The sequence below is a fragment of the Aegilops tauschii genome, chromosome 5 (assembly GCF_002575655.3).
Source record: "Aegilops tauschii subsp. strangulata cultivar AL8/78 chromosome 5, Aet v6.0, whole genome shotgun sequence".
NCBI classification, from domain to species: Eukaryota; Viridiplantae; Streptophyta; class Magnoliopsida; order Poales; family Poaceae; genus Aegilops; species Aegilops tauschii.
This window is the reverse complement of record NC_053039.3, coordinates 121,334,518-121,406,606: the sequence shown is the minus strand read 5'-3', so window position 1 is coordinate 121,406,606 and position 72,089 is coordinate 121,334,518. Positions and strand designations below refer to the sequence as shown.

Here is a 72,089-nt window from a genome sequence, read left to right as displayed (position 1 = left end):
GACTAAGCCGACTTCATGTAGCATACTTTTTTTATAGGAAGAAAAGAAAAAATGGGCTCGTTCGCCAGATAACATTCTTGAAACTGCCACCGTTTGATCTTGCGTCGCAACTAAAACTGCCAGGAAAATGCGTTCGTTTACCGTGATCCTCCCAGGGAATGTTCGCCACATAACATTTCCGAAAATCGAAGACTTGAGAAGGCGTACAAAACAAGCTAGTGTGCCAGTAAAGAGACGTTGCTGAGTTTTAGAAAAAAGAGAGACGTGCTCCTGTAGCTGGTTCAAATCCAAACCTAGACTATGACTATATATAGTGCTATGCTACTCTGCAAGTAATGAAACTGACATATCCAACGTTCGCTTCTCCTCTTCTCTAGTTACTCTGCCTAGCATCAGAAGCTCCGGCCGCAGCAACCATGTCCACTAACGGCTCATCCACCTGCTCTTCAGCAGGCAACAACCAGATATGTGCCAAGTCGCCACCCGTACCATCCCCTGTGGGTCTCATCACACCCCCACCGGCACACTCACCGCAGCTAGTTGCTCATCGCAACCCGTTGTTGTTGGTGTGGTGCCACTGCTGCAAATCACGCAGAGTCATCCGTCGCATCTCAACTACAATCCTCAACCCTGGCCGAGTCTTCTACAAATGCCCGAATCATGGGGTAATAATATGTTTAAGTGTTGTTCGCCTGCTTTCAGTTGCTGATTTTTTAATAGTTTCATTGATTATCTTCCAATTTGGTTCGTGCAAAAAAGGGAAGATTCCTGTGCTTTGTATTTCTGGGAAGTTGCTAATGTGGGGGAATGGAACTACGTTGGTTATTTGGTTAGCTCAGGAATTCCAATACCAGCAAGTCGGGGCATTGGACAAGTAACTGAAGGAACGACAGAAGAGGAAGATGCAGAGCATAAGGTTAAAGATGTAGTTCATCTGATCATGGCCAAGCAACAACTACTGAACGGCCTTGACAACAATGAGGAGATGAAAGAGCTTGTGAAGATAATGGGCAAGATCATTGTGCTCTATAGGATGATTGTCTCTTTATTTGCAGTGTATGTAGCACTCGTGATGTATTCAGTGGCTATGACATGAGCACTTTGCTGAAACTAGTAATGAATGAAACCTGTTTAGCAGGCTGGGCGTAGTGTTGTGAACATTTAATGGTTTCTATTAACAGAAATCGGGGCTATCCCCTTTTGCTCATAAATAAATAAATAGCAGAGGCCCTTTTGCCAATAAATAAATAAATTAGCAGAGGCCCTGTCGGGTCAGCTTCATTTCCATTCGAAGGCATCGAGAAAATTGCAATCAAACAGCAAACTATGTCATCAAATACAAGTTGCACAACCAAATATGAGTGCAACTAAACAACAATGTCATCATGTTTTAGTCGTCATACAATCACCAAACACAAATCAACATACATAATAAGTGATGTTCTCACAGCAAAATACTAACAACAACTTCATCAGGTTTCAGTTGTCATAGCAAACACAATTTCACATAGTAGATAAAAAGTCATCTTCTCACACGCAAATACGACAAAAGCAATGTAATCATCATCCGTAGCAGCAGCGTCAACATCTTCACCATGTGTATCAGTCTGAATCGTAATCCCCCCCCCCCAGTGTCATCTTCTTCTTCATCCTCAATGTCCTCGAACGTTGGTGTCTTATTGATCAAATCTCGTCTGTCCACAGCCCGACAGGGAATCTTTTCGCCAGAATTATTGACATGATGGTTCTCAAAGATATTAGGAACATCTGTGGAATCTTCTACATCAGGAGCAGTGTAAGCATCATCTTGTTGTGCAACTTCATTAAACGAATTCCTCTGCTCAAACCTTTGCAATACTCTCTAGTCATCGCTACATGCATATGTGTCTTCCAAGAAAAATATGTGTGTTGCTTGATTTGCCAAAATAAAAGGATCGTCGGTGTGGTACGCCGCCTTGACATTGATGGATTTGAAATAATCATCAGCTCTGGGTTTTGTGATCCTGGAAAACAGGTTATACCAACAACAGCACAACAGAACCACACACCGATGAACCTCGAAACTGGAGATATACTGCAACTGAACAATGTCTGTTATGTTAGCTTACATTTCAATTATCTCTTCATCATACTTATCTATGCTCATGATGGCACTATTTTTGTGTCTTCCTGCCTTCATCGCGTGCAAGGGTGTTGTAGCGCACATCTCCAAAAACGCAAGATTCATAACGTCTTACCCGAGTATCAGGACCCATTGCTAGTGCATAAAGGGCATCATTAATTTCCTGGCCATCCTCCCGCATCTTCTTAACCTATGGTTAGAAAATAGACAAGCTGATCATCTTATGTACTCAATATATTAAAAAAACTAACAGTGCAATTCAAAAGCTTACATGGCTCTTGAACCATTTCGCATATCCTGCCATAACCAGTTTGTCTATGTTTCTTGGATTTTGCGGCAGTAACTCCTTTTTGTAGATGCTGCACAACATAGTTATCGCGTCAAACATGTAAATATATAAGAATGTGCTGCAAGTTTAGTAGATTACGACGTATAAGCTGTAGTACTTAGCACTTACTCGATACAAGGTAGAGTCTCAGGACAGTTATTCAACACATACCAAACCATTTTCTCCAAATCTTTAGGTTTGTCGTCTTGTCGACTCTTCCCTGTAACTCGAACATAACAATTGAAAACACTGAGCTCGGGATTGTCTTCACCCACCTCTTTGCTAAGCTGATCAGCTGTTTCAATGTATTTTGAGCAGAATGTCAATGCTTCTCTAGCAATTTAGGCCTCTACAATGGAACCCTCAGGTCTAGCTCTATTCCTAACATAGCCCTTGAAAGTGCCTAGCCACCTTTCAATAGGGTACATCCAGCCATACTATACTGGACCTCTAAGTACTGCCTCATCAGGTAGATGAACAACCAAATGCACCATCACATCAAAGAAGGCTGGAGGATATATCTTCTCAAGGTCGCATAGGATAGTTGGTATCTTATCTCTAAGACGCTCCAAAGCATCATCCTGGTATTTCTACTGCAAAGTTCCCTAAAGAATTGTCCCAACTCTGCAACTGCTCTGTATAAGTCAGGGCGGCCCAATCCTCTAAGGATAACAGGTAAAACCCTTTGAAGTAGGACATGGCAGTCATGAGTTTTCAACCCTTGTACCTTGTTTCCATCTGCACTAACTCTTCTTTCAGGGTTGGAAGAAAATCCATGTGGGAATCTCACATGTGACAGGACCTTGCAGAATTCTTTTCTTTTTACCTTGTCCAAGACGTACACAGCTGGTGCCATATCCCGTGATGCACCATCATCTTCCACCTGCAAATCCTTTCTGATACCCAGGTGTGTCAAATGAATCCTAGATTTTAAGGTATCTTTCGTCTTGCCTTCAATATTAAGAAGTGTGCCGATAATGCTGTCACATATATTTTTCTCAATGTGCATCAAATCAAGATTATGCGGATGATCCAAATCTTTCCAATACTCCAAGTCCCACAAAGTGGACCTGCGGGTGAAAAATAATCTCTCTTCTTGCCTGCCATGCTTCCTTTTCCCGCTACCATTATCAGGATGGTTTCCTGGTGTAATATGCCTAACCTTCTCTAATTCCACTTGCAACTCATCGCCGGTGAGCCTCTTTGGCGCATCACGATTTTCATGCTTTGCATTGAACACATGTCTTCGGTATTTTGTAGGACACATCTTGTCCTTGGCAAGGAAACGGTGGTGTCCAATGTAACTGGTCTTGTTAAGTATTGCGTATGATAGCGGATTCTTGTCACAGCGAACACTTGCATTGTAACCATGTGTCGTTCGCCCTGACATAGTGCCCAAAGCCGGATAATCATGGATGCACTAAATTATAATAGCACGCAGAAAGAAATCAGCTGGTGGGCTGCTATATAGGTCTCGAGTGAGAACACCCCTCCATAGCTGTTGAAGTTCCTCCACAAGAGGCTCCATGAATAAATCAAAATCCTTTCCAGGACTTTTTGGACCTGGGATGAGCAAGGCCATCATGTAGTTTGATTCTTTGGTGCAGAACATTTGGTGGCATGTTGTAAGGGATAACAAGCACTGACCACATGCCATACGTGGCGCTCTGGTGGCCAAATGGGTTGAATCCATCTGTAGCTAAGCCAAGTCTAATGTTTCTCAGGTCAGCAGCAAACTTTTGGTGTTTTTGATTAAAGCTTTTCCAGTCACTACCATGAGATGGATGGCTCATTACATTCTGATCTCTGTACTCCTGGTTCCTAGAATGCCACAGTACATCCTCTCTTGTTTCAGCATCATGAACAACCTCTGCAATCTTGGTATAATTGGAAAATGTCTCAGAACATTATGAGGAATCCTCTTCACAGCATCGCCATCTTTTCATCTTGATGATTTGATTTTTGGCATTCACTTAAGCTGGCATAATCCTTCCGGAACAGAACACAATTATTCTTACAAACATTGATCATATCATATCCAACTCCAACTGCACGAAGGAAATTCTTCATTTTACTGTAGGTGTGTGGCAGCTCAGACGCATTTGGGAAAGATTTGCGGAAAGCAGCCAACATCGCATCGAATGATTTGTTGGTCATCCGCTCAGATGTCTTCACCTGAAGAAAGGTGACTATAGCTGAGAATACTGATAGCTTATTTCCTGGGGTGACCGCCACATTGCATTGTTCCAACATGTGGGCCCACCGTTTTTCTTCTGCGGGTAAAGTTCACGAAATGCACGAGCATTTCGTAGCATTGTTTCAATGTTGGTCAAACTCACTGGCTCCGCCGCCACCACTCCTCCTCCTCTTCCACCTGAGCATCAGGCAGATCAAGATGGTGATCTGTTGCTTCCACATAGCCAGTAACATTGACGTTCACAGCTTCACCATGATGAACCCACCTAGTATATGTGACCGACATCCCATACAAGTGTAGATGATTTTGCACAGTTGACTAGGGTCTTGTAACTGAATTCATACAACTGCTACACAGGCAAAGCACATCTAATTTTGGACCACCGTACTCAGCTCTGATAAAGTTCATGAAGTTTTCAACCCCCTCGACATATGCAGCGGAGAATCTTCGAGCAGAAGTTATCCAAGTCCTGTCCATCTGTTAGACATACAAATTAGTTCTTCTACTAGATATTACAGGAAAAACATATATGCTTTTTTATATAGTCCAGAAAAAATACCTAGGTCGATGTCTAAAGCTATGGCAAGATATTTGGACAAGCGGATCTAAGTAACGAAATATATGTAAAGCTAATTCAGCAAACAGATTTGAGTGCTAAATTATGGCAGGCTATTTCAGCAGTCAATGAGGCCGAGCACACAACCATCGAAGGCCATCTTAGCAAAGATCGAGTATAAAACGGTGTCGAGCTATTTCACCTAATAGATTGGCTACTAGACCATGGCAATCTACTTCACAATAAATATATGGCAGGATATTTTAGCAACTAATCAGGCATGGCATGCCATCTCAGCAAAGCAGATTGAGTGCGGAACAGGGCAAGGAAGCTTCTTAAGCAGAGCATATTGACTGTAAACTATTTCGGCAAACAGTGAGATTAACAACGTCTATCAGCTAACATTCAGCGCTACTTCGACATGCACGGGGCCTCAGTCTAGAATGTGTCTACCGTGGGAGAAGCTGGCCTCCATGCTTTCACGGGATAGAGATATGGTATAAGAAATAGACTACCACAAGAACGTCGCCAGCGGTGGCGGCGCGGCTGGAGGACGGCAGTCTACAAGAGTGTACTGTGGGAGTGAGAGTGACGCCATGCGTCTCCTCGGCGAACCGCGGTGCCGACGTATCGGCCCAGCGGGAAGGGCGGCTTTGGCGGAGCAAATGGAGTGGAGGGGGCCGAGGGGAGGGGGTTTGGGGGATATTATTGGCTAGTTGGCCGAAGGGCAGTTGAATTTGGGATTTGGGGGGAATTTTCGCGCGGTGGGCGGGGGAATTTGGCGCATGGTCGGTTTCTCCAAATGCGGTCCCACGTGTTAGTGAAGAGGCAAGCCGAAGCGCATTCCGTTTGCGTGAGCCATGTGCAGGACCGACCGTGTGAGGGGTGCAATGTGACCGCGACAGGTGTGTTGTGAGTGTACCGCCTTTTCCTTTTAAACTTGGTGCTTCGCGCGATCCATCGATACTACACTAGTAATCCGGTAATCCCAACTAAAACGGCGTGGTCGTGTCTTTTCCCGCGTGATATGCTGGGAGGTTGGCTTAGTTGTTTTTTTAGGAATTTATTTGTTAGGACAAGGCTTAGTTGGTTTGACTGACAAAGCGAGAGAAAGATGTGAGATGCGTGAATGTGTAGTGGACGTACTATTGGAGTGCCTAAGATAAATTGTGTATGTATTACCTATGTGTTTATTTACTTCGCATGTTAGCTTTGTATCGGGTCAAACCTTCTGAACTTAGACCAAGTTTATACACACAAAAATGAATCATCATTCAATATATTTTCATACAATATATCTTACTATTACTGTGAAAGTTCATATACACCGGACAAGATTCATGCAAACACGGCAGATTTTCATTACATTTCGAACTTTTATAGGACAGAAAAAGAAAAGAAACCCGACCCTAAACCTATTCTACGGCGGCGACCGACGTCCACTTTCCTTTGTACTTCCGCATCGGCCACGGCGTCCTCCATCTGCCTTCTCCATGAACGGCGGCGGGGTTCAAGACCCGTGAAGTGAAGGTGCGGTCTCCGACGAGGTAGAGTAGAACATGGGAGATGGACCGGCCAGTTGGCACACCATGCCCTACCGCCTCCAATGCCCTACTCATCCTCGGAGGAGTCCCCGACCTCGGCGGTGCCGGTGGACGTGAGGTCGATGATGATGGACGTGGATGGTCCGTCGCTTCACCTGCCACATGCCCCACCGAACGTTGGACGGCGGCAAGTAGGACGCGTGGCTGACGGTGCTCCCGTCATCGGCCGCCAGCGTGGCCATCGCTTGTGCGGTCGCGTCAGTGTCCGGCTACGCCGGTATTGTGTTGTGAGCGGCGAGTTGAGCGAGGGCGGCGACCTTGAGCTTCATCCCCAAAGACAAGCTCTCCCACGGAGCATTCCCACTCGTGGTCATGGTGGATGTGGTGCCAGGTAGGAGGATGCGCTATGGTGTGGAGTTTAGCTGGGTGTTACCGCTTTAAGTAGCGCATTCTGGTGAGGCCAAGCGTCCGGGTGCGTCAATAAGTCGTCGGAGTTGGTTCCTCGGGCAGCGAGCCTGCTTAATGGTGGCATATGGACGGACGACATGAATGCGGGCAGCTGGCGCGACTGGGAACGCACGCGCGCGATGGCGCGGGGGCCGCGGGTTTTTTGTGTGCCAGGGTAGTCAGCTGCGGGCGTCGCAACGTTGGACATGCCCTTTGCTCACATGCGATCCCACATGTCATTGAAAGACGACCATGCATGGTCTCGGGTCCTGGGGATGCAGTTGGCCGTGCTAGAACACTCCGCGGACGCGTCGCGGCGCGCGCGCACTTTGGCGGCCCGTGCATCCTCGACAAGCCGGGTGTTGATCTGCTGGTCGTGCCACAACGGTAGCGCCACCCTCGGCACCCTAAAGCCGAGCATGTCACTCACCGCGGTCGACGTGTCCAGAGGCGGTGCGGGAGCTGCACCACGTTGCTGGGCCCCAGAACCCACATGAACGGTTGCCGGTGGCGAGGAGGTCGTGGGTCAGCTCCTCCATTGGACTAGTCTACGCCACGTCATCCCGACATGTGTGCCCCACATGTCGGTTTCCCTGTTTTCCCGGCCAAATTCGAGCGTCGGTATGGCCTCATTAACACTCGGCCGACCTCTCTCTCTCCCTTCTAGTCTAGTAGTAAATGACGCGGGCGGGGGCGGGGGAGGGACGTCGATTTTCTCTCAACTGCGGTCCCACAAGTGAGCGAAAACGCAAGACAAAGCGCGTTCCATTCGGTGAGCGACGTGCAGGGTCCACCGTGTCGGGATCCAATGCGAACGCGACAAGAGTGATGTACACCGTCCGTTCCTTATGAACTTGCATACTTCGAGTACTCCTTTTTTTAACACAGTACAGACGCAAGCGCTCATACATACGCGCATACACTCACCCCTATGAACGCACGCACGCACACCCTACCCCTATGAGCACCTTCGAGAGACTGAACCGTCATATCTATATATATATATGTCTCCTCTACTCTTATCCCTACTCTCAGTGATGATGGTGTGCCTGCCATCTTGCAATATAGACTGTCTGATCTATATCTGACGGATAGAAAGCAAACTATGGCAATTTTGCAAAAGGATACCCGCACCTCTCTTGTTCATCCTTATCTCCAACAACTTCATTGTTGAGTAATTAAAAAAGGAAGCCTCTGGAACAATCTGGCATGGTGGCCGCTGCCGGCATCGTCCATCCCCATGCCTCCGCTAAGTCCGACCACCAATCACCACCGCGCCCCACTCCTCCTCACCTTATCTCTCATCTTTCTCGAGATATCATTTTCCGATGAAATTCTCGAGATACCATTTTTTCGATGAAATACTCGAGATATCATTAGTTTTTACACATGGGATTACTCCTACATGGGTCAATCACAACAGGTGTTTTGTAAAAAAAAAGCATCCTGATGCTCCGTGCAATGCATGGGCATCTTGCTAGTCATCTTGAGATTTACGAAGTCACCGCCTCGTCGTCGACAAGAACGGTGGGGAGGTCTGGACGTCTGTCATGTGAAACTCCAAAACTTTGGTCCCATCCCACCCCACAACTCTCCACGCTCTAGTCATCCGGCTTTGCAAGCTCCGCACAGTCAAAACCGATTGACTGGTCATCACCGGAACCACTATTCACACCAGAACCTTCGCTGCTCGGCCTACACCAAAACCACACCTCCTCTCCAGCCCATTCCCCCACCTTTCGATCCCCTAGCCCGCATCAACCGTCCCCTAGTTCGCCTGAAAGCCATGGTGCGCCGCAAGATCACGTACTACAAGATGCTGACGCTGGAGCGCCGCGCAGAAATCATGGCGGCGGTCGGCGCCACAGACCTCCGTTCCCAAGCTCGCTTTGCGGCGGGCCAATCCCTGAGTTCTCTGGAGCCAAGCTTCGAGTAGGAGGAAGCCGATCCAATGTTCATGGTGGAGGTCACGGCGCAGAAGGCACCCGATGCGTATGAGACGATGGACGTCGACTTCGTGCCTCGTCCGGGTCCCCCATGGTGCAGGCGGACTAGCGGTTCAACCCGGTGATCCTAAAGGAGGACCGGGAGGCGGAGGCTCAACTCGACGCGGAGCGCGCGGATGCCACTGCCATCAAGGCCCTCCTGCAGGCGGAACCGGGTGTCGTGAATGTGAACCGGGCGGCGGAGGTTCAACTTGACGTGGAGCGCGCGGATGCCTCTGCCATCGAGGCCCTTCTACAGGCGGAACCGGACATCCTGGACTTGAACCGGGCGGCGGAGGCTCAATTTGACGAGGAGCGCGTGGATGCCGCTGCCATCGAGGCCCTCCTGCACGCGAAACCAGACGTCTTGGACTTGAACCGGGCGGCGGAGGCTCAACTCGACGCGGATGCCGCTGCCATCGAGGCCCTCCTGCAGGCGGAACTGGTCATCATGGTGATGAACTGGGCGGTGCTCGCGTTCGTGCAGAGCACCCGCACGCTCCGCGTGAATGAGTAGCTGGAGGCCGAGGACAACCACGATGCAGAGACACACGTCGGCAGCTACGGCTGGTTCGCGTCGGCAGCCAAAGACGACGAGGCCATCTCGTTCCGCGAGCAGTGATAGTTTTTCTTTATGTTGTTGTCTTTAGGGATCTTTTGCTTTGTAAAAACATATATTTATGCAAGTCGCCTGACTTTCATCATTTGGGTCAGTCAACCATTTCAGGCGGTTGGATGAATATCCTACGTCTCCTAACACTTCTTCTTCCTCACCTCTTCTTCTTCCCGAACAGACCACCGCACATGCCACACAGATCTTCACCAACATGCGGTTGGATAAACATACTGTATGAATGAAAATTATGTGTCAGCAGTAGGATGGCTGAGTTTGGTTTGATCACATGCGGTAGCACGTGTCAGTGAGGGTGCGTTCCCTTGGTTGGGTTTGCGGCGTGCAGGAGCGACTGTGTTAGGGTGCGGTGCGAGACAGCCGTGTGCAAGTGTACCTCCTTTTCATTTTGAAAAACTTTAGGCAAGCTTGGCAAAAATGTGTGGCAAAGTATGGCAATGCAAGGCCTAGACCCAAACAGGATACAAGTACGTACTACTTGTGTTAAAAAAGAAAGGCGGGGTTTTCCTTCATGGGATTGATCGATATAAATCCTCGTTTGACGTGTCAATTAATGCGTATTTTTTCTCCAACGCCCAAAGAACTAACCATCTCACTCCTCATTGCTTGATTAATGCAGCGCCGTGCAAACCAACCTTCTCACTTCCGCATGCATGCAAGGGTATATTAACGTCCTTGGTTGCTAGTATGAGGCAAACCCCATCAATTTTTCCTCGATTAGTGTTAGTGGCCTTCTGCAAATTGTAATTTTGATACTGGCCTTGTATACAAAAAATGGAGGCAGTAACTATTTGACTTCCTTCTCGATTGTGGTGACGTCGACGATATCTCGAACGTTGTGGCTTTGGCGAAGTGCGTTCGACGGAGCACACCATTGAGGGAGACCACGGTAAGTCGTTCGCAAGTGCCACCTACAAGCCGAGACAACTGCCCTCTTTGCATCCAGGAAGTCCGTTGAACCAAAGGAGGCGTAAATGTACTACTACTACTACACAAAAGCGTCGTCCGTCCAGCTTAGTGCGGTAAGGTGGTTTCTCGAAGAAGACGATGGAGAAGTAGAGTCAGCAAAGAGTGAAATGTTGGTTGCTTCATCCGTGCTTTGTGATTTGACGCGTCACTGCTTTGTGATTTGTGAGTAGACTCTGTGCTCTATACGGTACATGCGTCCAAGCACGGGAGAGAGAGGAGAGAGGTTGCCTTTTTCTATTCCTTCAATCAATCAATTAGGGAGCTTCGGTTCCCTCTTTTTGGCTTTGGCAGCATCCTCCACAATGGTTCCCATCGATGCCAAAAGCTATTTTCACATTTGGCTACACATTGTGGATGCCCTTAACCGTACCACTTGGTTTTGCTCCTGTGTGCTATGTATACAAATCTCAATTATATTGATCTAAAAAATTATATCAAGATTAGTAAAAAGGAGGTGATTTTGCCGCGCGGAAGGAAGGGGAGGTTTATTATTTTTAGAGGACGTTGGCCCGGTGGTTTGCTAACATGCGGTCCCACGTGTTAGTGATTTACCAAGTCGATCCGCGTCCCACATGAGGCAGAACAATGGCAGAAGCAACACGTGGTTAACTTGAAGAAGATGAGGGAGAAGCGAATTCAACAACGAGTGAAATGATGGTTGCTTCATCCCTCCAACTTCCTTTTTTTAGAATCACTTTGTCGGTCTTTTTCACTGTTTTGACCTTATAAGCAAACATTGGCACAAAATGAACTCCTTCGAAAATTATTTCATGATCTGACCCTTTTGGTAACGCAACAAGCCGTGGCGTTTCTTCTCTATTTAGAAACGCCGAACTAGCTTGCGTTGCCTCCTTCATAAATAAGTGGCAAATGTTACTAGGATGACTAGGAAGGCTTGAAACGTCACTACCAATGGCGTTCGATGTATGGGCAGCAACGCCAAGCCCTTTGCCGTTTCCAGCAACGCCAAACACTGTAGCATTTCTGCCTTGCCACATAGCGTTTCGACCAGGCCAGAACGCGAGCAGGTTTGGCGTTTTCGTATAGTGCAGCAACGCCATGGGCTATGGCGTTTCTGAAAAGGGTCAGATTGTGAAATAGTTTTCGGAGGAGTTCATTTTGTGCTAAAGTTTCCTCAGAAGGTCAGAACAGTGAAAAACGCCCACTTTGTCCCTTCTACTTAACTGCGGGAAAGGTGCAGCTTTGTGATTTGACGCCTCATTGCTCATTACTACGCCGGTGCCATGACACGGGTGCTTCACCCCTGCTGCTCTGCACTGTTATTTCGGTATGGCACGTGGACCCGGTTGCTTGATGTCCCACATGTCGGCGGAAGGGAGTAGAACATTTATGAAAGCGAGCGCTCCACTTTTACGACGGAGGAGTACACGACACGGTGGCCCAGTGAACTGTTACTTGTACTGTAGTACTACTATAGTTTTGTTGTTTCGCATGATCCATCGACACAAACCCGGTTAAACAGTCAAGGGCGGGATTTTTCCCGCGCGGTAGATGATACTAGCCATACATTTCAAAGGCAATTTTAATGTATGCAAACTGAATAATTAAGTAACAATATGAGATCTAGTAAAACTAAAAACACATATGATTTAATGTGTTAGAGTGGTGTAGTGATGTATTGCATAGTTGTTAGATGTAACATGCGAAAACGTGTTGAGATGTACTTTTGGAGGGCCTACAGAGAGTAATTGGGTATAAAGTGGATTAAAATATTTGTATTCGTCTTTATAGCATTTGTAACTCATAACTACAGTTTGTACGATAGACATGAATGCTTGTTCGCTCTTACAAAACCAGTACAACAATAATGGGGTGGCGTGCGCCAATTTAGGCATTGGCACGTTGGCCTACTCGGCTCCATGGAGAGAGTGAGAGAAGAGATAAATACACTGGCGGTCAGTGTATTTCAAGCGAAAAGCGTAATACGGTCACGGACTTCACAATATGCTCATTACGGTCACTATATACATTTTGCGGTGATTATACGGCCACTTGCTCACCGTTCAGTATCGGATTGCACTCTGTTGACCGGCCAAATAGTCTGCGTGGCACTATGTTGACTGGTTAACTTGACCACGTTCCTTGTGGGTCCCACCTGTCAGTTCGCATAGGAAAAAGGTAAGATAAACACAAATTTACGTAGGCGTGACAAGACACCAACATGTGCATGGGAACCACCTGGTTGTGTATGTGTCTGTTAGGGCCTGATGTGTGCACATGCACATATAGGTTGAGCACTTGAGTGTGAGCGTGTGTGTTGGTCGTGTGGCGTGTGCATGCATGCGTGTGTGCGTGTGTGGCTGCGTGTGTACGTGTGAGTGTTGCGTGCACGCAGTTCGTGTGCATGCGTGCATGTGTGTATAATCACCACACCAGCTTATCATACCCATACAAGGCCACCTTGTCCGTTGTGCACGCGGTCATGACTTCGAACCACCGTCCAATATTTTTTTTGTTTGTTTTCATTCTTATACACGTTGACAGGTGGGCCCAATGGTAGTGAGATAATGTGATGCAATACTAGAGGTGCCACGTGGAGCGTTTAACTGGTCAACTAGTCGTGTGTTGAACAAATACAGAGTTGTACGGTGAGCCCGTGATTGTATAATAACCACAAAACGTAAATGGTGACCTTAATGAGTGGATTCTGAAGTCCAATGTACGTATCGTGCTTTCACTTCAAATACAATGATCGTCACTGTATATATCGCGAGGGAAAGATGAAATATGTGTGGATGTGCTGGGGGCGTACTTTTAGAAGACCTAGAGATAGTTTGTGTGCGTACATGAAAGGGGCGTAGAGGGGGTGTGTGCGTTGGAGAGAGAGATGCTCTTCGTTTCTCTTTATTATGACTAACTTTATATATGGTATAAAAATATAAAAATTCATAGTGCGGAATAAATATCATTGGGTGCACCATGCAATGCAAATTAACTTTCATACTCCATATAACTTTGTAATATTGTATATATGTAGAAATTCTAAAATAAATTTTGGCCACACTTTGTGTGGTTTTATTCAAAAGGAATGTTGTATGCGAAGTAAACGTGAAGAGAGGGCTTTTTAGACCAATGGGGTACGTGATAAGATGTAACATGTGTGAATGTGTAGTGACGTATTTGGAGGGCCTAGAGAGGGTATGTGTACGTATTTGAGAGAGGCATGGATAGAGGGGCCGGCGGGGGGGGGGCGACGTGGGAGAGATAGCATGAGAAATGAGACAGGTCTAGAGAGAGAGAGAGACGAATAGGATGTCACGGCGAGAGATGCCCTTGAGTGTGTACATGCAAGGGGGATAGAGGCACGAGGAGAAAATATTTTGTGTGGTGTCTGTGTTGGTATGTGTGGGTGTGAGAAGATAACGAGACCTAGGGGCAGAGGGTGTGTCTCCGCGTGAGGTCCGGTGGGCTGAGGTGAGGCCCTTGGGTCGGTTCCGTCCTGCGCCACATTGGTCATCCTGTGACGCATTCAGGGAGACCCATGGAGGACTAGTCGTACAAGACAAAGATACCAGAGTCGTGAAGGACTCTGTGTCCACTGACAAAGCCAGCTAGGATTTGTAACCCTAGGTCCTCGGACTAAGGTAACCCCTTGTCTCTGATATTACCATTCATCCGACCTAACTTTAAGGGGCATCCTACAGAATGATCTGCTGGAATCATATTCGCAATTAGGAAGAGAGGTGGAGACAATGCATGCGAGACATGCCTAAAGATAATGTGTGTGCGGGAGACACATAGGCAAGTCTACGTATAGAGAAAGGGTCGATGGGGATTGTGTGTGTGTATGCGTGTGAGAGGAAGAGTGCTTATGATAAAGGTTAGTGAAAACAGTCGTAAATGGTTGCGAGAGGGAGGGACGGTGATATGGAGAGCATGTGTGCGAGAAAGACACCTCGGGAGAGAGTGTGTGAGCATGTGTGAGAGACCACCGATGGATATACACCGTGTGCGCGTATGTGTGAGAGAGAAAGTTAGCACGTGTGTGAGGAGGGACCTATGGAGAGTGAAACTACACGTAAAAGAGTGATGTACACATTGATTAAAAATATAAATTGTATCCAAATATTAGGATGGGATCATGATATTTGTATTTCGCATAAGGAACGGTCATTGATCCAAGAGACATCTATATTTTATCGAATTTGAGCATGTCTATGCTATTATTCGGCATAATTGATCCATAGAGTCAGTGTTTTGAACTCCAGACAATGCATCGCTTTAGCAATTCGAATATAAACGTGAGTATAGTTCATGTTGTGTGTGTAAAGCACATTATACATACAAAAGTTACACAATGAACATTATAAATAGCTAGCTATAAACTAGCATACATTTGAATTCAACTTAAGGTGGTTCAAAAAATTTGAATTCAACATGAAGTCCATTCAATTATTTGAATTCAAGATCATGGCATTTGACAATCATACCTAAATTATGGGGGCACCAATCCTTGCTCTACTTTTGTACATAATAGCATATATAGTCGTGTACAAAATAGATCAAATTTACCTCCTCCATTCCAAAACAATCGTAGTTATAGGATTTTCAAGTGTCAAAAATTCAAAAAGAAGCGCCCGATTTAATGAGGTTTTCAAACATACAATGTCAAATTTAACGTTTTCTATTTAGGTCAATCCTCAAAGTTCAAGAGTACTCTAAACGTGAATGCTTCTGTTTCAAAATTTCGAACGAAGCGCCAAAGGAGCCTCTACTCGCCCGAAACTGTGTGAGACCAATGTTTGGTAGAAGGAAATTACTTTTCTAACTCCAACCCGTGAAACCTACCGGCCCGACGTCCAAAGGTCTAAATCGAGGTAGGTTTGTAACTTCATCTAGACGCCACGCAACCGCCTCCGAAAAATATTCATACACCGTGGCCGCCTAAACATACATGCGCTCGGCCGAAATCGCTCCCGCCCACTATTTGGGATACTTGGGATTACCATCCTACCCCCGACCCGCAGTAGGTCCGAAATTTAAAGGGGGGGCAAAGTTTGTACTTTCCCCAAATTTCAAACAAGCGTGTCCCATCTGTTCAAAAAATAACAAAAACAAGCGCGTCCCAGACCGAAACTTGGTTCCCCCTTAGCCCCCCCCCCCGTCTGATTCCCCATTCATACTCCGTGGGCGCCAAGACTACCTCTCCACCAGCCGCAAAACCCCCGAGTCCTCCGTCTGCCACCCCATCCCACCCATCAACCGCCACCCTCCTCCATCACGCCGGATCCGATACCCCGACGTCACCGTCCACCGCAACCGCAACGCCCTCCACGGCTAGTAGTTGAAGTCAAGGCCGAGCTGCCTCCAGGACGCCGACGTGCGCCGTACCCGAAGTATGAACCCTAGGCCTTGTTTTCAAGCATTGCAATACCGTTTTTGCTCACTTTTGTTACTTGCTACCTTGCTGTTTTTATATTTTCAGATTACAAAAGCCTATATCTACTATCCATGCTACACTTGTATCACCATCTCTTCGGTGAACTAGTGCACCTATACAATTTACCATTGTATTGGGTGTGTTGGGGACACAAGAGACTCTTTGTTATTCGATTGCAGGGTTGTTTGAGAGAGACCATCTTCATCCTACGCCTCCCACAGATTGATAAACCTTAGGTCATCCACTTGAGGGAAATTTGCTACTATCCTACAAAACTCTGCACTTGGGGGCCCAACAACGTCTACAAGAAGAAATGTTGCATAGTAGACATCACGCACCACGGCATGGAGCGATACGCACCCAGAGCACTGGCTGCGGTTAGCCAAAGGCAGAAGAAATGTCGAAGCAGCGCCACCGAGGAGGCTATGCCTAAGAAAGCCTCGTGTAGGAAGGCGGAGGCTGAAAGGAGGAGGATGGATTTCGGCTCGAAGTGCAATGCGTGAATCTGGTAAAGCAAGAGCACGACGTTGAAGAAATCCGAGAATGGAGGCAGTAAGCCGGAGAAGAGCGCGGGGAGGTGAATGGCGATTGTGGTGGCATCCAGCTCGGGGAGAGGCCACGAGGCCAGCCAGATCTTGGTCGCCCCCACTCGTTGGAATCGGTTGCGGTCATCAAGAGGACTTTATCGAGCCCTTCGAGATTGAGCACCGTGGACCTGCCCAGGTCGGGCTCCAGCGTTGCTCGTTCCTTCGTCGTCGTCGTCGCCCTGCTTCTCCTGTCGGCGGGCGCCATGGCGACACAACGGGGCGGAAGGCGGTGGATGTCCGGCGAATGAGAGACAGTCTTGCGCAAGAAGGAGGTGTAGAAGGACGGGCGCGCACATGAAGGAAATGGTAACCGTGTAGCCGCGCGGGCCGGCTTTAGGTCAGCCCGGGCGGTTACCGAGGCGCCTTAGGGAGTGGGGGCGCCCCATGACCCATCGTGCGCCACGCGTCGAGCCTGTCCCACAGGCGGTTGGGCCTGCACCATTTCGCCCCCCAACAGGCGGAATCATGCACGTCGCGGGCCCGGGGGCTACTGTCGGGCCCGTGGGACTGGGGATACCCAGGCCCGTCTGCCTGCGGCCCAAGACGCGGCGCATACCACGGGCCCAGCGTGGCCTATCATCGGACTTCACGAGCAAGACCCTCGCGAGGGCCCCCGGCTCGTGAGGCGCACGTCAGCGATGAAGGAAATATGCCCTAGAGGCAATAATAAAGTTGTTATTTATATTTCCTTATATCATGATAAATATCTATTATTGATGCTAGAATTGTATTGACCGAAAACTTCATACATGTGTGGATACATTGACAAAACACAGTGTCCCTAGTAAACCTCTACTAGACTAGCTCCTTAATCAAAGATGGTTAAGTTTCCTAACCATAGACATGTGTTGCCATTTGATGAATGGGGTCACATCATTAGGAGAATGCTGTGATGGACAAGACCCATCCGTTAGCTTAGCATAATGATTGTTAAGTTTTATTGCTACTACTTTCTTCATGACTTATACATATTCCTTTGACTATGAGATTATGCAACTCCCGGATACCGGAGGAATACCTTGTGTGTTATCAAACGTCACAATGTAACTGGGTGATAATAAAGATGCTCTACAGGTATCTCCGAAGGTGTTTTGTTGGGTTGGCATAGATCGAGATTAGGATTTGTCACTCCGAGTATCGGAGAGGTATCTCTGGGCCCTCTCGATAATGCACATCATAATAAGCCTCGCAAGCAATGTGACTAATGAGTTAGTTGCGGGATGATGCATTGCAGAATGAGTAAAGAGACTTGTCGGTAACAATATTGAACTAGGTATGAAGATACCGACGATCGAATCTCGGGCAAGTAACATACCGATGACAAAGGGAATAACGTATGTTGTCATAACGGTTCAACCGATAAAGATGTTCATAGAATATGTGGGAACCAATATGAGCATCCAGGTTCTGCTATTTGTTATTGACCAGAGAGGTGTCTCGGTCATGTCTACATAGTTCTGGAACCCATAGGGTCCGCACGCTTAACGTTCGATGACAATTTGTATTATGAGTTATGTGATTTGGAAACTGAATGTTGTTCGGAGTCCCGGATGAGATCACAGACATGATGAGGAGTCTTGAAATGGCCGAGAGGTAAAGATTGGTATATTGGATAATAGTATTCGGACACCTGAAGTGTTCCAGAATGTATCGGGTACATATCGGAGTACCGGGGGGGTTACCGGAACCCCCCGGGGGAAGATATGGGCCATGGAGGGAGGCAAGCTAGCCCACAAGAGGTGGCGCGCCCCACCCCAAGGGAGGAGTCCGAATTGGAATAGGGGAGGGAGCGGCGCCCCCCTTCCCTTCTCCCTCTCCCTCTCCTTCCCCCTTCCCCCCTCCGATAAAAGGAAGGGGGAGAATCCTACTAGGAGCCCAAGTGGGACTCCTCCCACTTGGGGCGCGCCTAGGGTCGGCCTCCTCCCCTCTCCCTCCTTTATATACGGGGGTGGGGGCGCCTATTAGACACACAATTGTTCCAAGCCATGTGCGCCCCCCTCCCCAGTTTACACCTCCCGTCATATTCATGTAGTGCTTAGGCGAAGCCCTGTGCGGATAACTTCACCATCACCGTCACCTCACCGTCGTGGTGACGGAACTCTCCCTCGACACTTTGCTGGATCAAAATTTCGAGGGATGTCATCGAGTTGAACGTGTGCAGAACTCGGAGGTGCCATACGTTCGGTGCTTGATTGGTTGGATCGAGAAGACGTTCGACAACATCAACCGCGTTAAGCTAACGCTTCCGCTTTCGGTCTACGAGGGTACGTGGACACACTCTCCCCCTCTCGTTGCTATGCATCTCCTAGATAGATCTTGCGTGAGCCTAGGATTTTTTTTGAAATTGCATGCTACGTTCCCCAACAGTGGCATCATAGCCAGGTCTATGTGTAGATGATATGCACGAGTAGAACACAAAGAGTTGTGGGCGGTGATAGTCAGACTGCTTACCACCAATGTCTTATTTTGATTCGGCGGTATTGTTGGATGAAGCGGCCCGGACCAACCTTACATGACCACATTCATGAGACCGGTTCCACCAACAGACATGCAACTAGTTTTGCATAAAGGTGGCTGGCGGGTGTCTGTTTCTCCAACTTTAGTTGAATCGAATTTGACTATGGCCGGTCCTTGTTAAAGGTTAAAACAGCAAACTTGACGAAACACCGTTGTGGTTTTGATGCGTAGGTAAGAACGGTTCTTACTAGAAGCCCATAGCAACCACGTAAAACTTGCAACAACAAAGTAGATGACGTCTAACTTGTTTTTGCAGGGCATGTTGTGATGTGATATGGTCAAGACATGATGTGATATACGTTGTTGTATGAGATGATCATTTTTTGTAAAAGTTATCGGCAACTGGTAGGAGCCTTATGGTTGTCGCTTTATTGTATGAGATGCACACGCCATGTAATTGCTTTACTTTATCACTCTGCGTTAGCGATAGTTGTAGAAGCAATAGTTGGCGAGACGACCACGATGCTACGATGGAGATCAAGGTGTCATGACGGTGCTTTGGAGATGGAGATCAAAGGCACAAGATGATGATGGCCATATCATGTCACATATTTTGATTGCATGTGATGTTTATCTTTTATGCATCTTATTTTGCTTAGTATGGCGGTAGCATTATAAGATGGTCCCTTACTAAAATTTCAAGGTATAAGTGTTCTCCCTGAGTATGCACCGTTGCGACAGCTCGTCGTGTCGAGACACCACATGATGATCGGGTGTGATAAGCTCTACGTTCACATACAACCGGTGCAAGACAGTTTCGCACACGCAGAATACTCGGGTTAAACTTGACGAGCCTAGCATGTACAGACATGGCCTCGGAACACTGGAGACCAAAAGGTCGAGCGTGAATCATATAGTAGATATGATCAACATAGAGATGTTCACCATTGAAAACTACTCCATCTCACGTGATGATTGGACATGGTTTAGTTGATTTGGATCACGTGATCATTTAGATGACTCGAGGGATGTCTATCTAAGTGGGAGTTCTTAAGTAATATGATTAATTGAACTTAATTTATCATGAACTTAGTCCTGATAGTTTTTGTATATATATGTTGTAGATCAATGGCCCGTGCTACCGTTCCCTTGAATTTTAATGTGTTCCTAGAGAAAGCTAAGTTCAAAGATGATGCAGCTACTACACGGACTGGGTCCGTAACTTGAGGATTATCCTCATTGCTGCATAGAAGAATTATGTCCTTTGATGCACCGCTAGGTGTGCCACCCCCTCCAGCAACTGCGGAGATTATGAATGCCTAGCAGTCGCGTGTTGATGACTACTCGATAGTTTAGTGTGCCATGCTCTACGGCTTAGAATCGGGACTTCAAAGATGTTTTGAACGTCATGGAGCATATGAGATGTTCCAGGAGTTGAAGTTAATATTTCAAGCAAATGCCCGAGTTGAGAGATATGAAGTCTCCAACAAGTTCTATAGCTGCAAGATGGAGGAGAACAGTTCTGTTAGTGAACACATACTCAGAATGTCTGGGTATCATAACCACTTGACTCAGCTGGGAGTTAATCTTCCAGATGATAGTGTTATTGACAGAGTTCTTCAATCACTACCACCAAGCTATAAAGGCTTCGTGATGAACTATAATATGCAAGGGATGGAGAAGACTATTCCCGAGCTCTTCGCAATGCTCAAAGCTCCGGAGGTAGAAATCAAGAAGGAGCCTCAAGTGTTGATGGTTAACAAGACCACTAGTTTCAAGAAAAAGGGCAAAGGAAAGAAGTGGAACTTCAAGAAGAATGGCAACCAAGTTGTCACTCCCGGGAAGATGCCCAAGTCTGGACCTAAGCCTGAAACTAAGTGATTCTATTGCAAAGGGATTGGTCACTGGAAGCGGAACTGCCCCAAGTATTTGGCGGATAAGAAGGATGGCAAAGTGAACAAAGGTATATTTGATATACATGTTATTGATGTGTACCTTACTAATGCTCGTAGTAGTGCCTGTGTATTTGATACCAGTTCGGTTGCTCATATTTGTAGCTCGAAACAGGGACTACGAATTAAACGAAGATTGGCTAAGGACGAGGTGACGATGCGCGTCGGGAATGGTTCCAAGGTCGATGTGATCGCCGTTGGCACGCTACCTCCACATCTGCCTTCGGGATTAGTTTTAGACCTGAATAATTGTTATTTGGTGCCTGAGCATGAACATTATATCTGGATCTTGTTTAATGCGAGATGGTTATTCATTTAAATCGAAGAATAATGGTTGTTCTATTTATATGAGTAATATCTTTTATGGTCATGCACCCTTGAAGAGTGGTCTATTCTTGTTGAATCTCGATCGTGGTGATACACATATTCATAATATTGATGCCAAAAGATGCAAAGTTGATAATGATAGTGCAAAATATTTTTGGCACTGCCGTTTAGGTCATATTGGTGTAAAGCTCATGAAGAAACTCCATGCAGATGGACTTTTGGAATCACTTGATTATGAATCATTTGATGCTTGCGAACCATGCCTCATGGGCAAGATGACTAAAACTCCGTTCTTCGGAACAATGGAGCGAGCTACTGATCTATTGGAAATAATACATACCGATGTATGCGGTCCAATGAGTGTTGAAGCTCGCAGCGGGTATCGTTATTTTCTGACCTTCACAGATGATTTGAGCAGATATGGGTATATCTACTTAATGAAACACAAGTCCGAAACATTTGAAAAGTTCAAAGAATTTCATAGTGAGGTTGAGAATCACCGTAACAAGAAAATAAAGTTTCTACAATCTGATCGCGGAGGCGAATATTTGAGTTATGAGTTTGGCCTTCATTTAAAACAATGTGGAATAGTTTCACAACTCACGCCACCCGGAACACCACAGCATAATGGTGTGTCCGAACGTTGTAACCGTACTTTATTAGATATGGTGCGATCTATGATGTCTCTTACCGATTTACCACTATCGTTTTGGGGTTATGCATTAGAGACAGCCGCATTCACTTTAAATAGGGCACCATCTAAATCCGTTGAGATGACACCGTATGAACTATGGTTTGGCAAGAAACCTAAGCTGTCGTTTCTTAAAGTTTGGGGTTGCGATGCTTATGTGAAAAAGCTTCAGCCTGATAAGCTCGAACCCAAATCGAAGAAATGCGTCTTCATAGGATACCCAAAAGAGACTGTTGGGTACATCTTCTATCGCAGATCCGAAGGCAAGATCTTTGTTGCTAAGAATGGATCCTTTCTAGAGAAGGAGTTTCTCTCGAAAGAAGTGAGTGGGAGGAAAGTAGAACTTGATGAGGTAATTGTACCTTCTCTTGAATTGGAAAGTAGCTCATCATAGAAACCGTTCCCGTGATGCCTACACCAACTAGTGAGGAAGCTAATGATAATGATCATGAAACTTCAGATCAAGTTACTACCGAACTTCCTAGGTCAACCAGAGCACGTTCCACACCAGAGTGGTATGGTAATCCTGGAAGTCATGTTACTAGACTATGACGAACCTACGAACTATGAAGAAGCGATGATGAGCCCAGATCCCGCAAAATGGCTTAAGGCCATGCATGAAATCTGAGATGGGATCCATGTATGAGAACAAAGTATGGACTTTGGTGGACTTGCCCGATGATCGGCAAGCCATAGAGAATAAATGGATCTTCAAGAAGAAGACTGATGCTGATGGTAATGTTACTGTCTATAAAGCTCGACTTGTCGCGAAAGGTTTTCGACAAGTTCAAGGAGTTGAGTACGATGAGACATTCTCACCCGTAGCGATGGTTAAGTCTGTTTGAATCATGTTAGCAATTGCCGCATTTTATGATTATGAAATCTGGCAAATGGATGTCAAAACTGCATTCCTTAATGGATTTCTTAAAGAAGAGTTGTATATGATGCAACCAGAAGGTTTTGTCGATCCTAAAGGTGCTGACAAAGTGTGCAAGCTCCAGCGATCCATTTATGGACTGGTGCAAGCATCTCGGAGTTGGAATATACGCTTTGATGAGGTGATCAAAGCATATGGTTTTATACATACTTTTGGAGAAGCCTGTACTTACAAGAAAGTGAGTGGGAGATCTGTAGCATTTCTAATATTATATGTGGATGACATATTGTTGATTGGAAATGATATAGAATTCTGGATAGCATAAAAGGATACTTGAATAAAAGTTTTTCAATGAAAGACCTCGGTGAAGAGGCTTATATATTGGGCATCAAGATCTATAGAGATAGATCAAGACGCTTAATTGGACTTTCACAAGGCATATACCTTGATAAAGTTTTGAAGAAGTTCAAAATGGACCAGTCAAAGAAAGGGTTCTTGCCCGTGTTACAAGGTGTGAAGTTGAGTCAGACTCAATGCCCGACCACTGCAGAAGATAGAGAGAAAATGAAAGTAATTCCCTATGCTTCAGCCATAGGTTCTATCATGTATGCTATGATGTGTACCATACCTGATGTGTGCCTTGCTATAAGTCTAGCAGGGAGGTACCAAAGTAATCCAGGAGTGGATCGCTAGACATCGGTCAAGAACATCCTAAAGTAACTGAAAAGGACTAAGGATATGTTTCTCGTTTATGGAGGTGACAAAGCGCTCGTTGTAAATGGTTACGTCGACGCTAGCTTTGACACAAATCCGGATGACTCTAAGTCACAAACCGGATACATATTTACATTGAATGGTGGAGCTGTCAGTTGGTGCAGTTCCAAGCAAAGCGTCGTGGCGGGATCTACGTGTGAAGCGGAGTACATAGCTGCTTCAGAAGCAACGAATGAAGGAGTATGGATGAAGGAGTTCATATCTGATCTAGGTGTAATACCTAGTGCATCGGGTCCAATGAAAATCTTTTGTGACAATACTGGAGCAATAGCCTTGGCGAAGGAATGCAGATTTCACAAAAGAACCAAACACATCAAGAGACGCTTCAACTCCATCCGTGATCAAGTCAAGGAGGGAGACATAGATTTGCAAAATACATACGGATCTGAATGTGGCAAACCCGTTGACTAAGCCTCTTCCACGAGCAAAACATGATCAACACCAAGACTCCATGGGTGTTAGAATCATTACATTGTAATCCAGATTACTGACTCTAGTGCAAGTGGGAGACTGAAGGAAATATGCCCTAGAGGCAATAATAAAGTTGTTATTTATATTTCCTTATATCATAATAAATATCTATTATTCATGCTAGAGTTGTATTAACCGGAAACTTGATACATGTGTGGATACATAGACAAAACACAGTGTCCCTAGTAAGCCTCTACTAGACTAGCTCGTTAATCAAAGATGGTTAAGTTTTCTGACCATAGACATGTGTTGTCATTTGATGAACGAGATCACATCATTAGGAGAATGATGTGATGGACAAGACCCATCCGTTTGCTTAGCATAATGATCGTTAAGTTTTATTGCTACTTCTTACTTCATGACTTATACATATTCCTTTAACTATGAGATTATGCAACTCCCGGATAACGGAGGAATACCTTGTGTGCTATCAAACGTCACAACGTAACTGGGTGATTATAAAGATGCTCTATAGGTATCTCCAAAGGTGTTTTGTTAGGTTGGCATAGATCGAGATTAGGATTTGTCACTCCGAGTATCGGAGAGGTATCTCTGGGCCCTCTCGGTAATGCACATCATAATAAGCCTTGCAAGCAATGTGACTAATGAGTTAGTTGCGGGATGATGCATTACGGAACGAGTAAAGAGACTTAACGGTAACGAGATTGAACTTGGTATGAAGATACCGACGATCGTATCTCGGGCAAGTAACATACCGATGACAAAGGGAATAACGTATGTTGTCATAACGGTTCGACCGATAAAGCTCTTCGTAGAATATGTGGGAACTAATATGAGCGTCCAGGTTCCGCTATTGGTTATTGACCGGAGAGGTGTCTCGGTCATGTCTACATAGTTTTCGAACCCGTAGGGTCCGCACGCTTAACGTTCGATGACGTTTTGTATTATGAGTTGTGTGATTTGGTAACTGAATGTTGTTCGGAGTCCCGGATGAGATCACGGACATGACGAGGAGTCTCAAAATGGTCGAGAGGTAAAGATTGATATATTGGATGATAGTATTCGGACACCAGAAGTTTTCCGGAATGTATCGGGTACATATCGGAGTACCGGGGGGGTTACCGGAACCCCCCGGGGAAGATATGGGCCATATGGGCCGTAGGAGGGAGGGAAGCCAGCCCACAAGAGGTGGCGCCCCCCAAGGGAGGAGTCCGAATTGGACTAGGGGAGGGGGCGGTGCCCCCCTTTCCTTCTCCCTCTCCCTCTCCTTCCCCCTTTCCCCCTCCGATAAAAGGAAGGGGGGGCGAATCCTACTAGGAGCCCAAGTGGGACTCCTCCCACTTGGGGCGTGCCTAGGGCCGGCCTCCTCCCCTCTCCCTCCTTTTATATACGGGGGTGGGGGCGCCTCTTAGACACACAATTGTTCCAAGCCGTGTGCGGCGCCCCCCTCCCCAGTTTACACCTCCGGTCATATTCACGTAGTGCTTAGGCGAAGCCCTGCATGGATAACTTCACCATCACCGTCACCATGCCGTCGTGCTGACGGAACTCTCCCTCGACACTTTGCTGGATCAAAAGTTCGAGGGATGTCATCGAGCTGAACGTGTGCAGAACTCGGAGGTGTCGTACGTTCGGTGCTTGATCGGTTTGATCGAGAAGACGTTCGACTACATCAACCGTGTTAAACTAACGCTTCCGCTTTCAGTCTACGAGGGTACGTGGACACACTCTCCCCCTCTCATTGCTATGCATCTTCTAGATAGATCTTGCGTGAGCATAGGATTTTTTTGAAATTGCATGCTACGTTCCCCAACAAGCGAGCATCATCAGGAGCCTCGCGAGCCCCCCCCCCCTTGCGAGGCCGCCTCTCAAGGCTGCCCCCGAGGCCCTTCGCTGGGCGGACTAGTCAAGGATGGCTCAGTGGGGTCGCGTGGTCCTACGTCTTCACGTGGTTGACGCTCGCCACGACGAGCGGCGCTAGAGGCGGTGCCAGCGGGCGCGGATGAAGAGGCTTTCCTCTTTTGTGTTAAGAGAGCAGGGACAGCGCGCCGGTTCCCGAAGCAATCCCCAAAGGTTTCCAGTTCGGTGCAAGAAGACCAAGGCCCGAGACTCGCCAGGACGGAGGTTATCCCCGAGCCCACCAGCGCGTCACGACAGGAGGCTTTTGCAGGCGAAGACTACTTTTATCAGGATAAGCTGCAGTCCTGCCCCTCTTCAAACTGGCCGTTGCGGCAACCCTTCCCGCCTTGCGTTTTCGGGGGAAGAGGACCAAGTCTAGTATAAGAGAGGGCAGGCTGCCGCCGTAGTAGGGGAATCGAGCCCAAGCTAGCCAGAACCCACCTTTGTACTCACTCTCATCCTCAAGCAATCCCAACCAAGCAGGAGTAGGGTATTACACCGGAAGGTGGCCCGAACCTAGGTAAACCGCCGTGTCCACTGTTCTTCTTCCTTAGCTCGAGCACGCGAGAGTGTCGTCTTGAGGTAGAGTAGAGCGAAGGAACCAGCGCACCCCAAAGTTTGAACCTTTTGGGTCCCCGGAGCCCCAATTCCGACAGTACCATGGAAAAAATAATAATCGAACTCATTAAAATGAAATAATAAATGAAAATAGGAAAAGTACAAAATCCACCCTGCGTAAAATATGACTAATATTTAGCAAAACTAATTTTCTTATATGTGTTCATTTTCATCTTACAGTGTTGATCATGTATTCGTCATACTTGATCATAGTTAATTAGTTAACCAGTTCCACCCTAAAAAAAAAGGTTAACCAGCTCGGTCGTGTGATACATCTGACGGCAGCTGAGAGGCGCGGTGGAGAACGAGACGGTGTGGCCAGGTTTCGCAACGGGAAACACCGTCCCCGCCGAGATCGAGACCAAGATCGGACGGTGCAGATTACGTAGGAGGTGCAGCCAACCGGCCCAACCCTAACCGGGAGCCTATAAATACAAAACAAATCCTCCTTCCTAACCACCCAGCAAACCCAGCCGCCAGACCCAGTATCTCTCTTCCTCCCATATGCATCTCCGCCCCTCCTTCTCGATCCGACTTCGATTTCGCTCAGCTGCGCTTCGATTTGCTTTTGTTTTTTCTCGCCCTGCGCGTTCTCCGGTGATGACCCAAATAATACTTTCGTTCTTCTGAAATTCACAATGTGGAAGAACTGGAGACCTGAACTGAGGAGACTGCATCTGGTTGCTGTTTGATTTTTCGTGTACATATTTCGTTTTCGTTCTTTCCTATGGATCGGAAGTTCCTGTTCGCGGATCCCGGTGATGACCTGTGATGTTAAAGTAGTGGCCTGATTCATACGTTGATGAGATCCATATTATCACCCAGAGGGATCTGTGCCAACAAGCAACCCGATCTGTTGCTCGTCTGGGGTTTTCGTTTTTTGCTATTTGGTCAAGTTTTGGACTCTGTTTCGGCCTCCCGATGACTGGACAAATTTTAAGTTTCAGCCTTGTCTGAAAAATACCAATCTGTTGATACATATATGCAAATGTTTCTGAGGGACCATCTCTTTTGGAGATTCTTTCTTTTGTTCTATCTTGTGCTAGATCTAATGCTTAAAGCTGTCCGATGATGATGAAACTAAACACTTTCGTTCTTCTGATGTGCTATCTCATGGCGCGGTGCGGAAGCAATTTGGAGACCTGAACTGAGGAAAAGCTTGATTATTTTCAGTTTTGTTGTGCATTTCAATTTTTTCTGCTTGCATTTTGCGATTGAAAAACTGTTGTTTTTGTTGCTTCACAACTGGAAGGATGGCTTGTTCATTACAGTTTGGTCATCCCGTAGAGGGAAGCATAGACGGACGGAAACACCGGCCAGCATTAAACAGCATGACGCTCAATCAAACCGCGTCGTGTTACCTGTCTTCTGGCACATCTTAACGCAAACATGCATATTCTTAGTTTTTTGAGATTCGTGTGCCTCCATCTCCTCCCATTTCCCCTTCCTTCCCCGACCTCCTTGTCGCCCGTGTGACCTGTCTTCTCTGCATCCAGCCGCTGGAGTTGAGGTGTTGCCCCTGCATACGGCTCGGAGGTGGGAGGTGGTTGGCTGGTGGCTGAAATGAAAATAGAGGAGGGAGGGGTGGCGGAGCTGGTGGATGGATATGCGGTGGTGGCGGCAATGAGGCAAAAGTCTTATTGTAAGACTTTTGTCCCGTCGCTGCCGTCACCTCCTATCCATTCCTCAACGCCGCCGCCCCTCTCTCTTCAATTTTAGCCCTCAGCCAACTACCTCAGTTCCCAACCGTCTGATCTGGAGAAACGCAATGCATCCATTTCGGCGGAATAAAGCCAGCATGACTGTTAAATGCAAATCTGTGTCATCAAATTGATCAAACTAAATACATACTTTCGTTCTTCTGATGCGCTATCATAGCAGGTGTGGAAGCGATTTGGAGATCGGAACTGTGAAACGCTGAAAGATTTGAGTTTTTATAAAATTTGCTTCTCTGAATGATGCGCTAGGGTGTATGATTATAACAGTTTGTATCCTGTAGAGTAACGGTAACTGCAGCCAACATTAAACTCGAGCAATTGTCTTCTGGCACATTTTTAACATCCTCGTCGCCTGCTCCTGTTTTTGTTTCTTCTTCGTCGTGCGCTCCTGTTTTCCCTTCCTTTCCCGACCTCCTCGTCGCCCGCTCGCCTGCGGTACCCCATTTGTCTGCATCCAGCCAGCCGCTTGTGTCGAGGAGATGCCCCTGCATACAGCTTGGAGGTGGGCGGTCGTTGGCCCTTCCTCAGTTCAGGTCTCCAAATCACTTCCACACAGTGCTATGAGATAGAACAGAAGTATATAGTTTGATCATCACCGGACGAAACTAGCTTTGATTGCTCACACAAAGTAAAGTTACCAGTGAAGGAACCAAATTACAGATCAAGCATCAATTTGATAACACTGATTCGCATGAACTGTCAAGCAAGCTTAATTCCGCCATGAGTTGGATCCAGATCAGACAGCTGGGGGACAAGAGGTTGTTGGCCATGGAGGAGGGAGGGATGACGGCGCAGAGGGAGATGTGAGTGGCGGCGGCGGACAGGACAGAAGTCACAAAATTTAGAGACCCTAAATTCTGGATATCTGTCGCATCTAGCACCGCCACCCCTCGCCCTCCTCGATTTCATTCGATCTACTGCTGAGGGACGTCGTTCCTGTGTTACCGTTCGCTAGCCATCCGACGGTAGCAGGTAAAAACCAGGGAAACAGAGCCGAGAAGCAGCGAACAGCCATCAGCCCAGAACAGATGCGGCCCATCTTCAAGAAAAAACACCCACCCCTTTTACTCCTCGTCGTTCGCTCGCCATCGCCATGACCCTGCCTAAACCTAGCACCGCCGCGGGTGATTGGGCGTCCGCCGCAGCCATTGCCGCACCAGCGCCGGAGTGCGGCGGCCGCCGCCGTCCGCATCACTAGGAGGGCGAGCGACTGGCAACGCCATGGCCGCCACCACCGCATGGCTGCACCACGCCGTCGGGCTCGCGGCCGCTGCAAGTGAGCGCCGCGTTGCTGAGCGCAAGTAGACGCAGATGAAGGCTGACCAACACAAGCCTGGAGTGCGACGCACCCTGCGGTGGAACACTGGAGGAGGCATCAAGTAGCTGCAGCAGGAGCCAGCCAGAGCCTGAAGTTCAGTTCAGTTCAGTTTAGAAACTGAATCTGAAGGAGGCAGGCAGTAGTTGAGCAGCAAGAGCCTGAAGTGGAGTTTCAGTTTTAGTCACTTAATTTGTATTATGTGAGGAAACTACAAGTCAAATTGATATGAGACTGTGTATTAATGTTCTAAGTGAAAGCAGATCACTGATGCTTGTCAAAATGCTCATTGATGATCTGGGTTCTGTACCGCTAGGGGTTGGCCCCTGTACCGAGCTTGTATTTAGACTCTCTTTTCTACTATCAGAAAGAGCAGTGCTCCTGTTAATATTTTGAAAAAATGGATAGCAAAATTTGAGAGCATATGATGTTGTGCAATTGTGAGCATATTGGTGAAATAGGAATTATTGTAAGCATGTGGCAAAGGAGATCAATTAAACTATCAAACTGAACTGACTAAATTGAATATTGACAGCAAATTAATGAAACCATTGTAATATAGTGCAGGAGAGAAGAGATTAAATAAATTAACTAAAAGACACTGATTCATAACACTAAATTAGTGCATCGGACAAAAGAGATCAACTAAACTTAAATAAAGTGAATTACGGCCCAAACTAAACACTTGACAGTTGCTTGCTTCTTTAGCACATGGCTTCCAATTCCAAGAACAAAGTGCATCACCTGTGATTGGTCCCTGTAAATTAAGTAAAAACGTAAGTTCTTTTTCACATTATTATATCCCGATTTGTAAAGAGATTATATGATTAGTATTACCATCAGCAATTGAGTGCAGCTAAAATTGATATTGTAATCAGTACTATATGCCCCTTTGTCCCCAGAAACACTATCATCTATGATATGTGCTTGTACTTGTGCACCAGCATTACATGCCCCTTCACCAACCTCTTGCATCTTGTAGGAAAAGAAACTTCATTGGAAACATGACTATTATTTAGCAACATACCATAGAAATATGTGCCGATTGAACATATGCACCATCATTACATGCCACTTCCCCAACCTGTGATGTAGCTTTGCTTTGTCTCTTTTTCCTAGCCTTGTGCTTCTTATCCAACCAATTTCTTTTGCGTTTTGAAGTTTTTGTTTGAACCTCCTTTTTCTTTAGGCGTGCAGTACTCAACAAGTCATTTGGATTTGGTGCACTAGCATCTGCAGAGACTATACGTGCATCCCCAGAAGTGCTTGTGCATCCATTGATTATTTCTTCAACTTGCTTACCAAGGATGTCAAGTGTGTTGTCTACTAACGTGGTTGCTTCTGGAAAGTTAGTCGCTCGATGTGCTAAATTGTGGAATTTGTGAGACACAAATCTGTAGCTAAGCATTGCAGCCATATTTGGATTTTCCATTACGTTTCTTCCCATGTTATCTTTTATAGTTCCACTCCTTGCTTCCTTCGTCCATCGCTTTAGCACATATTGTGGTGGTAGTGACTTGATATTCATCAAATCAAGAACCTTAAGAGCATGGGCACACAATATCCCAATTCTATCAAATTGCCGCAGCTGCACACAGCTGTTTCCTTCAAAGGATCACCGGTAACTTTATACTCCTACTAGATATTCATCATTACCAACCAAAGCCTTTGTGCAAGCTGCCAAGGATCTTTCAAATTCACCTTGAAAAGCTTCAAATATAACATGTGTATATAGCTTGCTAGCTTGCACCAACATTGGTGGTGGTCTCCTCATACATAGTTTAGGCAACTTCTTCCTAGAATCAAATTCTGAGTCCAGCTCATTATTCCTTTTTCCTTGCACCACCCTTTCAAAATGCTTAAAGAACCGAATGATATCAAAATCAGATTTGAAATGGATTTTCAAGTCATTGTTCAAACTCTCACTCAATTGTGTACTTCTCATTCCTAATGTGAAGACATCCTTCATATAACATTCAACCCATTTTTCTTTCACCTTGTATATACTATCCAACCAAGTTTGTTTGCTCACCTTTTCTCTCATGAGGTCAAATTTTTGTTCAAACTCGATCATGTCTTCGTACTCAAACATGCATGCGCTAAAATCTGATAGAATACTTGGCTCTTCATTCTTCTCTGTTTTCTTTCCTTCATTCTTCTTTTTTTCTTCCCTTCATGCTTCTTTTGTTTCTTCCCTTCATTCTTATCTTCATTCTTCCCTTCATTCTGCTCTCCATTCTTCCCTGCAGTCTTCTCTTCATTATTCTCTTCGTTCTTCTCCTCATGCAGATGTTTGATAGCATTTTGCATAATGTGAAAAGTGCATAATCCATGCCATGTTTCTGGAAACACCTCCCCAGCTGCATTTCCCATTGCAGTATCTTGATCCGTATAGAATGTTTTAGGATGTTGTCCATTATGGGCTTTGAGAAAGGTTTTAAACAACCACTCGAAGGAATCAAACGTTTCATCATACATGAGAGCAGCACCAAAAACTACAGTTTCTCTCCTTGTTTGTTCCAAAAGTGGTGTCAAAACTAACAACATCACCCAAATGTGCGTAGTCCATGATCATTTTAGCATCAGCCCAAAATATATTTGCTATTTGCTCTTCACAATCCATTTGCAAGGCATATTGGAATGATGGGTTTTCTGCAACTTTGTCTTGAAAATACTTAAGCATGCTACCTGCTTCGCCATATGCCATCTCTCGTTGTCGCTTTGTCCGCAAATAATTCTTGCGATCACGAAGGGTGTAGCTAAGATTGAGTGGTCCGCCAACTTGGCGACTAGCCAACTCCCCCAATTCCAGCGGCATCTGCTGTGTCGATTTCAAAAGATTGTACCTCTGAAATTTTCCTTTGTGACACCATTAAGTGCAAGGTCTCTGGCAGATGTAGTGTGTGATTGTGTTCCAAAGACAACTCAGACACTTTTAAATTTCCCTTCTTTCTATCCTTTTTAGATTCATGAAGACTTGACATTCCGTTCTAGTTTCAGCTCTAGGGCACTTTGTTAAATGATCCCTTTTGTCTTGCGATCGATGTCCCTCGTTTGCACAAACAAATCTGCATGATGTAACCTTGCCATCGGTTGGCCTTCTGTTTGTGTACCTTTTTCTGACCTCAAAACCTTTCTGGCCACTGTAGGTCAGCCAAAATGCCCAAGCCTCATCCGAGTTTCTAAATTCCATGCCAACAAGAGGTACCAAACCAGGAAGTATAGCTCTACAATGAAAAAAACAACATGAGCAAGGGACATGTGAAGTGCAGAGCAAATATTAGAACCAATGTAAAAGAGAACATAGAATGAATAGTTGTCATTGGGGACATGAAACAGTTCGTGTAAACTCTTGTTAAAAATTCTGAGACTCAGGCCAAATAGAATAAGCAAGGGAGCAATAGTATTTGGACAACTTAAATTTGTCTGATCTCTCCTTAGAAATAACATACATACTGGGTGTTGTATCACTTACGTATTGGAATCATGGCGTACTGTGCTTGCCTCTCCTTCCATCTCAATCTAATAATTCAACTAAGTAATTTTTTTCATGACAAAATGGAAAGCTAGATCCCGTTCACAGCAACCTGATAAGAAGATGGATCTATTTCAAAGCAATCTGATGATGGAAGTTTGATCAATTTCAAAGCAATTTGATATGGGAAATTAATCAACAAGATAGATAGAGAAAGAATAATAAGACGTACTCACATGATTGAAGAGCAGAGCAGCTCGTCCCTTCAGCGATCGATTCCTTCGTGGAACACGCCCTTTTCCGTCAGTCTATTCACGGGATTGAAGAGCAGAGCAGCTCGTCCCTTCGGCGATCGTTTCCTTCGTGGAACGCGCCCTTTTCCCGTCAGTTTGGCGCCGTTTCTTTGTTCTCGCGCCCTTTTCCCTGGTCTGGCGCAGTTTTCCCTCTCCCGTCCCATTGGACTGGGCTGGATCATTCTCGTGGGCCGACCGTGAGCTCTGTTTCCCTTGATTTTACCTGCTACCGTCGGATGGCTAGTGAACGGTGACACGCGAACGACGTCCCTCGGCAGTAGATCGAAGTACGTCAGAGGATCTCGTTCCGATTGGCTGGTGGCTGAAATGAAATCGGGGAGGGAGAGGGGTGGCGGTGCAGATGGAGGGGTGGGTGGCGGTGCTGGATGCGACAGAAATCCAGAATTTAGGGTCCCTAAATTTTGTGACTTATGTCCTGTCCGCCGCTGCCACTCACATCTCCCTCTGCGCCATCATCCCTCCCTCCTCGATTTTAGCCCACGGCCAACAACCTCTTGTCTCCCAGCTGTGTGATCTGGATCCAACTCATAGCGGAATTAAGCTTGCTTGACAGTTCATGCGAATCAGTGTTATCAAATTGATGCTTGATCTGTAATTTGGTTCCTTCACTGGTAACTTTACTTTGTGTGAGCAATCAAAGTTAGTTTCGTCCGGCGATGATCAAACTATATACTTCTGTTCTATCTCATAGCACTGTGTGGAAGTGATTTGGAGACCTGAACTGAGGAAGGGCTGTATGATTTGAGTTTTAATCAAATTTGCTTCATATGGATGAAGGGCTTGTTAGCAGTTTACTCTGTATGTAGAGTGACATCAACTCTGGCTAACATTAAACAGCTCTTTGAGCAATACACAATAAACCCGGGCAAAATATACCCCTCTTATGGTTCTGAAAACAATTAATTTGACTAACAAAATGTTCTAAAATCTTGACAACTACAATTTTGTGACCAAATTAAAGAGTTGAAATGGGAGTGAGAATTATTCACAGTCAACCGTATGCTTATTGACAGCTTGTGGCGTGGCACGGGAAAGGTCTTCTTTGGACTGAAGTATTTTCACAGGGTTCTCACGGGATATCAATCCTTAGGATTGTTTCCTATGGAACGCATTTGGATCACAGGATTGGGCCATTAAAATTCCTCAGGGTTGGGTCGGCAAGGAGCTGATTCCAGAGGAATTTATGCATGAGGCCTGACCTTTGGAAAAGATCCATAGAATTGCAATCAAATCGTTTTGCAAATCGATCCAAGGAAGCCCTTACTCATCAGCCGAGGGAAATGTGTAAGGAAGCTGGCCATGATCCAACCATGTTACATTTCGAAATAAGCAAAATTGAACAAAATAAATGAATTTCATGCAAACGTAATTTACAAATGGATGAAATATTGAAATGATATCTCCAATTTTTTGTTGATGGGACCTTGTATGCGTGGCTGGCCTTTGCCATTTTTCGTTGTTGAAATCAGAGTGAGATCCTTTAGTGGCACCTTGTAGTCACAACGCGTCCGTTTTGTGTCAAACGTCCAAACCGCTTCGTGGACCCGATGAATGCGTCCATTTTGTGTCCGGGTTATGCGAAAACAAACGTCCAAACCACTTTGTGGACCTGATGAACGGTTGTGGGTGGTTTGAGAGATGCACTAAGCTGGCCATGCTTGGCAGTAGGGCTAATTGTGCCTTGATAATTTTTGACATTGTAACTTGCAGGCATAAGTTGTCTTTGTGGCTTGTAGATACGATGAAGAATTGGCTAGGCCTCAACATTCAAACGAGTCATTTGGGTTAAGCCCGAGCGCAAGGTCAATGAAGAAAGCTCAAGCCTCAATGGCTTGGAACGATGGAAACGTGCATGCCTTAAGCATAACATCAGAACTCATATGCGCTCTGGCTTTGTAGATAGGTTGTCTAGATATAGTTATGCTAGGTTTCTCCAACGGCAGCGTGGTGCGGGCAACCAAGTCACGGAATATTTTTCTTTTTGAAAGGTTGTTAAGGAGAATAACAAGGTTTTAAAATGTGCCCACGCAGGTCCGAAGCACGGGGAGTGATCCCCCGGAATTATTATTAAGGAATAAGGTTATGGCGTGGAGGATGCGGTAGTTACGAATGCCGGAAGCCGGTGAAGGCGTGCAGTGAAGTTTTGTCTCTTGACTCGTTCCTCATTGCAGCGACGCTCGTTGTTGCGAAGCCCCTGGGGGTGTTGTGCAGGTGGTTCCGTTGAGCTGGAGACCTTTCTGTAATGTCCATTTTTCACATGGGTTCTTGTACTGCTGAAAAATTTAATAGATTGAGCGGTTCTTTCACGCAAAACAAATTGCATGTCTTAACCATCCATTCCTTACAATGATTGTTGTTGCAACAACAAGAGGAAGCGCAATTCAGAAAAAAAGAACTGGAGGAAGCGGCCAATTTGGGATTGGCGAGCAAACTTTCTGATTGCATAGTGTTGTCAGCCATCAAAAGCTTAACGAAGGAGCTTCTTCTGCTTGCTGAAACGAGAGCTCCTTCCACTTGCTTCATTCGACTTTCCTCGAAAACAAACCGTCTAGTGAGTACTAGCAGCGACTAAGAAGAAAGCAAGCAGCTGTAACGCTAGCATTTTCAAAGAGAGACAGCACAAACGCAAATGTTAGGGTTTACCCCCAACTCATTACTCAGGGCAATGCAAATGTTGAGGGTTAAACCCCCAGCTCATCACGAGAATTCGGATTCGCACCCAGTCAATCAATATACACCGTGCATGTAACCTATAGAAAAAAAAAAGAATAGCCTCCAGGCAAAAACAGAACACCTTGTATCTCAAATGGTGGCCGCCTCCAGGCAAAAACAGAACACCTTGTATCTCAAATGGTGACCTCTATAAGTAGCTAACGTAATGGCACGGATGGCTCATGAATCAAGCCGGTATGCAGTAGGAGGTGCTGAGAGTGGGAGGAAGCACGCACACCAGGTGGGGACCTGCCGGATTGCAGCTGATATTCGCATCGCCTACGTCGGGCAGGCCTAGCTGGGGCGGGTGCACGTACCCCGACACCAGCGGGACACATGTCACGGCGATCTCGATCCTTGATCCTGTGGGTGAAATGGATGCCTACCGTTATATTGGTGCACACGATAATTGTGAATTGGTGCTAAATAAAGATGGACTGAACCGCAGATGTGTCTAGATCCTGACCTTGTGCTTCTGAGAATGAAATGTGACCGCTTTTCCTCCCAGCAACCATCCAGTTCTGTGGATTAGCGTCCACCTGATAAAGTATTTCATCCTGCGAAATAGAATTCGAGCAGTTAGGAAGAAAGTTTCCAGTGGCATCTGCATAAAAGTGATGCCTACTGGGACGCAAGAAAGGAATGTTCTGCAGACTTACGTCAGACAGAGATGCTTCCTCCAGGTCCTTCAGCCTTTCAACCCGCCATTTCATGTTGACTAATTGACCAACCCTCAGGCAATCGGTAGAAAACGGAAGGAATCCAACTGCCAGGCATGGATCTAGAACAGGGCGCTTCAGTTTGAGTGAAATCTTGAATAGAAGCTCTTCAGAATCATCAGGTTTAACAGGAACTGGAGAGTGTGCTCCGGTTGCTCGGTCACCGGATATCCCGTATTTAATATGCAACATGCTGTCAGCCTGTTCCAGCTCATCTAGGTCTGAAAATGTGAAAGTTCAAATGGGTGATTCAAGTTTAAGTTGGAAAATGGAGTTTACGTTGGACATTTTTAGATGTTCATTGTGGCCACCAAACTATAGTTTTCGTGGTTAGCTTTGCCATAATGAAGTATACGACTCATAGTCGTAGCAAGGAGTAACAGGACGTGAGCAATCATCCATTGCAAGTCAGCTTAAGATGAGAAGTGGACTTCCTAGAGAAGACATACCTTTTGTGCCACTTAAACGTATCACAAACAAGATTCCAGCTTTGGAAGAAGGAGCAATAACCAGAGGGAACAAACTCGAAGTCGGACGTCCATCTCCCTTGCCTAGGTGCTCAAATCCAGCTTGTAGGTCCAATGATACATCCTTTACATGCAGAGTAGCCTTCACTTCAGAATGCAATATTACCTGGACACGAAATAAAACATAAATTGGGATCCAATAATCCAAGAGAAATTAATACCAATTGATGCATGCATTTGTTCAAATATGTTATTAGAGCTGCCAGCATTGTTGCTGACACCTAATACAAGATGAAGAGCATATTTTATGTGCCTTTTTTTGACAATGTATCAGCTAACAATTGTGCAAACATGAGAACTGTACCTGCAGAAGTAGAGTTCCATCATTGCACTTGTCAACAACACGTGTGCTCACATGGAATGGATTAGTGAAATGTACGGCAATGGTCCTGGAAAGCAATCACAATGGTATTTCTTTACTTGGCATATCTAAATAACGAAGTGAGAGCACAAATACTTGAGGGTACCTTTCAAATATTTGATTATGGAAAGCTCCAAATTCAAGCTTGAGAGCAATCATTCTCATCCCATCTACTATGCTATGTTTCTGAGGGGATGCTGAACAAATAAAGACAACAAAAATGTCAACTGACTGCCTGAAACACACTACTATACCTGATGTTATCTGTTTCATACGAACCTGGGGATGTTCCCTTTGGAACTGTATCGTTGATAGCACGAACAGGGAACCAAACAAGCGTTGTCACGTCACTAGCCCAATCTGGCAGTTTTATCTTCCCATTTTCGATAGGAACCTTCTCAACCCTTCCAGTATCAGTGGGCCTTGATAATACCTTGGAAGCATCAATAGGACTAGAATGCTCCCCATCGCTTCTGTAACTTTCTATCTCAATCATCTGAGACTCCTCAATTTTTAGTTCAGCACCGGCATCTATATGCAGTATGCCACCTTTCAAAGAATAGTCTATAGGCTTGACAATCAACCCGATCCACTGGAGTTCATTCATAAGCAACGCAGATGATACAGCAGGAGTAATATCAACCAAAGCCCTCGGTTTTCTCACCTAGAGTGAACGCACACACACAAAAAGTGAGACAGACCCGATAGAACGCGCACACACTAAATATAAGAAAGGTTTATCCTGTTATTTTAAGTGTGCCTATTTATAATTTTGAAAATAATGCTAGCTGACTTATGGCAAGTTGACATGATTCACCAGGGCTGATTTGTCATAATACTCCAGCTAATTTTAATGCATTACCTTCAAAACAGGTCTTGTTGGCTTCTCAAAGCTCATGAATTCATCAGTGTCCACTGGACCATCTTGAGAAAATCCATGTGATCTGAATGACAGCTTGCCAATCTGTCCAGTGAGAGCGCCCAACACATAGGAACCTGGCTTTTGAGGAGGAATGTCGAAGGTGATAATATTTCTACCTGGTACAAGAACACGTGCATCTGTACTCCTTATTGCCTGCACGACATGGCATCATTCATTGATTAGGTGACTGCAAAAAAACATATGTGCAATTACTTCTGAAAGTTGTCCTACAATGATGAAACTGGATTTGAATTGGAAACATACTAGTGTATCAGACTAAACAAGAAGTCTACATCCCACAAGGAAAAACCAGAAAGTAATTGATAATGTAACAGCAAATTAACTGTACCTTAAGACCTTCATCTGCACTAGAGAAAGCTGACAATCTTAAACTGAGAGACTCAAGTGTTATGTCATCTGGGAAGCCACTCCAGACTGCTACAGATAGTGTACCAGGATCGCCATCACATAATTCTAGTGGCGGAGCAGGATTTCCAGCGAATGTAATTAATGATGAAACATCAAGGGGTACAGGATGCCTCATTTCACTGTGAGCAAGCCGAACAACCTCTGACTGGAAAGCCTGCCGCTCTTTAGATGAAAACAAGCTACTCTCAAGAGACAGTAACTTCACACAGGAAGCCAGATAACCAGCTTCGTCTTTAAGAATCTTCTGGCATTCTGCAAGATCAGGAAGAACATCTGCCAACAGTTCTTCCCAGCCTTCTGCAGAATAGAGAGCACACACTTTCTCATAGGATTTTGCAGCCAGGTCATAATTCCCATGCTTAAAAAATATAGCTGCAATCTCTCCATCAAGCACAACTCCATGTCTTTTCCACCAAGAGCGGTGATAATTGTCAGCTGCGCCTTTAGTAAGCTCCATATATCTACTCTGTTAACACAGAAACAAACACTGTTGCAGTTTTTGGGAAAATTTATATAAATAACATGGTATTCAATTAGTGTCTCCAAAATTAATTAGTTCAACAAACTAATTTTAAATTAGATTAAGGGGGGAAATGAGCAGAATGGCAAAGTACAATTAAGGTATTCCAAAATATATATAACAGGATAGTAAGAAAAGAATCTATCATGACGAGCTGTGGCTGAATAAATATAATACCTCAAACTCTTCTGGTGATGAAAGTGACGTCATAAAATCAGGATCAGATATCGTCTGTTTCAATGCATGCTCAGCAGCAACATGAATTTCTGACAACCTCATAGGCCGATCAACTGGTAGAGAAGTCTCAGAGGTTGCTGGCCCAGACATAGTTCTTGTCATCAAGTTAGAAGAAGATTTGTTGGGAGAAAGTTTTGAATGTGCACCTAAACCTGAACTGTCCAGACAAAAATATACACATATATGAATAAGACAACCCAACAGTTTATGCTGAAATTCCCACTCCAGATATAAATGCATCATAAATGGGAGAAATGGCTGCCCGTACCCATCAACTGAATCATATAATTCAGACAAATTTCCAACTGAAAGAAAAGCTCTACGCCTATTAGCTTCACGTAGAAGAGAAGAAGGTTCCAATGGCAGTGGTTTCCTCTGAATGTCAAAGAGCTTTTCTCTTGCTTTTGCTTGAAGAATTGTCTGCATAAGGAGAATATTTCACAACTTTAAGCCACAGTTTGCATTAAATATGCAATATAAGCAGCTAAACACTAGAAGCATTTTCCTTTGTCCAAGACCGAGGGAAAGCCTTAAAAGAATTCCCATATTCCGACTCCAGAATTTGGCATCTCCAGTTTCTTTTTTTATTATTCTACACCCAAATGCATAATTATACTAGTGATGAACCTGAAGTTTTCGTGTATGAAAAATTGCATGTTCACAGGAACAAAAAACTGAAAATGATATTGATCCCTAACATGGATGCATGGAATAGCATTTTCTATTTCCATATCCCATGCTTCATTTCATGCCATTTCGTACAGAAAGATTCGCCTTTTGAGCATACAATATTAGAGGAAGGGGCAACTAGATTTAGTGACTGATTTCTAACATGTTGATGTCGTCACTTCGCATGGGTATGGCCCAATTAGACCACATAAGAGCGAAATAGACTTTTGATGCAAAAGAACCAAAAAATGCAGATGAAACCTAATAAGAAGGCATGATACAAAGCTGAAAAATGCTTGCCTTCTCCTTTGCCATTACTTCTGCCGACGAATCAGGCGGAATCGAAGGCCAAGTAGCTGGCTTTGGCCAAGATAGCATGCTTAATGAGGCACTGCAGGTACATTAAACATGTTAGTTCGAACGCAAAACTGGATGGAAGGGTGAATTCAGAATATAAAATAGTGACATTGATCTTATACCTGTTGACTGGACTTTTTTCTATTTCAACCCCATAACCAATCAAATAAGCAAGCCTCATAAACTGCCATATCCATCAAGAGTAATGTGTAAGCAAAGAGTTTTGCATGTTTTCAGCGAATTAGGCAAATATAGTCCAAAAGATAAGCAAAAAGGAGTCGATGGCACACTTAATCTGATTGCAGCAAGAAGCTAATAAACCAACAAAACACAAAACAGGAACTGCATTCTCTAGTGTCCATTTGAACTTCAAACCATTACAAACTGCAGACAGATGATTATTAAAACTTGCCTTAGCACGACAGAGAGAATAAAGGTCACCCTGAAGACGATAGAACTCCTTCTCTGAATCAATAGCAACAACTCCACCATCATATTGTGTACTTGTGGATTTAATTAAACCCAAACAAGCAGTTATCACCCATACTTCGCGGAAACAAAAGGGTAGTGCATTCTGAAGGAAAAGGGAAAACACATTCAGGATTAATAAACAAGTAGTATTTCGCAAAGGGTGATAGTCTTCCTAGAACATATTTAATTCTTGGCGAGGAGAAAAATAGTGAAGCCATGGTTACATACCTCATGCAAGGCTAGCGTCTTGGAAAAGCTGACAACAAAAGCATATCCTCTTGCAGCAACCTCAACTGGTCGAGACAGTTTAAATAATAACTGAAAAGGTGAAATGAAATAAATGATAATGCAATATTTAATTGTAAGTTGTCGTAGAACCATTAATAATGAATTGTATAAAAAAAATTAGCATAGATTAAAACGCCAGGGGTTGTAGTTCTATATGACAAGATCCATTTGAGCACAACAAGAGCATGCTCCTCTCCTAATTAATTAAATAAGTGTCAGTCCTTTCATGCTTGACTGCTTGTGCTAAATTACAAGTAATTATTATTGTTTCATGCTCCTCTCCTAATAGTAAACATTGTGTAACTCTAGTTGCTACAAAATAAAGCAATAAATCGAGGTACTTCCATACTTACATAAAATACTAAGCAGTTGTACAATATTGCACAAACTATTTCAACAAACGAATAATGCATTATGCACATACCTTAGCCTGGCAAGCAAATATGTATTGCCTAAACTCAAATTCCCTGAACACGTCATCCTGAACAATCTGGGTCAACGCTTTGAACCCTGGATTTAGCAGCGCAGCCTGATCATCACCAGTATCCAGTCCTCCAAATTCTCGAGGTTTCCCTGGGAGATTAACTGCATGCATGCAAACAAAATGATATGGACACTAATGAGCAAACTATCTTATAAAATACATGTACAGGAAACTTAATATTCCAAAAAAGTCTGGCGGCACGGGTAAGCTTTATGTCAAAACGTAGCACTCTTTCTTTTCTTAACATAGAAGACAAGGAATTAGTTGATGACATCACCATTATAGTATTTGAAGCAAAGAAAAGCGTGCCAAAGAGTCGACAAATAAATAGTTACTCACAGTCACCTCCAGAAAGAACAAGCAAGCTTCCACAAACAGATCTATAAGTTTATGGTTGGAAATAATGTCAATCATTATAATCATATTTGGTCTTCATGCTACTCTGTTTCATTTTACTTTGCATATTAGGTAATTTACGCATACCTAGGAGGAGTTAAGAGGGGATGTTTAGGTTTCATGCATTGGCTCATGGAGCCACTGGTCATATGCTCATCCATACATTGGCTCGTTATTCCTCAGTGTCCTAATAAGCAATGTCTAACTAACTGATCATCACTGGTCATCTATAAGAAGCTCAGTTCAATGTCTCTATATAGTAATACTTCAGAAACCTCAAGGCAAACTACTTCTAATCTACGGTCCATACTACATGTGCCATAAATGAGGAACTTGTGTTGCACTTCTGTCAGCACAAGTTATTGTTAGTGTATGGAAATGAGGACTGTTCCAGATTCATATTGGGGTCAACATTATCGGAGAAAGCAACAAGATGACACTGGCGCATAAGAACCAACTGGCTGGACACAACCGGAATCAGACCTGCAAAGGGAGAGCACTGCTGCACTGCAGGCAGATTCTACCATGACAGACTACAACTCGAAAAATACAACTCGTGTTTGAGAAGGACTGTTTGGACTCTTCTAAACTGGATTCGCTCCTAATCTCTCTCCTGGACTCTGGCCTAACTTTTCTTGCCAGGATGCCTGCCTAGTTCTCGAACTTCTGCAATGCTACATAGGTCAGTTAGCATTGCACATTTTATTCTCAAGCAATGATAAAAATCCATCTTCCCCAAATTCTCTTCGGTACCCCTATAACTCCCTTGCGCTATTTTTTTCTGTATTGCCACCAGCAGTGGCTAACCACCACCATTAGCCTTGGCTAACGTTGTCCTACCCCTACAAACTACGAAGCAATCGCATACACCTTATGAATAGATGTATGGAGTTACTCTGAGTTCATGAAAAAACGTATGACTCTTGAGTCTTGATCACCTTACACTGAACCCTGATATATTAGAAAGAAAATCCTTTGATGATGCAAGTTTAATTAGAGATGAAGCTCAAAACTCAATGCAACATAACTGCCCCAGATCAAAGTTGAAGAAAAACCTGATTCTGAATAGCATAGTTCAAGCTCATCATATTCACGGAGTGAATCTTCATGAAGATTAGTCACCTCAAACATAAATGCCAAGCTTTCCTGAACAAATAAGAGTGTAAGCTCAAGAAAGCCACACGAACGTAAAGGAACACAGTGCCACTGAGAATGAAATAAGTAACAACAATTGATAAGCACTAGAAATGGTTCCATTGCTAACCTTCAGAATAAAAAAGTTGCAGAAGTTCCATATTGGTGTGAATCGCTGCTCACTTAACCTGCGGTTTTCTTCTTCATAGAACTGGACCCTTTTATCCAATGTGTTTCTTATGCAGTCCACCATTTTCGAGTCAAAATCGTCCCAGAATTCATCATCAGGTCCATGAAGATCAAATTTGCAGCACCTATATCATAGATGGGTATTTTAAATTTGCATGGAATTAAGTATTATTTGCAGTAACATCTGAACCGAGAACCCCAAAAGGAGTTCCTTGAGAATTCATAAATGGAGGCATCCTCATACAAAATTCAATGCAAGATGACAGGTGACGGCATGTTGCAGTCAAACAACAAATACATACAAATATTCAGCACACAGATACGAGTGTTGCCAACTCCGCTATGGAGACGTGGCAAAAGAAATACCTTTCTCTCTTTTTAGTGTTGAAATCGGCCTCAAGCCTAGCGTATACTTTCTTTGCCATCTTAGTTGCTTGATCATTGCTAGGATGGGCCTTCGACACAAATACAATGAACCATTCTCTCTCATCATTTTGCACAATTAATTTGAGGCGAGGCTTAAGAATGGTCTTGAACTCATCAAGATCCTGTACATTTCATATATATGAAGAATGGCAAAAGGTCATGGTCCATTTGAAAAGTGATGTTATCTAAAACTAGAATCAGGAAGAGCAGCATGCAACATGATATTTAAAAATGTGGAGAGAAGTACCTCGCAAGTAACAAGAACAACAGTAGCATATGGTTCGCGAAACCAAAACAAGTATTGTTCTTGCGGAAATCGACTACGCAGCCTTGAATCAGTTGTCTGTATAAACTCAGCTGGTAGGTTTTCCACTAAAACGGGGTTCCTCGCCTTGTTATTGAGACAGGCTTTCTTGACTGGCAAGCGTTGCTCAAAACTATCTTTGACGTTGAGCCACAAGTCACTCACATCCTCAACTGTTACAAAAGATTATTTGCTGTATGAGAAGGAATTTATACAACAAATACACAAATTTGATCTCGCATTTTGTCAGCATGTGTGGCGAGGAGCTAAAGTAGTTGCGTTAGTCAACTTTCATTGTATACCTCCGGACTATACCAATGGGCATCTGCCTGTCCAACACTACACAGGTGCGTGCAATTTGAGAAAAACTTCATATGAAGCAGGTTTGTGCCAATATGCTGGTGAGTTATGTGGTTTCCATGCAGATTGTTTGGCCACATTGGAAATTGGAGACAACACTCATTCCCCATTAGCTTAAGCACAGCGAACCTTACTTGGCACTAATTGAGATGCGACCAGCAGGAAGCAAAACACAACCCTCCAGCCCTCACACCACCATGAATATCACTCAACAAGATGTCACAGCAAGCCCGAGACCACCATTTCAGCTATATTATCTAGAAATATCACCATTTCATCTCCAATTGCCGCCCGATCGGGCGCAACCCTCCCGCGTGGCCCCGAGATCACGCGGGCCGGCTGCGCAGATCGCGCTATGCTGCGAGTCACAGCAGCGCGCGGGAGACCGCGGTTGATGGTAGGTATGTGATCCGAGGGGTTAGGAGTAGGGTTAAGAGAGGAGGTGGCATACCGGCGATGACGATGCGGTCCGAGGAGGACTTGATGGTCTGGAACTGCGCCAGATAGTTGGCCATGGCCGCAGCCGGCGCAGGGGCAAGGAGATAGCTTCAGCGCTAGGCCTACAGCTCCATGCGGCGACCGTTCCGCCGCCGGAGAGGTCGCCGGAGAGAGGGACGAGGCGGGGGAGTGGCGAGATGCGGAGGGGAGGGGGAGTGGTGGGGGAGTTGAGTTTGGTGGAGACGACAAGGCGGCAGGCGCTCAAACGGGTTGGGTCGGGTCGGGTGCGAAGCGGGCAAGTGGCTTAACGGGGCGGAGAGGCCGTTGCGGTGGCCGAACTTCGTCAAACTTGGTCGGTCAGAGCATCTACACCCGGTCATCTCAAACCCGCTTTGGACACCTGGCCGATCGGTAAAAACCGACCCGAAAGCCTCTAATCAGCATCCTTCATATTCAGTTCAAATATAGGGTGAATATAAGAAGACCTAGGCGCGCCGGACATGTCCGTCACGTCGGACTGACGATTATTCCCCACAAAATCGCCCGGAAACATGGCGGTCCGATGGACGTCTCCTTCGACGGGGTGTGAATGGCACCGCCTTGACTCGCCACATGAGGCCAAATTTAAGTTGGTCGGCGTCCCCCAACCCTAGCCACATTCATCTCTTCCCTCTCCGCACCGCCAGCCCGAGCCCATCCACCTCTCTCTCGTTCCGCCGCTCTTCCTGTAACACCCACGATGCGACTATATCTCCCACGTGTCGAGGCACGACTTAGAGGCATAACCGCATTGTGATTTTGTCGCAAGAAGGGTCATCTTCACATAATCCCATGTAATGAACAAGAATGTGATAAAGAGTTGGCTTACAATCGCCACTTCACATAATACGTAATAAATTCATACATCATTCAAGATACACACATAGACCGACTACGGTCAAAACCAAATACAAAGAAGACAACCCCAAATGCTAGATCCCCGGTCGTCCCAACTGGGCTCCACTACTGATCAACGGGAAAACAAATATATAAACGAACAAGAGCTTCATCGAGCTCCCACTTGAGCTCGGTTGCATCACCTGCACTGGTATCCTCGGCACCTGCAACTGTTTTGGAAGTATCTGTGAGTCACGAGGACTCAGCAATCTCACACCCACGAGATCACGACTATTTAAGCTTATAGGAAAAGATGGGGTAATGAGGTGGAGCTGCAGCAAGCACTAGCATGTATGGTGGCTAACATACGCAAGTGAGAGCGAGAAGAGAAGCAACGGAACGGTCGTCAACTAGTAATGATCAAGAAGTGATCCTGAGCTCCTACTTACGTCAACATAACACAAGAACTGTGTTCACTTCCCGGACTCCGCCGAAAAGAGACCATCACGGCTACACACGCGGTTGGTGCGTTTTAATTAGGGTCAAGTGTCAAATTCTCTACAACCGGATATTAACAAATTCCCACCTGCCACATAACCGCGGGCACGGCTTTCGAAAGATAATACCCTGCAGGGGTGTCCCAACTTAGCCCATTATAAGCTCTCACGGTCAACGAAGGATATTCCTTCTCCCAGGAAGACCCGATCAGTCTCGGAATCCCGATTTAAAGACATTTCGACAATGGTAAAACAAAACCAGCAAAGCCGCCCGATGTGCCGACAAATCCCGATAGGAGCCGCACATATCTCGTTCTCAGGGCACACCGGATGAGCCAGACGTCGGGTTGGCATAGACCCTGGTTGCCCAGGGGGCGCCGGACATCGCTCGGTCTGGACCAGCACTCGAAGGAGAACTGGCCCGGGGGTTAAAATAAAGATGACCGTTGAGTCTGCAGAACCCAAGGGAAAAAGGCTTAGGTAGGCAAATGGTAAAACAAGGTTGGGCCTTGCTGGAGGAGTTTTATTCAAAGCGAACTGTCAAGGGGGGTCCCATAAATCACCCAACCGCGTAAGGAACGCAAAATCAAGGAACATAACACCGGTATGACGGAAACTAGGGCGGCAAGAGTGGAACAAAACACCAGGCATAAGGCCGAGCCTTCCACCCTTTACCAAGTATATAGATGCATTAATTAAGATAAGAGATATTGTGATATCCCAACATAAACATAATCCAACATGGAGCAATCTTCATCTTCACCTGCAACTAGCAACGCTATAAGAGGGGCTGAGCAAAAGCGGTAACATAGCCAAACAATGGTTTGCTAGGAAGGGTGACAAAGGTTAGAGGTGGTTTCATGGCAATTTGGGAGGCATGATATAGCAAGTGGTAGGTAGCGCAGCATAGCAAATAGAGCGAACAACTAGCAAGCAAAGGTAGAAGTAATTTCGAGGGTATGGTCATCTTGCCTGCAAGGTTCTCAGAGTTGTCGAAAGCTTGATCCTCGTAAGCGTACTCAACAGGTTCCTCGTTCACGAACTCGTCTCCCTGCTCTACCCACAACAAGAAGACAAGCAACGGAACCACAATCAATCACGGGAAATGCACAAGCAACATGATGCAAAACATGAATAATATGCAAGATATGGTATGCGATGCATATGCGTGCTCCGGAAGAAAAATGATGAACAAGGCAGTAACTTGGCAAACCAAGCATGCCACTGGAAAGATGAGATGATTTCGGTCGAAATCGATATAAAGATCACCGAAAACGGATGCACGGTTTGCAAATGGCAAGCAAAACAAGAATGACACGAATCTGCGATTAACAGCATGATAACACTTAGAATGCAACAAGTAACAATGCTACAGCACTCCAACATAGCAACAAAATATATGGCAGTAATCTACAGGAGATGCTTGACAAAAGATGAACACTGAGCTATGGCTAGATCACACCACAACAGGCTCAAACAAGCATGGCAAAAGTGCAAAAGATATCAGGTTCACAGACTTAGTGAAATTACTGGACATGGCTGAAACAGCATCAGGTAGCAAAGTTCAGAGCAAGAAATCAACATGCTACAGAAACTTAACATGGAAAAACAAGGCATGACAGTATTCTACTAAATTCATATGAAAAAAGTCCCTTACTGACCATAATCCAAAAAGGACCAGAAGATATGATGGCAACCATGTAAACATAGCAAGTTTCGTTAACAGGTTTCAGACTTGGCAGAAAAACAGAGGATGACAGAAACAGACATTATGAGGGCATCTTTCTGAGCTTGATGCACTCACCACAAAGCAATGCATGACAAAACAAGCATACCTACAGCAAGATGGCATGTTTATGAAGCTATCCATGGCAAGAGCAAATACATATCATGTATGAAACAACTACAACAAGCTTGGCAAAATTGAATATCATGTTAACAAACTGCCAGAAATATTTTATAGCAAAAGTAGAGCAAGATTGAGTCATGCTATGGCACTCTATAATTGCAAACAAGGACATGAATGGATCAACTACAACAATATTTACAAAACACCCTTAGTGTACATCTCCCAAAGGAGCATGGATCTCTCTGTAGCCATATGGATACATAGCAACAAAATAACAGCAGTCACAGACTTGGAGAAATCACTCTCTGAAATCAGAAACATTACGGAGCCTAGTTTGCATGCTTGTGCTAGTCACCACAGAGATCAAAAAAATACATGTCATACACCTCTGTAAATATGGCATGGCATACATCAAAACACATGTAGAGCTCATGCTCATAAGATGCACAGATCAATAGCAACAAAAATAACAAATCCTCAAATTCTGATAAGTAACAGCAGATAACAGCAACTAGCACTCTTGCACCGGAGATTTGGGCATCAAGATGGACTCAAATGAACATGGTGCAATGGAGCAAAATGAAGAGCATCTCGAGGCAAACATTTCGATATCTTACACGCGCGAAACGGATCTATATGCAGAGAGTTATGATGCGATGAACATGGACATGTAACGTGAGCATTTGAGACTTGGCAGAAAAACGAGGGGGGAGGAAAGTCAACCGGATCTAGGGTTTGCTGGGGCACGCGAACCGAGGCGGCCGGGATCTCGCCGGGGATGGCGCGCGCGGTGGCCGGAGTGGAGGAGAAGGGCGCCGACGGGCTCGGGGACGGCGGATCCGGCGCCGACTGGCGGCGGAGAAGGACGGCGACGTGGGGTGCGGAGGCGGCCGGGCATCGCGGGCTCGGGGACGGCGGATCGGCGAGGTGGCGGCCGGCGGCGGCCGGCGGCGGCGGCTCGCCGGCGAACGAGACGACGGGCGGTGCGGGAGGTGGGCGACGGGGCGAGGCGGCGGTGGCGCGCCGGCGCTTGGGCGGCGCGAGCGCGCGGGGAGGCGCACGGGCTTCAGGGGGCCGCGGCGGGCCTGGCGGGCTGGCGGCGGGGACGGCGCTGCGGCGACAGGTGGCGGCTTCTAACTGGTGCGGGCGCGGCGGCGGGTTCGTCCGGCGCTGGGCGGACGTGTCCGGCGCGCGGAGGGAGCGGGGCTAGGGTTTCGGGATCCGGATTTGGAGGAGGGGTGCACATATTTATAGGTAGAGGGAGCTAGGAGACTCCAAATGGAGTGCGGTTTTAGCCCACACGATCGTGATCCAATGACGGAGAGCATGGAAGCGACTTAGATGAGTTATTGGGCTGTTTTGGAGGGTGTTGGGCTGCAACACTCAAAAGGACTTTGCGGTTACCCGGTTAACCGTTGGAGCACCAAACGACCTCCAAATGGCACGAAACTTGACAGGTGGTCTACCGGTGGTATACCAAGGCCACTTGGCAAGTCTCGGTCCATTCCGAGAACGTTTGACACCCGCTCACGAAAAGAAACAAGAAGGGTGCGCCGGAGCATGTGGGAGTGTCGGATTGCAAAACAGACAACGGGGAAAATGCTCGGATGCATGAGACGAACACGTATGCAAATGAGATGCACATGATGACATGATATGAAATGCATGACATGAACAAAATGCAAAACAAAAAACAAAACCCGACCACGGAGGGAATATCATAACACATAGCCGAAAATGGCAAGAGTTGGAGTTACAAATATGGAAACTTACATCCGGGGTGTTACACTTCCCACGCCGTTCGGCTTCGCCATGGCCCGCAAAAGAAGAAGACGTATGCTCTGCTCACGCCGGAGCGCCGCTTCCAGATTGAGGAGGAGATCCGGACGAGGCGCGTGATGTCGCTTAAACTACGTCAATATTTCTCCAAAAAGGAAGGGATGATGCAGCACAGCTACGGTAGGTATTTCCCTCAGTTATGAAACAAAGGTTATCAATCCAGTAGGAGAACCAAGCAACACTATATAAATGGTACCTCCATACAAAGAACAAATACTTGCAACCCGACGCTTATGAGGGGTTGTCAATCCCTCTATGGGTAACGGCGCCAGAAATTTGTCAAGTTGACAAGATAAAATTATGATTGATTGGATAAATAGATCTCGATAAAACGCGAAATAAAATAAATAGCAAAAAAGTGCAGCAATATAAAAGCAAATAAAAATAGATCTCAAAGCAAAAATGATAAAGAATAGACCCGGGGGTCGTAGATTTCATTAGTGGCTTCTCTCAAGAAAATAGCACACGGTGGGTAAACAAATTATTGTTGGGAAATTGATAGAAGATCGAATAATTATGACGATATCCAAGGCAATAATCAATATATAGGCATCACGTCCAAGATTGGTATACCAACTCCTGCCTGCATCTACTACTATTACTCCACACATCGACCGCTATCCAGCATGCATCTAGTGTATTAAGTTCATGAAGAAACGAAGTAATGCAATAAGAACGATGACATGATGTAGACGAGATCTATTCATGTAGGAATAACCCCCCATCTTGTTATCCTTAATAGCAACGATACATGCGTGTCTTGCTGCTCCTTCTGTCACTGGGAAAGAACACCGCACGATCGAACCATCACAAAGCACATCTTCCTATAGCAAGAAAAACCGATCTAGTTGGCCTAACTAAACCAAAGATTTCAAGAAAAAAGTATGAGGATATAAATAATCATGCATATAAGAGATCAAAGAAGACTCAAATAATATTCACGGATATAGATCTGGTCATAAACTCAAAGTTCATCGGATCGCAACAAACACACCGCAAAAAGAGTTACATCAAATAGATCTCCAAGAGACCATTGTATTGAGAATCAAAAAAGAGAGAGGAAGCCATCTAACTACTGCTTACAAACCCGTAGGTCTGTGATGAACTACTCACGCATCATCGGAGAGGCACCAATGCGGATGATGAACCCCTCCGTGATGGTGTCTAGATTGCATCTCGTGGTTTTGGAACTTGCGGCGGCTGGAATTGTGTTTCGTCGACTCCCCTAGACTTTCTAGAATATTTGGGTATTTATAGGGCGAAGAGGCGGTGCGGGAGGTCACCGAGGGGGCACAACCCCCTTGGCGCGCCTGGGCTCCTGGGCACGTCCTGGTGGGTTGTTCCCACCTCGGGCCTCCCCTTTGGTACTTCTTTGGCCCATCTTGTGTCTTCTGGTCCAAAAAAATTCTCCAAAAAGCTTCACCGCGTTTGGACTCCGTTTGGTACTGATATTCTGCGAAGTAAAAAACAAGCAAAAACCAGCGACTGGCACTGGGCACTATGTCAATAGGTTAGTCCCAGAAAAAGATATAAAGTTGCTATAAAATGATTGTAAAACATGCAAGAATGGTAATATAACAGCATGGAACAAGCAAAAATTATAGATACGTTGGAGACGTATCAGCATCCCCAAGCTTAATTCCCGCTTGTCCTCACGTAGGTAAATGATAAAAACAGAATTTTTGATGTGGAATGCTGCCTAACATGTTCATCACATATTCTTTTCTTCTGTAGCATGGACATTTGGACTTTTATATGGTTCAAAGCAATAGTCTAGTTTTGACATGAAGATTTCAACACTCAAGCATATCAACACTAAAGAAAGTTATCCCTAGCCCATCATGCTCAATCATTGATCCATTCATGAAACATACTTGCATATTAGCTACATCCAATGCTCAAGTATGATCATAATGCTCCCTAGTTGGTGCTTTATAAGAGAAGATGGAGACTCAAGTAAAAATAAAAATTGCATTAAGTAAATAGATAGGCCCTTCGCAGAGGGAAGTAGGGATTTGTAGAGGTGCCAGAGCTCAAAGCAAAAATTGGGAGATAAAATTATTTGAGAGGCATACTTTTCCCGTCAACGAAAACGATCGAGTAATTTCCAACACTTTCCATGCTAGATATATCATAGGCGGTTCGCAAACAGAAAATAAAGTTTATTCCTTTTTTCACCATTCTTTCATAATCCATGGCTAGCCGTATCCATGGGTGCCTTCCATACCAACACTTTTCAAGGAATTTATTATTTGACAATATAAAGTAAATTTCTTTTTTCATTTCAGGACTGAGCATCCCTATTACCGCCGTACCCTCGTGCAATGACAAGTTAATAAACACTCATCTTGAGAATAACACATCTAGCATGGAAAATATTGGCCACCCCCTGCCGCTTCATGAGCGGTACAGGCACACAAAAAAGAAAATTTATTTTGAAAATTAGAGGTGGCACATACAAATTTGCTTAGAACGGCACGAAAATACCGCATATAGGTAGGCATGGTGGACTCATATGGCAAAACTGGGTTAAAAGATTTTGGATGCACACGTAGTATTTTTACTTAGTACAAGTGGAGGCTAGCAAATAGATTGAGAAGCAACCAACCAGGAAACAAAAAATCACATAAACGAGCATTAAGCATAACTAACACCGAATAATGCACCACAAGTAGGACGTAATTTCATTGCATAACTATTGACTTTCGTGCTTGCATAGGGAATCACAAACCTTAACACCAATATTCTTACTAAAGCATAATTACTCACCAACATGACTCACATATCACTATCATCATATCTCAAAACTATTATAAAGAATCAAGTACAATGATCTTCATAATTTTTTTATTATATCCCTCTTGAATATCTATCACTTTGGGACTAATTTCATATGTTGCTTTTGATAAGCTCAAACAAATTTAAGTGAAGAACATGAGCATAATTTTTTTTCTTCTTTCAAAATAATATAAGTGAAGCATGTGAGAATTTCTTCAAAATTTTACTAACTCTCAAATAAATCTAAGTGAAGCATGAGAGCATTTTTTTCAAAAATATTAAAGCACACCGTGCTCAAAAAGATATAAGTGAAGCACTAGAGCAATTCCATAGCTCGAAAAAAATTAAGTGAAGCATAAAGAGCAATTCTATTAAATCATAGCATAATTTTGGCTCTCTCAAATAGGTGTGTTCAGCAAGGATACTTGTGACAAACTAAAAACCAAAATAAGCAAAGACTCATATAATACAAGACGCTCCAAGCAAAACTCATGATATGCGACGAATAAAAATATAGCTCCAAGTAAAATACCGATGGTCGTTAGAAGAAAGAGGGGATGCCTTCCGGGGCATCCCCAAGCTTAGTTGCTTGGTTCTCCTTGAATAATAACTTGGGGTGCCATGGGGCATCCCCAATCTTAGGCTCTTTTCACTCCTTATTCCTTCATCCATCGTGGTCTCACCCAAAACTTGAAAACTTCAATCACACAAAACTCAACAAAACCTTCGTGGGATCCGTTAGTATAACAAAGCAAATCACCACTCTAAGTACCGTTGCAAACCCATTCATATTTTATTTTAGCATTATACCTATTGTATTCTAACTTCACCATGGCTTATTGCTACTTCTTGAGCTTGCGTTGGTTTTTCCCTTGAAGAGGAAAGGGTGATGCAGCAAAGTAAAGATAAGTATTTCCCTCAGTTTGAGAACCAATGTATCAATCCAGTAGGAGATAACGCACATGTCACCGAATACCTGCACAAACAATCAAACAACTTGCACCCAACGCGATAAAGGGGTTGTCAATCCCTTCACGGTTACTTGCAAAAGTGAGATCTGATAGGGATAGATGAAAGTAAACAAACGATAAAGTAAATGTTTTTGGTTTATAGATCTGAAAGTAAAAGATTGCAAAATAGTAGATCGGAAACTTATATGATGGAAAATACACCCGGGGGCCATAGGTTTCACTAGAGGCTTCTCTCAAGAAAACAAATAATACAGTGGGTGAACAAATTACTGCCGAGCAATTGATAGAAAAGCGCAAAGTTATGACGATATCTAAGGCAATGATCATGAATATAGGCATCACGTCCGTGTCAAGTAGACCGAAACGATTTTGCATCTACTACTATTACTTCACACATCGACCGCTATCAAGCATGCATCTAGAGTATTGAGTTCATAAAGAACGGAGTAACGCATTAAGTAAGATGACATGATGTAGAGGAATTAACTCAAGCAATATGATGAAAACCCCATCTTTTTATCCTCGATGGCAACAATACAATACGTGCCTTGCTGCCCCTACTGTCACCGGGAAAGGACACCGCAAGATTGAACCCAAAGCTAAGCACTTCTCCCATTGCAAGAAAAACCAATCTAGTTGGCCAAACAAAGCTGATAGTTCGAAGAGAATTACAAAGGTATCAAATCATGCATAAAAGAATTCAGAGAAGATTCAAATAATATTCATAGATAAGTTGATCCTAAATTCACAATTCATCGGATCTCGGCAAACACACCACAAAAAAGTATTACATCGAATAGATCTCCAAGAGGAGAACATGGTATTGAGAATCAAAGAGAGAGAAGAAGCCATCTAGCTACTAGCTATGGACCCGCAGGCCTGTGGTAAACTACTCACGCTTCATCGGAAGGGCAATAGAGTTGATGTAGAAGCCCTCCGTGATCGAATCCTGATGCGTCTCCAACGTATCTATAATTTTTGATTGTTCCATGCTATTATATATTCTGTTTTGGATGTTCAATGAGCTTTATTATACACTTTTATATTATTTTTGGGACTAACCTATTAACCGGAGGCCCAGCCCAAATTGCTGTTTTTTTGCCTATTTCAGTGTTTCGAAGGAAAAGGATATCAAACGGAGTCCAAACGGAATGAAACCTTCGGTAACGTGATTTTTGGAACAAACGTGATCCAGAGGACTTGGAGTGGACGTCAAGCAAACGTGATCCAGAGGACTCTAGTGAGGCAAGTCCTTCGTGGGCGACGACCATGGTGGGATAGACAAGGTTGCTTCTTCGTGGACCCTTCGTGGGTGGAGCCCTCCGTGGACTCGCGCAATCGTTACCCTTCGTGGGTTGAAGTCTCAATCAACGTGGATGTACGATAGCACCACCTATCGGAACCACGGATAAAAAATCTCTGTGTCAACATTGCGTTTGCTCCCTCAAACTCCTCCCTTTACCTTCATATGCAATTGTTTTACATTCCGCTGCTATACTCTTAGAATTGCATGTGTAGGTTGATTGCTTGACTTGTGCTAAGTTGTTAAAATCTGCCAAGAACTAAAATTGGGAAAAGGCTAGATTTTTTTGGTCAAGTAGTCTAATCACCCCCCTCTAGACATACTTTCGATCCTACAGCCTACCCCCCTGGGCGCGTCCTCCACCCTCGTGGGCCCCTCGTAGCTCCACCGACCTACTTCTTCCTCCTATATATACCTACGTACCCCGAAAACATCAGATACGGAGCCAAAACCCTATTTCCACCACGACAACCTTCTGTACCCGTGAGATCCCATCTTGGGGCCTTTTTCGGCGCTCCGCCGGAGGGGGCATTGATCACGGAGGGCTTCTACATCAACACCATAGCCTCTCCGATGATGTGTGAGTAGTTTACCTCAGACCTTCGGGTCCATAGTTATTAGCTAGATGGCTTCTTCTCTCTCTTTGGATCTCAATACAAAGTTCTCCTCGATTCTCTTAGAGATCTATTCGATGTAATCTTCTTTTGCGGTGTGTTTGTCGAGATCCGATGAATTGTGGGTTTATGATCAAGATTATCTATGAACAATATTTGAATCTCTCTGAAATCTTTTATGTATGATTGGTTATCTTTGCAAGTCTCTTCGAATTATCAGTTTGGTTTGGCCTACTAGATTGATCTTTCTTGCAATGGGAGAAGTGCTTAGCTTTGGGTTCAATCTTGCGGTGCTCGATCCCAGTGACAGTAGGGGAAACGACACGTATTGTATTGTTGCCATCGAGGATAAAAAGATGGGGTTTATATCATATTGCATGAGTTTATCCCTCTACATCATGTCATCTTGCTTAAAGCGTTACTCCGTTCTTATGAACTTAATACTCTAGATGCATGCTGGATAGCGGTCGATGTGTGGAGTAATAGTAGTAGATGCAGGCAGGAGTTGGTCTACTTGTCACGGACGTGATGCCTATATACATGATCATACCTAGATATTCTCATAACTATGCTCAATTCTATCAATTGCCCGGACAGTAATTTGTTCACCCATCGTAATACTTATGCTATCTTGAGAGAAGCCACTAGTGAAACCTATGGCCCCCGGGTCTATTTTCCATCATATTAATCTCCCGTCAACAAACTATTTCTATTACCGTTTATTTTGCTTTATTTACTTTTAGTCTTGGTCATAAAAATACCAAAAATATTATCTTATCATCTCTATCAGATCTCACTTTTGCAAGTGGCCTGAAGGGATTGACAACCCCTTTATCGCGTTGGTTGCAAGGTTCTTATTTGTTTGTGTAGGTACGAGGGACTTGAGCGTGGTCTCCTACTGGATTGATACCTTGGTTCTCAAAAACTGAGGGAAATACTTACGCTACTTTACTGCATCACCCTTTCCTCTTCAAGGGAAAACCAACGCAGTTCTCAAGAGGTAGCAAGAAGGATTTCTGGCACCGTTGCCGGGGAGTCTACGCACAAGTCAAGACATACCAAGTACCCATCACAACCTCTTATCCCTCGCATTACATTATTTGCCATTTGCCTCTCATTTTCCTCTCCCCCACTTCACCCTTGCCATTTTATTCGCCCTCTCTTTTCCCTTTGCCTTCTTCTCGCTTGCCTCGTCGTTATGGCTAGTCCCTTATCTACTCCATTGTCTCCCGAGTTTGAAGTTCTTCACTTCAAACAAAGACAAGGAGAAAATTTAAAAGATGCTTGGTTTAGAATGATGGAGTCTTATCGTAATTGTACCCTAGAGGTGAACTTTAGAATTTTGCTTCGCAATTTTTATGTTGGACTGAATATGTCTCATAGACAACTCTTGGATTGCGTTGCCAAAGGCAATTTTATGGAAATTGATCCCAGTATTGCGCATGAAATTATAGAAGGTATAGCGGGAACACTACCTCAACAAAAGGGGCCTCATCATACCCAGGAAGAAACGCAAGTTTTTGAGAAAATTTGTGAAGTAACGAAGATTTTACAAAAATCTCTTGAACCTCTTAAGAGTGTTAGCGGAGATCTCCACCGCATGAATATGTTGATTACCCTTTGCAATAAGCGGTTGGATTCTTTAGATCTCAAAATTTCCAAATATGAAGGGAAACGTAAAGAACCTCCCGGATTCGAGCATAACTCCGCTAAAAAATTAAAGACCCAAGATGATAATACCTAGATCTATCCTTGCTTTTATGCCTAGCTAGGGGCGTTAAACGATAACGCTTGTTGGGAGGCAACCCAATTTTATTTTAGTTTTTTGCTTTTTGGTTTTGTTTAGTAATAAATCTTTGATCTAGCCTCTGGTTAGATGTGTTTTTATGTTTTAATTAGTGTTTGTGCCAAGTAAAACCTATAGGATCTTCTTGGATGATAGTTATTTGATCTTGCTGAAAATTCCAGAAACTTTCTGTTCACGAAAACAATTGTTTAAAATCACCAGAACGTGATAAAATAATGATTCTAATTGCAGTAGATCAATAAACAAATTATCTAGGTCTTCCTATTTTGGTAGATTTTTCTGAGTTCCAGAAGTTTGCGTTAGATACAGATTACTACAGACTGTTCTGTTTTTGACAGATTCTGTTTTTCGCGTGTTGTTTGCTTATTTTGATGAGTCTATGGTTAGTAAAAGAGTGTATAAACCATATAGAATTTGGAATACAGTAGGTTTAACACCAATATAAATAAAGAATGAGTTCATTACAGTACCTTGAAGTGGTGTTTTGTTTTCTTTCGCTAACGAAGCTCACGAGATTTTCTGTTAAGTTTGTGTTGTGAAGTTTTCAAGTTTTGGGTAAAGATTTGATGGATTATGGAACAAGGATTGGCAAGAGCCTAAGCTTGGGGATGCCCAAGGCACCCCAAGGTACAATTCAAGGACAACCAAAATCCTAAGCTTGGGGATGCCCCGGAAGGCATCCCCTCTTTCGTCTTCGTCTATCGGTAACTTTACTTGGGGCTATATTTTTATTCACCACATGATATGTGTTTTGCTTGGAGCGTCTTGTATGATTTGAGTCTTTGCTTTTTAGTTTACCACAATCATCCTTGCTGTATACACTTTTGAGAGAGACACACATGATCCGGAATTTATTAGAATACTCTATGTGCTTCACTTATATCTTTTGAGCTATATAGTTTTTGCTCTAGTGCTTCACTTATATCTTTTAGAGCACCGTGGTGGTTTTGTTTTATAGAAATTATTGTTCTCTCATGCTTCACTTATATTATTTTGAGAGTCCTACAAAACAGCATGGTAATTTGCTTAAATTGTGAAATTAGTCCTAATATGATAGGCATCCAAGATTAGTAAAAACTTTCTTATAAGTGCATTGAATACTAAGAGAAGTTTGATGCTTGATGATTGTTTTGAGATATGGAGGTTGTGATATTAAAGTTTTGCTAGTTGAGTAGTTGTGAATTTTAGAAATACTTGTGTTGAAGTTTGCAAGTCCCGTAGCATGCACGTATGGTAAACATTGTGTAACAAATTTGAAACATGAGGTGTTGTTTGATTGTCCTCCTTATGAGTGGCGGTCGGGGACGAGCGATGGTCTTTTCCTACCAATCTATCCCCCTAGGGGCATGCGCGTAGTGATTGGTTTTTGATGACTTGTAGATTTTTGCAATAAGTATGTGAGTTCTTTATGACTAATGTTGAATCCATGGATTATACACACTCTCACCCTTCCATCATTGCTAGCCTCTTCGGTACCGTGCATTGCCCTTTCTCACCTTGAGAGTTGGTGCAAACTTCGCCGGTGCATCCAAACCCCGTGATACGATATGCTCTATCACACATAAACCTCCTTATATCTTCCTCAAAACAGCCACCATACCTACCTATTATGGCATTTCCATAGCCATTCCGAGATATATCGCCATGCAACTTTACACCGTTCTGTTTATCATGACACGCTTCATCATTGTCATATTGCTTTGCATGATCATGTAGTTGACATCGTATTTGTGGCAAAGCCACATTTCATAATTTTTTATACATGTCACTCTTGATTCATTGCCCATCCCAGTACACCACCGGTGGCATTCATATAGAGTCATACTTTGTTCTAGTATCGAGTTGTAATCATTGAGTTGTAAATAAATAGAAGTGTGATGATCATCATTCATAGAGCATTGTCCCAAAAAAAAGAGAAAGGCCAAATAAAAGAAAGGGAAAGGCCCAAAAAAAGAAAATAAAATAAAAAGGGGCAATGCTACCATCCTTTTTCCACACTTGTGCTTCAAAGTAGCACCATGATCTTTATAATAGAGAGTCTTTTGTTTTGCCACTTTCATATACTAGTGGGAATTTTTCATTATAGAACTTGGCTTGTATATTCCAACAATGGGCTTCCTCAAATGCCCTAGGTCTTTGTGAGCAAGCAAGTTGGATGCACACCCACTTAGTTTCTTTTGTTGAGCTTTCATACATTTATAGCTCTAGTGCATCCGTTGCATGGCAATCCCTACTCCTTGCATTGACATCAATTGATGGGCATCTCCCTAGCCCGTTGATTAGCCGCGTCAATGTGAGACTTTCTCCTTTTTTGTCTTCTCCACATAACCCTCATCATATTCTATTCCACCTACAGTGCTATATCCATGGCTCACGCTCATATATTGCGTGAAAGTTGAAAAAGTTTGAGATTACTAAAGTATGAAATAATTGCTTGGCTTGTCATCGGGGTTGTGCATGATGAGAGCATTCTTGTGTGATGAAAATGGAGCATGAACAAACTATATGATTTTGTACGGATGAACTTTCTTTGGCCATGTTATTTTGAGAAGACATAATTGCTTAGTTAGTATGCTTGAAGTATTATTACTTTTATGTCAATAATAAACTTTTATCTTGAATCTTTTGGATCTAAATATTCATGCCACAATTGAGAGAATTACATTGAAAATTATGCTAAGTAGCATTCCACATCAAACATTCTGTTTTTATCATTTACCTACTCGAGGACGAGCAGGAATTAAGCTTGTGGATGCTTGTTACGTCTCCAATGTATCTATAATTTTTGATTGTTCCATGCTATTATATATTCTGTTTTGGATGTTCAATGAGCTTTATTATAGACTTTTATATTATTTTGGGGACTAACCTATTAACCAGAGGCCCAGCTCAAATTGCTGTTTTTTTGCCTATTTTAGTGTTTCGAAGGAAAAGGACATCAAACAGAGTCCAAACGGAATGAAACCTTCGGTAACGTGATTTTCAGAATAAAAGTGATCCAGAGGACTTGGAGTGGATGTCAAGCAATCAACGAGGAGGCCACGAGGCAGGGGGCGCGCCTATGAAAGTGCAACTATCCCTGGGTGGTTTTGGTAATTCCTAACAACATATAGCTCATTGAGCTAATGCTATTTCAAGATAGATATTTCAGGAAAGCTCAATGATTGGCATGGCATGGATTAGAAAGTGGACCCTTCAAAATGCTAAGGACAAAAGATTGGCTTAAGCTCAAAGCACAAGACTCTACATTTTCTATTTTAGTGATCCAAGATCACATTGAGTCTATAGGAAAAGCCAATACTATTAAGAAGGGATGAGGTGTTGCTTAATGAGGTGCTTGCTCAAAATGCTTAGTGATATGCTCCAAAACCCTCCACTACTTTCTCATATCCACATATGTCCCAAACCAAAAGTCAATCTCGGCCCCACCGATTCTTTCTATCCGGCGCCACCGAGTTCAGTTGACATAGCCACTGCCAGAAACCCTAGTCTTTTCGGTCTCACCGATAGGGATCTCGGTCTCACCGAGATGGGAATGTAATCTCTCTGTTTCCCTTCGTAACGTTTCGGTCAAACCGAGATGAGCGATCGGTCCCACCGAGATTGCAATGCGAATACTCTGTTTCCCTTTCGTAACGTTTCGGTCCAACCGAGATGAGCGAATCGGTCCCACCGAGTTTGCCTGACCAACTCTCTGTTTGACTATTACCAAAATCGGTCCCACCGAGTTTGTGTAATCGGTCTCACCGAGATTACGTTATGCCCTAACCCTAATGATATCGGTCCCACCGAGTTGACATGTCGGTCCCACCGAAACACCTAACGGTCACATTATGAACCAATTCGGTCTGACCGAGTTCTCTGAATCGGTCCCACCGAGTTTGGTGATTTGTGTGTAACGGTTAGATTTTGTGTGGAGGCTATATATACCCCTCCACCCACTCTTCATTCGTGGAGAGAGCCATCAGAACATGCCTACACTTCCAATACATATTTTCTGAGAGAGAACCACCTACACTTGTGTTGAGGTCAAGATATTCCATTCCAACCACATAAATCTTGATCTCTAGCCTTCCCCAAGTTGCTTTCCACTCAAATCTTCTTTCTACCAAATCCAATCCTATGAGAGAGAGTTGAGTGTTGGGGAGACTATCATTTGAAGCACAAGAGCAAGGAGTTCATCATCAACACACCATTTGTTACTTCTTGGAGAGTGGTGTCTCCTAGATTGGCTAGGTGTCACTTGGGAGCCTCCGACAAGACTGTGGAGTTGAACCAAGGAGTTTGTAAGGGTAAGGAGATTGCCTACTTCGTGAAGATCTACTCTAGTGAGGCAAGTCCTTCGTGGGCGACGACCATGGTGGGATAGACAAGGTTGCTTCTTCGTGGACCCTTCGTGGGTGGAGCCCTCCGTGGACTCGTGCAACCGTTACCCTTCGTGGGTTGAAGTCTCCATCAACGTGGATGTACGATAGCACCACCTATCGGAACCACGGATAAAAAATCTCCGTGTCAACATTGCGTTTGCTCCCTCAAACTCCTCCCTTTACCTTCATATGCAATTGTTTTACATTCCGCTGCTATACTCTTAGAATTGCATGTGTAGGTTGATTGCTTGACTTGTGCTAAGTTGTTAAAATCTGCCAAGAACTAAAATTGGGAAAAGGCTAAATTTTTATTTGGTCAAGTAGTCTAATCACCCCCCTCTAGACATACTTTCGATCCTACAAGTGGTATCAGAGCTTTGGTCTCCATTTGCTTTGATTTCCATAGCTTTTGGTGGTCATAGCCTTGGTTCACAACCTAGGAGAGTATGGCGTCTAGCGAGGGAAATTACCACCGTAGAGGTCCTTACTTTGATGGTACAAATTTTGCTAGTTGGAAGCATAAGATGAAAATGCATATTCTTGGACATAACCCCGCCGTTTGGGCTATTGTGTGTATTGGCTTGCAAGGTGAATTATTTGATGGGAGAGAACCAAACCGTGAAGCTACCGCGGAAGAGTTGAAGATGCTACAATACAATGCTCAAGCTTGTGATATTCTCTTCAATGGATTGTGCCCTGAAGAATTCAACAAAATCAGCCGTCTTGAGAATGCAAAGGAAATTTGGGATACTTTGATTGGTATGCACGAAGGTACCGACTCCGTCAAGGAATCCAAATTGGATGTGCTTCAAAGTCAACTTGACAAGTTCAAAATGAAGGATGGTGAAGGTGTCGCCGAAATGTACTCTAGGCTTGCTCTCATCACAAATGAGATTGCCGGCTTGGGAAGTGAAGAGATGACGGACAAATTCATCATCAAGAAGATCCTAAGAGCCTTGGATGGAAAATATGATACCATGTACACATTGATCCAAATGATGCCCAATTACAAAGATCTCAAGCCAACGGAAGTCATTGGAAGAATTGTTTCTCATGAGATGTCACTCAAGGATAAGGAAGAGCTTCACAACAAGTCTAGTGGTGCTTACAAAGCCTCGTGTGATGCTCCCACATCATCAAGTGAGAAACAAACCTTCAATGAAGAATTGAGCCTAATGGTCAAGAACTTCAACAAGTTCTACAAGAGTAGAAGCAAAGAAAGAAGTTCCAAGTCAAGGTCCTACAATAACAAAAGATCTTCTAGTCGTGAGCGTAATTGCTACAATTGTGGAAGACCCGGACACTACTCAAATGAGTGTACGGCTCCCTTCAAAAGAAGAGAAGATTCTCCCAAAAGAAGAAGTAGAAGAGAAGAATCACCACCAAGAGAAAGGAGGAGTAGAGATGATCGTTATGAACAAAGACCCTCTCGGAGAAGCAAGGACTCGGAAAGGAAGGAAAAGTCATCAAGGAGCTACACAAAAAGAAGACATCAAGCTCATGTTGGTGAATGGGTATCCGGCTCCGACTCCGACAATCACTCCGAAAGAAGTTATCACTCCGACTCCGAATATACTCAAGATGAAGGTGTTGCCGGTCTAGCACTTGTGTCAACCAACTCCTACGACATATTTGACTCACCAAATGAAGGAATTGGAAGATGCTTCATGGCCAAAGGTCCAAAGGTAACACATCCCGAGTATGTTGGTTTCAATAGTGATGAAGATGATTTGCTAAGTGATGATGATTTACTTGTTGACAACTCTAGTGATGAAAACTATGATGAAACGTCAATTAATCATGCTAATCAAGATAAAACGAATGATGATGATAAGAAGGAGATTGAGCGTCTAACTAAAGAACTAAACACTCTTAAGTTAGCTCATGAAACTACCTTGGAAAATCATCGAGAACTTTTAAAGACTCATGATAAGCTACGCTTTGAAAAGCTCAACCTTGAGCAAGAGCATGAGTTTTTAAAGGCAATCAATGATCTTCGCAAGAAAAGTTCTTCTTACATTGGCAAGCGTTTACTCTTGTCTACTTACATACCACAAGTTAAATCTAGCAACAAGTACAAGAAAGATGCTTCATCTAGTAGTAACAACAATCATGCTAAATCCAATGTTGTTGCTTCTAGTAGTTCTCTCGATTCCACTAATGATTCTCTTAGCCAAGTTACACTTGAGCAAGAAAATAGCTTATTGAAGGGAATTATAGAGAAAGGTGTTTACAAGAGCCTTGCCGGAAGTAAGCAATTTGAGGAAATTATACGCAAGCAAGGAAGACACCGGAAGAATCAAGGTGTTGGTTTTGAACGAAAGTTCAATGCCAATGGTGTTGAGTGGGAAGAAGATCAATACCCCAAGACGAAGTTTGTTCCTCAACAAGAGAAGTATGATCCTACTTCCTTCAAGGGGACACAAGCTCAAGATGATCTTCCACCACAAGACCACAAGCAAAAAGGCAAGGACAAGCTTTAAGAGGAAATTGATGCATTTGAAGAAGCACCTAAGGCCTTGGTCAAGTGGGTTCCCAAGACTACATCAAGTTCTACTTCATCAAGTACAACTACAACTCCAAGGATTCCCATCAAGATGGTGTGGATCCAGAAGAAGAAGAACTAGATAGTTCTTGAGGGTGACTTCGCCAACATACTTCACTCTTATCATTTTGGCGAGAACAAGTGCAAACAACTTCCATATCTTGCACTAGTTCAAGGAGTCACAAACCCTCTTGTTGGTAAGACAAGGGACAAGGTAACCCAATACTTTCATGGACATCATCTTGTATATGCATCACTCTATGTCTATGGATATCCTTGTTTGTTCCTTGTGGGACTAACCCGTGTAGGTATTGAAAGTGCAACTCATTCCAAAGGATTGCTCCAAATGATCTACATCAACATTGAGAATCTACATCTTCAACACCTACATGAAGTCATCATCGACAAAACCCAAGGTTAGTTCATTCCTCTAAGGGGGGATATCACATCTAGGGGGAGCTTTACTCTAATCAATTGAGCTAAAGCAACTCTAATGGTGTGAACACAACAATGCTTTATGTAAAAGTGGTAACCCCACTTGTGCTTAAACGATGAGTATGACCTATGATCAAATGTTTTCATTTGACTCCTAAGTCAATATACTCATATATAGATGACCTAGTCATCGCCAAATTGCTTGATAGATGCTAGAGTGTTTGTGCATGCTTTGTCACATATTTCATTTGCCATTTTATTGTGTGAGCATGTTGGTTGCATATTTCACTCATTCGAGGACATCCATTTGTTGTTTTGATTGTTTGGCTTTTTCTCTTTTGCCAAATGGATGGACAAGAATGCCTAAGAACCCCCTCTAGCTATCTATGCTTTCCTCATCTCAAACTCTATTCATGCTACATCACAAAGTTTGATCAAGTCAGATTCGAACCACTCTGTGTGAGGAGCACTCGGAGTTCCCGATTCGTCATAGACTTAAACCTCCAAAATCTCTTTGTGCATCTCGGTCTGACCGATTCAACCTTTTCGGTCCTACCGAGTCACTAAGTTGATCTAGGGTTTTCAATCTTGGTGCAACCGATTAGAACCTTTCGGTCACACCGAGTTGCAATAACTGCTTGCAGTTTTGCATCTCGGTGCTACCGAGTCGTTCCATTCGGTCACACCGACAGGGTCAGGTTATATATACCGACGGGCCAAATTTTGGAAAATTTTCTGAACCCTCTCGCCCGCGCATAACCTGCTCTGCCTCTTCGGGTCTCCGGATCGTCCTCTCGCCGCCAGCGACCTCCCGCCGCTGGTCTCTGCCGCCATCAACGGAAATCTTCACCGCCGTTGCCGCTGTAGCAAGTTCGTCGCCAAACTAGGGTACGAACTTGATCATTGTGCTAATCCCTAACTCCGATTCTTAGCACATTGCTTTGCCATGATTCTTGCCACGATTGAAATCATCCTGTCCAGCGAAAACGTCCTGTAGATTAGTTTTGATTTGAAAATTTTGGGTTAGGTCTCCGCCGAATTCATCTCGGACCGACCGAGTTGTAGAAATCGGTCTCACCGATTTTGGCATAGGCCAAAGCACACGCATTTTCGGTCCGACCGAAAATTGCAAATCGGTGTGACCGAGTTCGATTCTTTGTGAAACCCTAGTAGTCTCGGTACCACCGAACTGTGACTCGGTCTGACCGAGTTCACTAGTTTAGGTTCCAAAAGCTGCTTCGGTATCACCGAGTTTACAAATTGGTAGATCCGAAATGCTTTCTGTGAAGAACTAAAACTAAGTTTTTAAGTCATCCATTTTGCAAAACTCCTGTACTTTGTGATGCTCATCTACTCTACCTCATGTATAACCTGTTCACAGGGTCTGCTGTCAGAGTATTTGCAGAGATGCCTGACCAGAGTGATAGTCAGAACAGGTCTGAGCAACATGTGCAGTTGAGTGAGGGTTCAGATCCCTCTAGCAGCTATGATGAAGGCAGCAGGAGCACACCAAGCAATCTGCCAAAGGCTGCCACAAGGACAAGGAAGAAGAGGAATTCTGACTCTGAAGATGAAGATTATGTGGCTGTTGAAGATGAAGCCACTTCAAAGAAGAAAGTGCTGAAGAAAGAGTATGGCTCAACTGATGCAACTAAGCCAGGTCTGAAAACTAAGATGCCAGCAAGAAGACAGCCCATGTCTAAGCCAAGAAAAGTTGCCACAGGAGAAACAATGGAGTTCACTCTTGAACCCAAGGAAACTGGAGATGGAAAGAAGAGAAAAGAAAGGGTCAAGAAGACCATTGCCAGAGTTATTGGGAAGCCATCAATGATGAGAGATTCTGAAGAAGAGGAAGAGGATGCTGCACCAGCACCCAAAGCTCAAAAGCTTATGGGAGATGCAATCAAAGCAGGGGCTGCTCCATCAAAGCCCAAAGCTGCTCGCAAGGCTGCTGCTCCAGCTCCAAAGCCAAAACCCAAAAGGAGCACTAGGAACATACCTGCAGAAGAGAAGAACAAGGCCCCAGTGCCTCAAGCTGCTGAAGAAGAAGAAGAAGATTTTGTTGTGTTGAGAAAGCTGAAGCCCAAGATCCCTGACCACACTGATGCACACCCAGTTGCAGAGAATATGAAGATCAGGAAGGATGCAGGATTGAGACTATGGAGAGAGTTTGATCCCTATGCTATCAGGAGAAGGACTGCTGTGGACTACAGATTCCACACTAAGGAACAACAGGACTTCTATGAGACTGTTTTGCTCGACAAGAAGCCCATTGTGTGTGATATGAGATGGGTTGACTGGGAATTCATCAAGGAAAATGAGGATCACTTCCTTGGAGTGCTTGATAGCTTTAAGGCATGTGGAGTGGATACTTTTGTTGCCCAGAAGCTCACCAAGTGGAATGATGAGCTCATCATGCAGTTTTACTCCACTGCCCACTTCTATCCAGATGGAAGGATTGTATGGATGTCTGAGGGTACTAGGTACCAATCTACAGTTGATGAGTGGGCCAAGCTCATAAATGCTCCTGAGGAACATGAGGATGACTTGGACATTTACGCAGAGAAGAAGAAAGACCACAACACTATAGCTAGCATGTACAAGGAGATCCCAGATGCTGCTTTGGATACACATAAGTTTGGATCTGTCCATTACTTGTTGTCTGGTCTGCCAACAATCAACTGGATCTTAAGGCACACACTGCTACCCAAGTCAGGTGATCACAAGATGATCAGAGGACATGCTATAAACTTGTTGCATATATTTGATGTCCCACATAAGTTCAAAGTTATGAGCCTGATTGTTGAAACAATCAAGAGGACTGCAGCTGATCAGAAGAGAAGTTGTGGGTATGCCCCACACATTTAGGAGCTAATCAACTCAAAGATGGGCAATGGCAAGTACATCTTGGATAAGGAGCACCTTCCCATCTATCCTGAATTTGAAGATAACACTGTTGTGATGAATGAGAATGAACCATCTTCAGCTCAAGCACATGAAAAGAGAGAGAAGGCTAAGGCAGAGAAGGCTGCAAAGATGCCAACAGCAGAGGAGGCATCTCAGGTATTCTTGAAGAGCAAGCAAGACCAGCTTGGATATCTGATCCAATCCACCCTGAGGATTGAGAAGGGCTTGGCCACCCTGACCAAGAACCAGGAGAGCTTGGAAAGGATTATTGAGACAAAATTCTATGACCTTGATGTCAAGATAACAGAAATCCAAACTGCAGTTGAGCAACTTCAGGAGGAAGCAGAGGAGAAGAAGGGCAAGTCTACCACAGATGCTTTTGCCAGAGTGCCCAGAGGACAGAGATCTGCTGCAGTGCCAGTGACAGACACTAGAGCCACATCATCAGCACCAGCAGCTACAGCTCCAGTTCCACCTCCAGCAGCTACTCCACCAGCTCCAGCTACTTCATCAGAAGCCTTCGTCCTTGGAGTTCTCTCAACACCACCTCCTGAAGATCAAGCCTGAGAGTCGTTTAGCACTATGCATTTTCAAACTTTTTGGTAACTTGTTGCCAAAGGGGGAGAAAAATGTATAGATCATAGGCTTCGAGAGAGAGAGAGAGAATGTTGGTTCTTATCTCTCTTTGCACTTATTTGGTTTCGTTTGAAACTTTATTGTGTGCTTGTGTGAGCTACTTGTGAGATACTTGTTTGATCTTGTGTTTGATCATATGCTACCCTTAATGCTAGATTGGATGATATTATCTCTTATATCCTATATGATCATTCACTTGTTTTGGTGATGAGTGCATGCTTTAACTTCTATCATTTTGAGCGCTCCACCAAGATGTATGTGACATGGAAGAGTAACCCATGATCCTAATCGATTGTGCATTTGCATTCAAAAGAAAATTTTAAATAATGCACAAATTTAGGGGGAGCTCTTGCTTATCACATACTTCTCAAAGCGACGATGTTTTTCAATACTATTTATCATTTGTCGAAGCTTTGATCTATACGTTGTCATCAATTACCAAAAAGGGGGAGATTGAAAGTGCAACTATCCCTGGGTGGTTTTGGTAATTCCTAACAACATATAGCTCATTGAGATAATGCTATTTCAAGATAGATATTTCAGGAAAGCTCAATGATTGGCATGGCATGGATTAGAAAGTGGACCCTTCAAAATGCTAAGGACAAAAGATTGGCTTAAGCTCAAAGCACAAGACTCTACATTTTCTATTTTAGTGATCCAAGATCACATTGAGTCTATAGGAAAAGCCAATACTATTAAGAAGGGATGAGGTGTTGCTTAATGAGGTGCTTGCTCAAAATGCTTAGTGATATGCTCCAAAACCCTCCACTACTTTCTCATATCCACATATGTCCCAAACCAAAAGTCAATCTCGGCCCCACCGATTCTTTCTATCCGGCGCCACCGAGTTCAATTGACATAGCCACTGCCAGAAACCCTAGTCTTTTCGGTCTCACCGATAGGGATCTCGGTCTCACTGAGATGGGAATGTAATCTCTCTATTTCCCTTTGTAACGTTTCGGTCAAACCGAGATGAGCGATCGGTCCCACCGAGATTGCAATGCGAACACTGTGTTTCCCTTTCGTAACGTTTCGGTCCAACCGAGATGAGCGAATCGGTCCCACCGAGTTTGCCTGACCAACTCTCTGTTTGACTATTACCAAAATCGGTCCCACCGAGTTTGTGTAATCGGTCTCACCGAGATTACGTTATGCCCTAACCCTAATGATATCGGTCCCACCGAGTTGACATGTCGGTCCCACCGAAACACCTAACGGTCACATTATGAACCAATTCGGTCTGACCGAGTTCTCTGAATCGGTCCCACCAAGTTTGGTGATTTGTGTGTAACGGTTAGATTTTGTGTGGAGGCTATATATACCCCTCCACCCACTCTTCATTCGTGGAGAGAGCCATCAGAACATGCCTACACTTCCAATACATATTTTCTGAGAGAGAACCACCTACACTTGTGTTGAGGTCAAGATATTCCATTCCAACCACATAAATCTTGATCTCTAGCCTTCCCCAAGTTGATTTCCACTCAAATCTTCTTTCTACCAAATCCAATCCTATGAGAGAGAGTTGAGTGTTGGGGAGACTATCATTGGAAGCACAAGAGCAAGGAGTTCATCATCAACACACCATTTGTTACTTCTTGGAGAGTGGTGTCTCCTAGATTGGCTAGGTGTCACTTGGGAGCCTCCGACAAGATTGTGGAGTTGAACCAAGGAGTTTGTAAGGGCAAGGAGATCGCCTACTTCGTGAAGATCTACTCTAGTGAGGCAAGTCCTTCGTGGGCGACGACCATGGTGGGATAGACAAGGTTGCTTCTTCGTGGACCCTTCGTGGGTGGAGCCCTCCGTGGACTCGTGCAACCGTTACCCTTCGTGGGTTGAAGTCTCCATCAACGTGGATGTACGATAGCACCACCTATCGGAACGACGGATAAAAAAATCTCCATGTCAACATTGCGTTTGCTCCCTCAAACTCCTCCCTTTACCTTCATATGCAATTGTTTTACATTCCGCTGCTATACTCTTAGAATTGCATGTGTAGGTTGATTGCTTGACTTGTGCTAAGTTGTTAAAATCTGCCAAGAACTAAAATTGGGAAAAGGCTAGATTTTTATTTGGTCAAGTAGTCTAATCACCCCCCTCTAGACATACTTTCGATCCTACAGCCTACCCCCTGGGTGCACCCTCCACCCTCGTGGGCCCCTCGTAGCTCCACCGACCTACTTCTTCCTCCTATATATACCTACGTACCCCGAAAACATCAAATACGGAGCCAAAACCCTATTTCCACCGCCGCAACCTTCTGTACCCGTGAGATCCCATCTTGGGGCCTTTTCCGGCGCTCCGCCGGAGGGGGCATTGATCACGGAGGGCTTCTACATCAACACCATAGCCTCTCCGATGATGTGTGAGTAGTTTACCTCAGACCTTTGGGTCCATAGTTATTAGCTAGATGGCTTCTTCTCTCTCTTTGGATCTCAATACAAAGTTCTCCTCGATTCTCTTAGAGATCTATTTGATGTAATCTTCTTTTGCGGTGTGTTTGTCAAGATCCGATGAATTGTGGGTTTATGATCAAGATTATCTATGAACAATATTTGAATCTCCTCTGAATTCTTTTATGTATGATTGGTTATCTTTGCAAGTCTCTTCGAATTATCAGTTTTGTTTGGCCTACTAGATTGATCTTTCTTGCAATGGGAGAAGTGCTTAGCTTTGGGTTCAATCTTGCGGTGCTCGATCCCAGTGACAGTAGGGGAAACGACACGTATTGTATTGTTGCCATCGAGGATAAAAAGATGGGGTTTATATCATATTGCATGAGTTCATCCCTCTACATCATGTCATCTTGCTTAAAGCGTTACTCCGTTCTTATGAACTTAATACTCTAGATGCATGCTGGATAGCGGTCGATGTGTGGAGTAATAGTAGTAGATGCAGGCAGGAGTCGGTCTACTTATCACGGATGTGATGCCTATATACATGATCATACCTAGATATTCTCATAACTATGTTCAATTCTATCAATTGCTCGACAGTAATTTGTTCACCCACCGTAATACTTATGCTATCTTGAGAGAAGCCACTAGTGAAACCTATGGGCCCCGGGTCTATTTTCCATCATATTAATCTCCCGTCAACAAACTAT

General features: G+C 44.4%; 1 protein-coding gene, 2 non-coding genes and 3 pseudogenes across 3 annotated transcripts; 4 read left to right on the top strand and 2 right to left on the bottom strand.

The window, feature by feature from the left end:
• The first annotated feature begins 27,384 nt into the window (after nucleotides 1-27,384).
• LOC120965643 (small nucleolar RNA Z159/U59) lies at nucleotides 27,385-27,466 on the top strand (annotated as a pseudogene).
• A 389-nt stretch (nucleotides 27,467-27,855) lies between these two features.
• Nucleotides 27,856-27,951, top strand: LOC120965645 (small nucleolar RNA Z159/U59). The gene has a single exon (XR_005758687.1). It is a non-coding gene; the product is annotated as a small nucleolar RNA Z159/U59 (small nucleolar RNA).
• A 76-nt stretch (nucleotides 27,952-28,027) lies between these two features.
• LOC120965769 (small nucleolar RNA snoR137) lies at nucleotides 28,028-28,173 on the top strand. Its single transcript, XR_005758792.1, has one exon. It is a non-coding gene; the product is annotated as a small nucleolar RNA snoR137 (small nucleolar RNA).
• Nucleotides 28,174-29,030: 857 nt separating this feature from the next.
• On the bottom strand, nucleotides 29,031-29,115 carry LOC120965650 (small nucleolar RNA Z159/U59; annotated as a pseudogene).
• Nucleotides 29,116-34,262: 5,147 nt separating this feature from the next.
• Nucleotides 34,263-34,347, top strand: LOC120965651 (small nucleolar RNA Z159/U59; annotated as a pseudogene).
• A 1,891-nt stretch (nucleotides 34,348-36,238) lies between these two features.
• Nucleotides 36,239-45,836, bottom strand: LOC109736356 (trafficking protein particle complex II-specific subunit 130 homolog). The gene is made up of 21 exons (XM_020295582.4): nucleotides 45,573-45,836; nucleotides 44,705-44,934; nucleotides 44,398-44,579; nucleotides 43,973-44,156; nucleotides 43,764-43,854; nucleotides 42,253-42,413; nucleotides 41,769-41,858; nucleotides 41,482-41,643; nucleotides 41,192-41,253; nucleotides 41,013-41,103; nucleotides 40,312-40,463; nucleotides 39,984-40,200; nucleotides 39,207-39,752; nucleotides 38,798-39,010; nucleotides 38,215-38,599; nucleotides 38,042-38,132; nucleotides 37,879-37,963; nucleotides 37,497-37,680; nucleotides 36,988-37,268; nucleotides 36,795-36,885; nucleotides 36,239-36,691 (listed from the first exon to the last, which is right to left on the bottom strand). Exons 1-21 carry the CDS (start codon nucleotides 45,634-45,636, stop codon nucleotides 36,516-36,518), a joined length of 3,738 nt encoding a protein of 1,245 aa, XP_020151171.1. The 5' UTR covers nucleotides 45,637-45,836; the 3' UTR covers nucleotides 36,239-36,515.
• Nucleotides 45,837-72,089: the final 26,253 nt, after the last annotated feature.

Coding starts and splice junctions, on each gene's coding strand:
- LOC109736356 (XM_020295582.4), bottom strand. CDS start 45,636: ATGGCCAACTATCTGGCGCAGTTCCAGACCATCAAGTCCTCCTCGGAC. Junction 42,414..43,763: donor ACTATGCTATTCAGAATCAG/GTTTTTCTTCAA, acceptor GCATGCATGCAG/TTAATCTCCCAGGGAAACCT. Junction 39,753..39,983: donor CATCACCAGAAGAGTTTGAG/GTATTATATTTA, acceptor CTGTGTTAACAG/AGTAGATATATGGAGCTTAC.